The 72,089-nt window shown below is 36.9% G+C and overlaps 4 protein-coding genes, 1 long non-coding RNA gene, 1 other non-coding gene and 1 pseudogene across 9 annotated transcripts; 1 reads left to right on the top strand and 6 right to left on the bottom strand.

Moving 5' to 3' along the window:
• Positions 1-2,275: 2,275 nt before the first annotated feature.
• On the bottom strand, positions 2,276-3,938 carry LOC18438332 (histone H2A). The gene is made up of 2 exons (XM_006848524.4): positions 3,500-3,938; positions 2,276-2,691 (listed from the first exon to the last, which is right to left on the bottom strand). The coding sequence occupies exons 1-2, from the start codon at positions 3,704-3,706 to the stop codon at positions 2,455-2,457; spliced, it is 444 nt and encodes a 147-aa protein (XP_006848587.1). The 5' UTR covers positions 3,707-3,938; the 3' UTR covers positions 2,276-2,454.
• Positions 3,939-34,979: 31,041 nt separating this feature from the next.
• LOC110007640 (uncharacterized) lies at positions 34,980-37,939 on the top strand. The gene is made up of 3 exons (XR_002281676.2): positions 34,980-35,376; positions 35,826-36,183; positions 37,285-37,939. It is a non-coding gene; the product is annotated as an uncharacterized LOC110007640 (long non-coding RNA).
• A 449-nt stretch (positions 37,940-38,388) lies between these two features.
• LOC148780806 (5.8S ribosomal RNA) lies at positions 38,389-38,504 on the bottom strand (annotated as a pseudogene; the record flags this gene model as incomplete).
• A 53-nt stretch (positions 38,505-38,557) lies between these two features.
• On the bottom strand, positions 38,558-50,089 carry LOC148780803 (putative serine/threonine-protein phosphatase 2A regulatory subunit B'' subunit TON2). 4 transcript variants are annotated; one of them, XM_088873741.1, is made up of 4 exons: positions 43,262-50,089; positions 41,405-41,507; positions 38,945-39,181; positions 38,558-38,779 (listed from the first exon to the last, which is right to left on the bottom strand). In XM_088873741.1, the coding sequence occupies exons 1-3, from the start codon at positions 43,376-43,378 to the stop codon at positions 38,946-38,948; spliced, it is 456 nt and encodes a 151-aa protein (XP_088729867.1). In that variant the 5' UTR covers positions 43,379-50,089; the 3' UTR covers positions 38,558-38,779; position 38,945. The 4 variants fall into 4 exon arrangements, 1 of the variants encoding a protein (XP_088729867.1); XR_016060736.1 differs by lacking the exons at positions 41,405-41,507; positions 43,262-50,089 and adding exons at positions 39,328-39,710; positions 40,093-41,398 and having other exon boundaries at positions 38,558-39,181; XR_016060734.1 differs by lacking the exons at positions 41,405-41,507; positions 43,262-50,089 and adding an exon at positions 39,328-41,398 and having other exon boundaries at positions 38,558-39,181.
• Positions 39,263-39,384, bottom strand: LOC148780805 (small nucleolar RNA snoR104). The gene has a single exon (XR_016039860.1). It is a non-coding gene; the product is annotated as a small nucleolar RNA snoR104 (small nucleolar RNA).
• On the bottom strand, positions 46,476-46,964 carry LOC148780804 (uncharacterized). The gene has a single exon (XM_088874669.1). The coding sequence runs from the start codon at positions 46,962-46,964 to the stop codon at positions 46,476-46,478; it is 489 nt and encodes a 162-aa protein (XP_088730795.1).
• Positions 49,757-50,637, bottom strand: LOC18438343 (uncharacterized). The gene has a single exon (XM_088873740.1). It carries the CDS (start codon positions 50,523-50,525, stop codon positions 49,974-49,976), a length of 552 nt encoding a protein of 183 aa, XP_088729866.1. The 5' UTR covers positions 50,526-50,637; the 3' UTR covers positions 49,757-49,973.
• Positions 50,638-72,089: the final 21,452 nt, after the last annotated feature.

Below are 72,089 nucleotides of genomic sequence, written 5' to 3'. Positions count from 1 at the left end.
GAACGCATAGAAACCTTTCCCATTGAGAGATCCAACAATAAAATCATGTATCTCTCTGCAGAACATCAACCATATATGCAACCCACTATAATGAGGATCAACCTCTTGTAATGCAGACACCTATTTATTGCATAAGGATCCAGCCTTCAAGAACCAAAATCTCATTTCTATTGCATGACATACAGCCTTTTCTTGTTACAACAGTAGTGATTGAGAGGACTAAACTTCCTTAGCCTGAAGTGAAATTTTGTGCTATCAATTCAAAGACAACACAAGAGAAGAAGAGGAAAATAGACTTCCAACCAGTTTTTGGACCTGCATTACTGTATTCATGTTTCAAAGCAAGAAATCAAACAAATGCAGATGTGTAGTTGAGGTTGTATGCATTTATCATCAAGGTCTCAACAGTTGAAAAGGGGAGCACAACAGCTTCTCCAAAAGGTAGAATACTCTGGAGTTTAGAGCCATGTGTAAGTATGAGTATGCCCTAAAACTACTGCCTAATGGCCACACAAAAGACTATGCACACCTTCACCAGAAACAATGTGCCAGTTTCATGCACATAAATCCTTAAAAAGTGCAAGGCCATTAACAATTTAATGGTTTCATGAAATAATTTTTCCCAACTAGACCAATGCACTCTTGAAAAGGGCTAAATGCTATAAAGCATTAACCAGGCTCAACCTACCTCCATGATGCCAACATAGAGCCAAGATTATAGCCATAGATCTGACTGCTCTAAAAACTGCAAAGCAGCTAAATTGCAAGCCAGAGAAGGGGGGCTTTTGTCCAAACAATACAAGCACAGAGAATGTGTTCCTCAACAAACCCAATCATTAAACAAAGGCAATTTGAGCATTAAAAAAAAAAAATTAAATAGCTCATATGAAATGGAAAACTAACAATTCTAATTTGAAAGGGAATCTTTTGACTACTTGCATGCAGTAGTTTGCTCGCTTAGTTCATATTTTCCTTTATTTTTGTTACTATTAAGTATGAATGATTTATTTTATGAATATCCAAAAAGTAAGTTATATCAACAAATGTAATCAAGATTTCTGAAGTAATATTATACATAAATAATTGACAAAAGATCTCATTCAATAAACAAGTTCCAACCCCCAATCATTGATCAACTCAATGAATGAAGTATGCCACACACAAAAAAGTTTGGACCACTAATCAACGAATTAGACAATGAAAAATGAGATTTAAATAAAGTATTTGATGCATCAAGGGAACCATGCATAATAACCTAAGCATTAAACATCTATCTTTAATATCGAGACAAAAAATGGGACCCAATCAAAATCTTAAAACTAATATTCCATAAAAAAAAGTTAGAAAAAAAAAACAAATTTAGAATTTTCATAATTTGCTTATTTATTTATTTTCACATACCAGATGCCTAAAATTTTGGATTCAAAATCTCTCTCCAAAATAGATTATGGAGGACAAAAATAAACAGCTGAGTCAGTAGACTCATCAAAACCAAACCCTTAAACAAATGAATTACCAAATTCCCAAACTCCCAAGTTCGGATACCAAATCAAGTGTTCCTAATTCCCAAGGCTCCAATTTTCCAAGGCTCCCAATTTACTCAGGAAAATGGAATGGCAATTATCGACCAAGCCCATAAGAGTATTTCCTATTTTAGTACATGAAATAACATGCCCAATATAAAATTCAGAAACCCACAACAAATCCTAGAGAAAAGACATTTTTACCAGCTCAATATTCAGAAACAGTTCAATAGAGAAATGCAAGGCAAGCTTGGATTATTCTAAAAAGTACACTGGGAATGGTTATCCTTTCAGTGTTTATTTTCTTTTGGAAAAAGTTAGTTAATAAATTTGCTCACCACTGCTATGCTATATTGTATAACAGAAGACAAATAAAATGTGACCAGCCTACTTAAATTACCATAGTTTGCTAAAAGAAAATGTGGAGGTGGAGCCTGGATTTCATGAGAAGCAATGTCATACTCTTCATTGGAGCAGCCTTCCGAATATGAGGAGGGTAGCTCAAGCAGAGAGTATTTTATGGGCTTTATGTATGCACACATAAAATCTGGATGACCACAACAAAGTCAAGTCTCCAGAAGAACTTATGTGCAATCAAAAGAAAGCAACCCCACTCATTATACACTCTTACCAAAACAAAATGACTCTGTGTGAGCTAGTATTGTAAAGAGGACTCTCTCTCTCCCTCTCCCTCTCTCTGAGAGAGAGAGAGAGAGAGAGGGAGAGAGAGAGAGAGAGAGAGCATGATACAATTAAAGAAACACCATTGTTTGCATTATAGATACATGAGAATCCAGTCAATTGAAGACAAACCATTGTTTGCATCATAGAGACATGAGAATCCAGTCAATACAGAGTCAAGTCTTAAGAAGAAAAGAAACAGAAAGGAAAACTACAGCATACAACAAATTACAGGCAAGAAGGTGAAGAATCAAGCAGCCTTCTTTGCAGGGGACTTTGGTGTCTTGGGCTCTTGCGTTTCAGGCTTGTGAGACCTCTTTGGAAGCAGGACAGGATTTATGTTGGGGAGAACCCCACCATGAGGAATGGTGACCCCGGCCAAGAGCTTGCCAAGCTCATCATCATTTCTAACGGCCAACAACACATGCCTAGGAATTATGCGGCTCTTCTTGTTGTCCCTCGCAGCATTACCAGCAAGCTCTAGAACCTGGTGGATTCATACGAGAAGCAGAAAAATAACTTCAGAACTAATGCAAATAATCAATGAAAGAAAGAGAGAGTGAGATGAAACAACAAAACAAAAACCCTTCTTCACAATCAGGCAGAACAAAGAGGGGAGAGAGATGGATCAAAATAAAAATTCAATATTGCCAATCAACTCAAAAGAAAACCAGAGAGATATTAATATGAAAAATCCCATTTTCTCAACCGGTGCAAGCAAACCAGAGAAAGAATTGCAGCACCACAGCTTTCATCCCATCAAAATCATGAATGGGCGATGGCAGAAATGTAGAAGGAAAAAAAGTCAAAAAGAAAAAGAAAAGATACAGTTTTCATGTTTGGTGTACACAGTGAAAGAACAAGATCAACCAATTAATAACACAAGAGTAGACAACCCACCCACCATGTAAATACTGCACCCAATCAAATATTCAACGCACAAATTCCTTGATTCAATCAATCAAATACAGAAGAACAACATACACCAATAAATATAAACTCAGCATTACAAACAAAAACATCATTTTAGGATTCTACCACATTAAAAATGCAAATGAAATAAAACCACACAAGCTTGAGAAATTCACTAGCAACATTTTGTATACAAAAGACAAAACGCACAAAAAAAATAATAATAAATAAATTAATTAAGAGGCAGAATCAAAACCAAACAGAAAAATAAAAAGACCACATCTTAGTGATTTCCAGAAGAACAAAAACAGAAGAAAAAATAATAATAATAACCCAGATAATCAAAATAACCAATAAGATCAAGAGAAGAAAGAAAAAAGCACCTCAGCAGCGAGGTACTCAAGAACAGCAGCTAAATAAACAGGCGCCCCTATTCCAACCCTCTGAGAATATCTCCCCTTCTTCAAATAACGAGTGATCCTACCCACTGGGAACTGAAGCCCCGCCTTTACAGATTTCGACGTTGGCTTCTTTTTTGGCCCTCCTTTCCTTCCTCCTGCTCCCTTCTTCGTCTTTGATGCAGGATCCATCCTCTCTCTCTCTCTAAAAATCTCTCTCTAGGAATTTTTCTTCTCCCAATCTCTTTCTCACTCTAAGAAACCCCTCTCTCTCTCCCTCGAAAACCCCTCTCTCTCTAGAAAACCTCTGTCCTTCTCTCAATGGCCAGGAGATGGATCAAATTAGTGCTTAGAGACCTGTTGAGATGGAAGATATATATATACAGGAGATCGATCAAATTAGTGCTTGGAGACCCGTTGAGATGGAATATATATATATATATATATATATATATATATAGAAAATATACAGCAAGAGGTTGATGCGAAGAAGACGAGGTTTTGACCTTTGGATGAAGAGGTATATAGACGGTGGAAGATTGTCAGTAGTTGATCCACATGGGGTGTAAGTGAGCAATAGGAATTTTTCTTTTGGGTGGACAAAGAAACGGAGAAAAAGAGAGTTTTTATTTGGGGTTTCTAGATACTTGATGGTCCAGGAATTTCTCCTCCCGCGGGAACTTACTGTGTTTTGCTCCCTTGGGGTAAAACTTTTGTTTGGAATATTTTTTGGACCCCAAGTTTTGGGGATGTAGACTTTTTAACCTAATATCCAACATAAAATAAAAAATAAATAAATAATAGGAAAAGTATATAATGAGACCATTTACCTTTGATACAAGGTGGTTATATTAAGCTTGACTATTGGATGTGAAATTTGATGGTTGCAATTAATTCATTCATTGAACTCAAAAGGGTAGAGGCCCAAATCTCCACTAAGGGTAGAGGCCCAAATCTCTACTAACTTATCTATGAGAATGGCTTAGGGCTTTGGCGGTAATATTGCTATGCATCATGATGAGGTCTCTAACTCCATTCTCACCAAAGGTAGGGGCTCAAATCCACATTGCTTACCCCACTTGTACATGGTCAATTTCCATGGAGGTGCTAATTGTTGAAGCAAACTTTCCACTCGTACATGGTCAATTTCTATAGAGGTTACATACGATTTCAGCTAATTGTCGAAGCAAACTTTCCACTCGTACATGGTCAATTTCCCATATTATTCGAGCGTAGTCGTGTTCCATGGAGGTTGCATACGGTTGCAACTAATTATCGAAGTAGACTTTCGATATTTTTCGTGAGACCAATATGGTAGCTGATGCTCTTGCTAAAAAAAAGGTGTGTAGTCATGTTTCACGGAAGTTACATATAGTTACAGCTAATTGTCGAATCAGACTTTCCACTCGTGCATGGTCAATTTCCCATATTTTTCGTGAAGCCAACATGGTAGCTGATATTCTTGCTAAAAAAGCTTCTTTAGTTATGGAGCTACTGTTTGGCGTTCTCAATCGCAATATTTTATTTCTCTACTTTTACTTCATGGTCTAGCGCAATTGCTTTATTATAGGGTTGTAAAGTAATGAATTGCTACTTTCTTATCTTATATTAATAAAAAAACGGGTAAAGGGGCTTCTCCCCCACTAGTTGTAATGAATTGTGACTATCCTGTATCAAAGATAAATAGTCTCATTGTATACGATCCCTAAATAATATGTGAATCAAAAAAATTAATCTCCCAAGGTTGAATAAAAACTGCCTAATTTTAGGAGGATAAGATCTAGGTGTTCAATAACTTTTTTAGTCAATAATTTGTAGAGTACAATTCGCACCTCAAATCTAAGGTTGTCGAATCTGAGCCATGCTTCAAATTCGTTCCGACTCTCTATCAAATCTTTCTTTAATGTTGGCCCTATCTGCCTTGTCGTGGTTCCTTATGCTTCCACGATCATCTTTCAAAGGTCGGTGCCTTGGAGGCATATCCCTCTAACTCCCCATCAACAGCTCAAATCTCATGCCCCCTAATCCTCAAGGGTCTAGATCTCTCCCTTCATGATGCGATTGCTAACAACGTTAAAGCCCAAGACTGATGGGCTCACTTTGCATAAAAACTTCAGCTCTCCCCTTCGTCCATCGTTGAATAAATCAACACAAGAAATCAACACTAGCATTTTAGTGAGAGAAACTCATAGGCCAAGGAAACACTGCCAAAGGCCTCAGAGTCGTGTTTTGACTTACTGTTCTCTGTCGAGTCGTGTTTCGATGCTTTGAAAAACAGCCTTTGTCTCTTTTCTGACATGTGTTCTGGACTGCGAGTTGTTGAATCTGTCTCGGATTGCGAGGTGTTGAATCTGTCTCGGATCCACACCTAGTTCTGTTGGTTCTTCCAAGTGCCATTATGTGCTTGTTGTTTAAGCAATCTGAGCATGAAGATTATTCTTTCTATTGGTCACGCCATACACGTGAAGACTTAAAGATCCAATTCGTTTGTTTATGCAACTTATTATTCAAACTCCAGGTGCTTTGTGTAAAAGCATATTGATTTTGAGGGAGAGTGTTAGCGTGTATATATATATATATATATATATATATATATATATATATATATATATATAATATCTTGATAAGGTTATATAGGTATGTATACATCTCTTAATAAGGTTAGATGTCAATAGGTATCTCAAGATTAGTTAGCAATTATCAATAATTGTTGGCATCTATCCATAACTATTATTAGTCGTATATTTATACGAGTCTTGTATATTCTTGATTAATCAATAAAGAGATAGATATTTCTCTGCAGTATTATGAATTTCTAATACTCTCTGCCCCAACATTGGCTCTTTCTCTGTCTTTTCCACTATTTTTCCTCTAAATGTATTATTTTACTTCTCATATCCTTGTTCACTTTTGCCAAGTGTCTTGAAACATTTGAGAAACACCTTAGGATTCTTAGATATGCTTTTTCACGAACGTCCTTAGTACTTCAACATCAACAAGCTGTTGGATTAATAATTCTTTGGTGTCAGTTCGTGTATATCACTAAACTTGCTTTCTTTACCTTTTTTTTTTAGCCTGAAATGAAAACTAGTTGAGATTATGCTTTGGGAATCTCTAGGAATTGTGTGCCATTGAGCACCCTGTTTTAGTTGCCAATCAACAAAAATAAAAGAATTGTCGAGTTTTTTTTTTTTGATAAACATTAACAACTTTATCTATGAGCAAAGATTACAAATGTGTGGTTAAAACATTAGATACCAAAAGCAATGGCAGAGAAGCACCCCTTTCACGAGACTATCAGCTACATGATTTGCCTCCCTATAAATACGACAAAAAGAGATATGCAATGACTTTGTCGAATCTAACACTTGTAGGCAAATCAATTTCAATTCCCATGGGACTCTCTGCTCTGAATTACACCATCTAATAACATTCAAAGAGTCACCTTCTATACTTTTAAAGAGTTTAAAATCTTGGAGAAGGGCTGAGAATTTAGCAATGTTAGCCATGGCAATACCAATAGGACCAGCAAAGGAGAAAATCTCTACTCATTTCAGTCTCTAACAATCCCTCCATTACCCTCCACACGAGGGTTACTTAGTGAATTGCTGTCAAAATTGACAGCTTAAAGCAACCCTGTACTCCAAAATGTCGAATTTTCTTTTTTGTCAGTTGCAAATTCTCATTTTGTATTAGGTTATCACTTATCAGTACCCCAAATAGACAATAGCCCATGAACATAAAAACTCTCTAATATATTTTTCTCTCGTTTCTCTTCATTACACCATTCACATTTTTTCTTGTAAAAATTTGCAAAATTCAGTTTTTAACTTCTTACTGAATTGCCACAAAAGGTTACCACTTCCATAGGAAGGGAAAGTGTGATGAACAGATGCATGTGGCTACACTCTCACAAACACTTCTATCAACTCTTGTTTGCAGGATATGCATTAAAATTAGGCTCCAACCAACTAAAATTAGGCTACAATATAATGTATATGCTCCAACCAAATAAATTGATCCATGTTAAATCATAGTCCGAGATATTTCAGTATGCCATACTAGAGCTCCTACTTAAGTTAAAACTTTAACTTGATATGACTTAATGTTTGTCAAAACCATGGTTGATTGTGGTTCTCTTTATCGCATTCCATTATATAATATTGGTTCAAAATATTTTCTCCTAAAAATAGTGCTAACACCAACAAGAGTGTTAGTGTAGAAAAGTGCTAACACCAACAAGAGTGCTACTCTACTGTAGTATCCACCCCATATAGAGTAGAAAAGTACCCTAACCCATATTTTGAGTTTTCAAGAAGAAAGTATGAATTTTCCCAAGTATATTAAAATTGCATCCTCCTATCTTGATCCATATTATCTAAAATTTCATATTATAACCTAATAATGTTTTATAAGATTTCATATACACTTGCTTCTACTATTATTTGGACTTTTTAGTTAATGGTTATATTTCATGGTCATAGTATGGACACAATGAAATTTATGTTTTAAGAATAAGTATTATTTGATATGATTTCAAAATGGACATTATCTTTCCTCAGAAGATATTATCATTTTTTGGTATTTATTGATGTTTTACTTTAGCCATAGAATATCAATTTTATGTTGCTTGTTTTTTTTTCCGGGCGTAAGGATTTTTATGTTGCTTGATGATGCTAATGATTATTTTACACTTTGAATGTAAATTTGATGTACTTGCAGCCATCTGATCTATTTCTACTACAAAGATAATGGGCATATATGGGGACCAATGACACTTTTGTCATGGGAGCTCCTAGCCTATCTGCTGAACTAGTGATCAATCACTCTTAAATCAGTTATGTACTTTTGGAGAAAAAACAATTTTCAGACTTGTTGGTGAGTACATGTTTTGTAATTGTATAGTAATGTTGCATATCAGCATGAGGGTTTTTTGTTGTCCACATTCAACTAGCTGTTTTCCTCACATATTGCTTGATCAATGTATTACTATCAATTGGATGCTCTTGAAGAAGAATTGTTCGTCAGACTTATTGTTTCTGGAGACCTCATTGTCTATGGGATTGTGTTTACCAATTGTGTACTTTTTTATTGATCTTTTTCAATGCAAAGACTAATTTATGGAAATTTGAATTCTAGGTATATTGATGCAGGTAAAGATGGAGAGAAATTTGAATTCTAAGTATCTTGATGCAGCAAAAGATGGAGAGAAGAAATAATTAAAAAATAATAATAATAATAAAGAATGAGAGAATATACCTATCTCAGAGTCTGCAAGAAAATCCACCCCAAAAAATCTTTTCATATCAACTATTTACTGGATCACCAAATTCTCTTCTATTACAATGAGGGACTTCTTCACTTTAAATACACTTAGAAGAAAATAAATAAATAAACCCACAAAAAATAAACACACACTCTCTCTCTCTCTCAAACTCATGTCTCACTTATCAAACCACCTCAAAACTCACGTTTTCCTTATCAAACCATCTCAAGTAAGTCTTATCCTAACTAAACCTAATTAATCTTTATCTTTTTAAAACCAACTTAATCCTTTGCCAAATATTAATACCAACTATATCCCCAAAACAATTCATGCTTCATCAGATTTTTAATGTCGGATATCTAGTCCAATGAGCACAATAAGAACAAAAATGAAGTAACTAGAATATGAGTATCGTACTTTAAAGTACTTACAATTCAATTTTTCGTCAATATAGGTCATCTTCATCATGTTCTTTTCTTGAAATCAAGTTTGGTGAGGAATGATTGTCTCGTTTAAGTTGGACAACTGCTAGAATTGTGGGAATCGATTCTCTAGTACCTCTAGATACTACAATGAATGTAACAAATTTGAAACAAAGAGCAAAGTTTGACCATGAATCTCTCTTACTTCTCATTTATCTCTCTATGCTTGAGTTTCTCTCTCTCTCATCCACCAAAAAAAACATATGATTTTTCTCTCTTGTCTCGTATTTGTTACATTCACAGTGAGATCCATGTCCCTCCTATTTTTATAGCGAGATGTATGTGAATGCTCTCTTTCACAAGGGTGGGCAGCCATTAAGTTGTGCCGCCCTTACAAAAGGGGGTGTAACCCTATTACTACATACCTTTGGGACACAAAGAAATGCAACCATACTTTCATACAAAGATAAAAATGTGGTTTATGTTCTACAGGAGCAAACTCTCTATTTGAGAGAACAGAATCAAGTTTCCAATTGGCATGGAATGCCTCATTTCTCTAATGCTTGCAAAAGGAAATATAGATCTTTCGCTTGCCTTAGTGATCACACCAAATTCTCAATTAATCTCTCATGAATTCGACTTAGAATATTACTTAGCACATTTATTTATAATTATACCGAGTATGCTCTAAGTATGTATTGTTTCCCTTGTGCTAAGATGGAGTGTGAAATCAATAGTCTTCCTAAATGCTTACATCATTCTACCTTGACCTAACAATTGACCCAACAAAGTTCCAAATTAGTCTTATATTTGCTATAAACAGAATGTGACAAAGTGAATGAGCAAACCAAATGCAGTGTTTCTTATCAAGAAACTCAAGGAAGCCTCATTCTCCTTTATTTTGACAACTCTTCACTCTAATTTGTCCTTGTATTTATAAACGTAGGATATCAATAAATCTAGGATTAATGATTAAAATTGTCTTCTTCAAATAACATGCACCATGGGACCTTATCTTGTAGGTACCTAGTTAAGTCGTCCATAACTAAGATAAAGATGTAATCGATGTTGACCATTAATGCAGACCTATTGTCATTGAAAACTCACTCGTCTCTCCACTAGTTGTTCATAGCTAGTTAGAGCTCCATCGTACATATCTCTCACCAAGTCGATGTAGTGTCAGGAGACTCATTTCTTTCCAAAACCCACCAAATCAAATCACGAGGTACTCTATCATAAGCTTTTTCCAAATTAATGAAGATCATGTGGAGGTCTTTTCCCGCTGCCCTAAACTTCTCGATCAGTTGCATAAGTAGGAAAATAGCCTCGGTTGTTGACCTTTTTGGCATAAAAACGAATTATATATATATATATATATATATATATATATAGGGAGTCATTTCATGCAATACTTTGTATAGTTATAGTAATATAATGAAATGATTTTCAAAAACCATGTTAGGGCACTTTCTTGGACCCCAATTTTTAAATTTACATACTTTTTATTCCAATGAAAAATCACAAAAAAACAAAATTTAAAAACAGACCTTAAAAAGTATTTTTTAGCCCAATTAACATAGGCCATCCATTTTGGTAAGATGCTTAAATCTAGATCTTATAATGACTTTTTGTAGACCCCATTCTCGGTTGAAGGAGTTCCAAGAAGCCAAGATCTTGGGAAACTTAGAGTATAGGTATAAACATTTCCTAAACCAACCTCTAACTAAAACATTAAAACTCGCCCCACCGAGAACCTATCTTTTGGCCTAAAAACTAGACTGGGGACCATACTATTTTCATACACCCTAGGACCATCATTTTCGTACACCATGGCCCATCTCCTGCATCATTGAAGTTAATAAACTCCCCCCATTTAAAAACCAACTAATTTAGTTCAACCAACTTAGTCCACTGAACCCCCTTAAACCTTCCTAAGTAGGCACTTAACCACCCTTAAACCTTGCAATTTAGTCCTAAGCTCCATTAAATCTTTCTAAAACAAGCCTAAACCTACCTAAATAACCTAAACCTGGTCCAATACATTTAAATCTAGGTCAAACCCTAATAACATCATAACGCATACTAAGCCTTAGTTTGATCCCACCTTTATGACCTCTAAAACTCCTAATTTAAACCCATAACCACAATTCAATTGCACCTAAAACAACTCATTTACATATTGAAAACATCCCAACAGACATAAAAAAGGCAGATGGCGAGAAATTGCAAAATTGTAGGGTCCACCATCTCTGTAAAACACCTATTTACGTAAGTGTAATACTGTGTTTTGCAGATGATCACGACCCAGATTGAGCCGCCACTTGCAAGAGATGCTATCTAGGTCCTAGCCTATAGATATAGACCCTCACCTACAACATTGGGACCCCGAATTTTAGAGAATTTGGTGAAGGCCTGCCACTCTACAGACTGAACCCTAGATCTTTAGAAACCCTAAAACCAAGAACCCTAATTTCCCCTCTCACAAACCCTTGAACCTACTTTGAACCTCTGAAACCTTATTCTAGGCCAAGATATACCCCCAAGCTGATCAAATCATTCAATCCCAGTTACCATCCATGGACCCTAGTCTTAATATCCCATTTAAGTTAAGGTTAGCACCGACTCATTCTCAACACTATTCAATTCCAATTGGCAACCTCTAAGAGCCAAAAGAGTTGGCGCAACAATCTTATATCTGAGCCAGGCCAATGACTCCTGGTGTCGAGCCTGTGGGGCCAATTTTCCAAGTAAGTTCATCTCTTCCTCTATTCTCTAGATTTTCATTTGCACATTTTTTAAACATGTTCATAAATCTCTCGCCTTATTTGTTTTAGAATTTCCAAAAATTCTTCGTGCTTATGAATTTTCCACATCAGTATCCCATAAGCCGGTAAGTACCAGTGGTTCATGAGAGAGAGTGGTCCTTCGGCCTACCTCCCTCTCAATTCATAAGACGAAGCTCCAATCCCTAGCTTTGATTGACTTCGTTTGCGTTTGAAGGTACTTGGTGTCGCGGCCAAAGAGCCTTACCTCACCTCGTTGCCCTCGGGCGAACAGTCTGACACCCACCGTGGGGTCCATCAAGCTTGTGGGGCGTTGAAGCTATTGGAAATACCTTCTGGATTCTAATCCAAGGCATGTTTTTAGGGGGAAGTTCACTATTTTTAGTCTAGGAAATTTTCAGAGCAAAGAGAAGTTAAGGAGTAAAGTGCGTGATTGTCAATAATGTCATTGTAATACCCATTTACATATTTGGGATTTGGTAGTGTGGGCACAACAAGCATAAGGGCGTTTAGGTCTTGTGTGGTAGTTATATTATACACTAATAATGTCAAATCCTATGATCTGGTATGTGATTCGGGTCGTTCTTTGGCGTCTCTTGACATTTCTCCTTTTACTAGTGGGTCACAAAGCTTTTTGGAGTCTGTGTTACAAGGACTTACTATGCATGAGTTATTTACGCACTGAGCCCTCAATTCTGGGCTTCTAAATTCCCAGATTTTGGTGGTAGTTGTCTTTGTAGTCCCTGATCTACTGTTCTTCAATTTCTGAGTTTTTCTTCTTTTTTTTTCTCCCTTCCTTTTTTTTTCTGTTTACAAAAAAGAAAACAAAAAGTGAGTTTCTTTTTGCTCTATTCTATTTTATTTCCGTGTTGCCTATTTTCTTTGCTCTCGCTCTTTTGGGCCAGCCGGTCCTTTCCCTGAATTGCGCCTTGCTTTAGCCCACATCGGCCAAGGTGCACCACACTTGCACGGATAGTGCTTGTGCTTGAAATTTTCTTTATGTGTGCTTATTCTTTGTGCACTTGTTTATTTGATACACATTGTCACGCGCACGGGTATGTATTACACACAAATCACACACTAGAGTGCACGAAAGAGAAACATTTTTCAAAATAGTTTTTGAAAACCTCACATCCAACCTTAATATTTCTGGAACGGGCACCTAGTTCCTAGAGGAATGGCAGCTGAGAGAGCGAGCCCCAACGGGAGTGCACACTCTATATAAATATGGCCTCTAAGAGCACCCCACAATATTTTAGTCCCATAGCTACCCGCACGAGGACTTGGACCAACGGTAGGTGTACCCCATAGAGACATAAGATTACCCAACAATTTCGATTTTTTGGCTTGTTGAGTAGTGTAGAAAGGTGTATTTCGACCAAGATGGGATGGTGTGGGACTCGGATACCGAGTCCACCTCTTCATCTCAGCCTCGGCTGGATGCATCGCCTTGCTACCTAAGGGAGCAATACTCTGCAATCTCCTGGAACTATGAATATCAGGTTAATTCAATAGGCTTGGGCCACCCTGATACTATAGTTAGGTTTCCTGGTATTCGAGTAGGTGACCAACTAAGTCATCAACAAGGATCAGGGGGTATTCAAGTTTGCACCGCCAGGAGCACTCTAAATAGCCAAGGCGTCAGGCCGGGAGTTATACTCCAATCATTGGGGATATTACAACCGTCCAGATGCTAAGGCCAAGTTAGGCCCGATGTTCAGGCCCTTAATGGGGAGCAACTTGGTGATCATAGTGGGAGCAACCCTAAAAACTCAACGAACATTGATCGGGATAATAAGGACTTGCTCGTTAGGAGTACCACATTTAGAACATCCACTAGGGGGGGCAGCCATAGGACTAACCAGCCATCCCTTAAGACCAACCCACCTATGATGAGCAACAGTTGACCCTACCTTAGTCCAAGCTATGCTTCAAGACATAAATAACAAGGGAAACTTGGGATTAAGGGCAAACCTAGCTACTCAGTACAACCCAGGGCTCCCTCATGCTAGTTAGGTTAGTCCCCAACCTCAAGTAAGACCTAGACAACCCATCCATGTTGCTCCCTACCCAAACCATCCCTACCATCCACCGCAACCACCTATCTACCCAGCACAACCTATAGGAGCTCCACCCATTCAACATCCTCTCGTAGTACTTATCTATCCACCACCACATCAATCTACACCCACCTATCGAGCTGCTCATCCACCTACCTTGGGGAGCAAGTGACCACTTCAACCAGCACAAGCGAATCCCAAATATGCGGCCTTAGAAGGGATGTGTCAAGGGCCTCCAAGACTCACTTAGACAACTTGGGGTTCACGACCCTTTGACTACTGAGGCTTATGATAATGCTTACTTGGATGGCTTCATTGACTTACCACCGGGCTTCGCCATTCTAGATTTTCGCAATCGTTTTAATGGGAAGGGTGACCCGCAACTTCACATGACTAATTACCTACTTGCAATCCAATGCTTCGTGATAGGTCGCGCTCACTTGAAGCATTATTCGCACATAGCCTCATAAGAGACTCCCTCACCTAGTACAACGATTTTGTGAGAGACTACCCTGATGCATCGTGTCGTGAAATGTTCCAAAAGTTCATATCACACTATTGTGAAAATAAGCCGTGTTCAATCTCACTCAGCGAACTTACAACCGTTAAACAAAGAATTGATGAACCCTTCATCGAATTCGTAGAGAGGTTCAAGAGTATGGCTTCGAGCGTTACCGAATGCCCTCTCTCTGACTATTCAAAGATTGTGATGATAATGGAAAATGTGAATTTGGATTTACAAGACATTCTTTAGCCATAGCGGCATGCCGTTAACTTTCAACATAATGTCTGAAAGGGTTAAGCTATATGAGAGGACCAAGAGCCTCATAGCCAGCACCAGACCAGGCGAAAACCAAAAGATTGCCAAGCAATCAAGGAGACATAGTAACAATAGGGGTAAAGCACAAACAAATGGGGAGGTAAAATAAATTATCATCAATCAACCTAACCTTCAAAATCAAAACCAAAACTCGAACCTCAGGAGAGGCGAACGACGTGTACGAAATCAGCCTAAGGGTAAAAATGGGAACGTACCGTTTAATTGTCAAGAGACACTAAGGAATTTCACTCCGCTCAAACAACCCATGATGGAAGTCCTTCAATTTCTTTTGCATGAGAAGCTATTAGTACTCCCCTCACTAAAAGAACTCCCATCTGAAGTCAAAGACAAATCCAAATGGTGTGGTTGGCACCAAAATCATAGCCACAATACTAAAGAATGTGTTTCATTATGACACCAAGTCCCAAATCTGATTGATAGAGATGCAATTGATGTATTGAAACAAGAAAATGAGGAGCCTGTTAAAGAGGTTAACTAAAAGACGAGAATTTATGCCAACCTGTTGTCGAACAATGACCCACAATCTAGCAGCAAGCCTACTGTCGCAACCCCAGCGGCAATTGGTGATAGAAAAGGGAAAGCCACGGTCATGATGGCCCATAGAGGGTCAGGGGCAGGGGATCCGAGTTCGTTTATCTTCCCAAGTGGAACATTAGTTTGGCCAACTTTCGAGGCACCAATAAAGAAACATGTTACGAATCAATTCCCCAAGAATAACTTATTAATATTCCCTCTAATAAGGACATTGATGAATAAAAAGTCGAATAGGAGCCCATCGAAGTGGATATGATCTACATAAAGCGTTATAGGCTTGCTCAACCAACCATTCAATTAGAAGAAGCTCCCAGAAAGGTAGTCAATTTGATCAAAGCCGCTCCCTCTTTGGTCTTAGCTGGTGGGAGACGACACCTTAGAAGAGAGTATAAGGAACTCAGTTCAAGCACCCAAGCCTACCATAGATATCCTTGGTCCTCCCACCCAACCAACCCCAGAGGTAGAGACTACTCCCATGATTCTACCATGTAGCATAACTGGGTATGACCTCCTAACACATTTAGACAAGATCTGAACATCCATATCTATCTTAGATCTTCTTAGGAATTCCCCAACCCTTTGGCGGTAAATTGAAACTGTGTTAAGAAAAACACATGTTTCTCTCGACACAAGGCCGGAGGAGCTCAGCGGAATGATCAGTCAATTAATAGCTCCAACGTCGATCACCTTTAGTGATGATGACATCACGATAGGGTTTAACAGATTCCATAAGCAACCCCTTTATATTACTATTTACATAATGAGCTTCGGGATTCCACGTGTGCTCATCGACAATGGGCATGCCCTCAATATTTGTCCATTTCTAACAATCAATAAATTATATATAAGCCCAACTTCTTTTGAGACCTGTCAGCTCACCAACACTACCTATGATGGGACTAAGAGGCAAGCTGAGGGGAAACTGCTGCTCACCATCAAAATAAGGCTAATAGTTCAAGTTGTTAGGTTCTAGGTCTCAAACATAGACGCATTAGTCAACCTTATTTTAGGCCGGTCATGGCTTCATGAGAACTTAGCCATAACATCAACACTTCACCAATGTCTTAAGTTTTCGACAGCTCAAGGGGTAGTTAAAATAACCTCAGATAATCATCTACGGTGAACATTATAGAAGCAGGACATCATCGGTAGTCGGTGAGAATGAGATATGTGCGCTACCCCTCGTCTCATTCGATGAGGCCCAATGCTCCATGTTACACTTAAAAGCCGGCGACCCTATTCCAAAAAAGTTTAAAACTTTTATAGTACTCGGCCAGGTACATCTCTGCTGTCAATAATATGGTTACGCATCACCTGAAGCATGGCACATGCTCCTTGTCCAGGGGTTCCACTTAGGACATGGCCTAGGAATCATGGAGCATGGTGTAACATCTGTCGTTTTTTTAATCTCTAGATGCCAAGATAGATAAGAGTGGCTGGAGGGGGCTAGGGTGTTCATAGTCTTGCTTAGAAGTCGATCTCGAGCCTTCACACCCGCCAAAGTTTGTCTCAAGAGGTATTCGATATACCAACCCTCTTGGCCTCTTGCCTCTATCAACACATATCGAGATCAGCATTTTCGAGCCTCATGACGCTTTTCAGCTCTCGCGCTGAGACATATCGGCTTCCACACTTATGCTAGACTTTCAAGACTCTACACTATTTCTAAAAGCTGCACATTCAAATAATCACACACATTATCATAGTCACCCCGGCCTCAGTGACCATCTTGCCCACCTAGATCTAGGCATGATCACGACCGACACTAACCCGGTTGGCCGTGACAATGACCTTCCAAAGTTGCCAAGGAAAAAATTGGTCTCTTATCCATCTAACTATCAAATCGTTAGAACCTTTCTACGGCACCAATTGACCCGGTGCCACCAAAAAATGGATAGATGCAAGGTGTCCTCAAAGACACCCCGCACGTCCGTATTCTGTCACTACTCAAACTAATAATGCATGGGGTACCTTAATTAAAATTGATAAAAATCTTAACGAATCTTATAAAAGTATAGATTTCGCTGAGATCTAGATAAATAAAGGCTTAAAAGACTCAACCAATCAGGAAAACCCATTGAGGGAAAGCATAATTAGTAACATTGAGTTAAGCCATACTGTCTCAGATCAACAAGAAATGGAAATCGAGAGTGACCCTGAGTCAAATGAGTTCAAGTCCCAAATCAAAATTTTTGAGAGAAAATTCGACAGAAATATAATGGCCATAGTCAAAGAAACGTTGGATGTGAACCTAGGCACAAAAGAAGACATGAAGATAACCAAAATTGAGACTTCACTGTCACCCAAAGAACAAGAAGATATGATCACTTTTCTCAAGGAATACCAAGACGTCTTTGTATGGTCATATAATGACATGCCCGGACTAGACCCCACTTTAGTGGAGCACAATTTGAGCCTTTACGAAGGGCCAGTATCAGTCATGCAAAAGACACATTTGCTACCCAAAACCTAGGAGAAAATCAACAAACTGCTAAAAGAAAACTTCATTGTGCTCGTCGATTATTCCGATTGGTTAGTGAATATAGTAGTGGTGCCCAAGAAGGACGAACGTATAAGAATGTGTGTTGACTATAAGGATCTTAATAAGGCATGCCTTAAAGACGATTTTCCTCTGCCTAATATAGATACCCTTGTTGACAACACGATCGGAGACGAAATGTTGTCATTCTTGGACGGCTTCTCAGGATACAATCAGATCCATATGGCTAAAGAAGGCCAAGTCAAAACCTCCTTCATTACACCTTGGGGAATATATTGTTATTTGGTCGTGCCCTTCAGTCTCAAAAATGCAGGAGCAACATACCAAAGAGAGATGACATCTATTTTTCATGACATGATGCATACCATCATGGAAAATTATGTGGACAACATCCTGGTCAAATCTAAAACTAGGAATGACCACCTTACCAACCTAAAGTTGGTGTTTGATACGCTCCAAAGATACCAACTCAAGCTTAACCCACAAAAATGTGCTTTTGTAGTCACTTCAAGAAAATTGTTAGTCTTCATCATCAGTCGAAGGGGCATCGAAGTAGACCCTTCAAAAATTCAGGCTATCACCGAGTTACAGCCTCCGTGGAACATAAGAGAAATACGGGGCCTACAAGGAAGGATCCAAGCCATAAGACGCTTCGTTTCTCAACTAGCTGATAGATGTAAACAACCGGCTATTAAAAAGAGATACACCATTTTTATGGGATGAAAAATGCCAAGAGGTATTCGACCGAATCAAGTAATACTTGTCGAATCCAACTCTACCTTTTTCAAAATTACCACCTTTCTTTAAAAAAATTTAACAAAAACATAATTTTCTAAAAACGAAAGAGCTGGATCAACGTCTGGCAGCGATGATTAAGGCACACTAAAGACTGATCAATTCTAAAGTGAACGCCTGGGATGGACAGGTGTTACAGACTGAAATCCTGAACCTCAAAAACTCCCCACAAAACCACTCTGAACCTAAAATACCCTTACCCTTAAAAACTTTGACTGTAGAAATCAACAATCCTAATTGCCCCGGTTGACGGCTTGTAACCCTATAGAACACTCAAGTGAAAGGCAACCTGTTATTCACTCACTTGAGAATTCTCCACCTTCTCTACTAAGACACGTTCAAACAATGTTTCCAAACACTGAAGACTCTATTTTTCTTTGAGACCTAATACCACGACCTAAGCTTGCCGACAAATGGAGCTGTCAATTATCACTCCAACTGATGGGTTAAGCACACCTTCAAGTCCTAGAGACCATAGACGCCACTGGCCCACTGTTGTCAGAGATTCAAGCAAATCACTATGCTTCAAAATCCTTTTGTTCAAGTCCGTATTTCTCTGACTCTGTGCCTCAAGTTTCTACTTCTTTGTCGTGTGTGCGACACGAACGACAAAGAGGGGCAACTGTAGACACCCCATTCTCGGTTGAAGGAGTTCCAAGAAGCCAAGACTTTGGAAAACTTAGAGTATAGGCCTAAACCTTTTCTAGAGTAACCCCTAACCAAAACCCTGAAATTCGCCCCACCGAGTACCTATCTTTTGGCCTAAAAACTAGACTAGGGACCATACTATTTTCATACACCCTAGGACCATTATTTTTGTACAACATAGCCTATCCCATGCTATTTATAGGCTACCTAGGTGAGGGTCTATATTTATAGGCTACCAAACACACTTAAAATTGCTCATTTACATATTTAAAACATCCCAACGAACATAACAAGGCAAGCGGTACGAACTTGCAAAATTGTAGGGTCAACCATCTCTGCAAAACACGTATTTATGCAAGTGTACTACTGTGTTTCACAGATGATCTACGGCCTAGAGTGAGCCGCCACTTGCATGAGACATCATCTAGGTCCTAGCCTATAAATATAGACCCTCTAAATTCTCCCAAATTTTAGAGAATTAGGCGGAGCCTTGCCACTCTACGCACTGAACCCTAGATCCTTAGAAACCCTAAAACCAATAACCCTAATTTTCCCTCTCACAGACCCTTGAATCTACTTTGAATATCTAAAACATTATCATAAGCCAAGATATATTACACTCTCAATTACCATCCATGGACCCTAGACTATTCCTATGGACCCTAGGCTTAATATCCAATTTAAATTAAGGTTAGCACCGACTCATTCTCACCACTGTTCAATTCCAATTGGTGAACTCTAAGAGGCTAAAGAGGTCGGCACAACAATCTCATATATGAGACTGGCCACCGACTTTGGGTGCCAGGCCTGTAGGCCCGATTTTCCAAGTAAGTTCATCTCTTCTTCTTTTCTTTAGATTTTCATTTGCATATTTAGTAAAGTTTAGCCCTAGTTCCCTATTTCAAAACCTTTTCCTAAATCTATCCCCATCTTTGTTTTTAGAAATTTCAAAACTTCTTCGTGTTTGCAAATTTTTGGCCTCATTGTCCCATACGCCGGTAACTACCAGTGATTCGTGAGAGAGAGAGTGGTCCTTCGGCCTACCTCCCTCTTGAACAATAATTCCACGGAGCTCCAATCTCTACCTCTGATTGACTCCGTTCCCGTTTGAAGGTGCTTGGCATCACGGCCAAAGAGTCGTACCCTGCCTCGCATCCCTCGGGCATTGATGTCAACACTTTTCCTTTTCCAATTCTTTTAGATGGTCTTATTGTTATTAGATGAATAATGTTAAAAACGAAAAAAATGATTTGGATTTCCTAAAGATTCACGAAATGGATGGTCTAGATTCATTGTTGGAGGGGTGTTCATTTTGACTATATCTAAAATGCAAATTGAATTTTATTTTTTTGAATATTGATTATTGAAATGCATAGAGGATGCATGCAATTTTTGAGGTTATGTAGATTCCACAAACTTGGTTTTCTAGAAGTGCGATTTCATTATATTACAATGACATGGTGACATGAAGTCATTCCCCATACATATAGATAGATAGTTTCATCATTTGACTTCAAAAACTTGACGGAAGTAGAGGACAATGACATAAATACCTCTATTTATTCTGATCCCAAGTATAAAACAAGAGGTTTAAATGAAAAAATCACATACAACGTTGGATAAAAAAAATGTAGAGGTATTTGCATTTGGCTCGGCCACTTAGGGAACCAAATTTTTGCTTGTTCAAGATTCCAAAGGGTATTTTGGTTATTTATTTAAAAAAAGGTTTGGGAAGTACTCTAGTGAAATCATCTATTCAAATTAACCCCTTTGGAAACAAATTATCCTGACTCTTTTAATGTGGTTTGATCATTTAATGATATTTTCTTTTTTCTTTATAAATGTAATTTGAAGAAAATTACTCGAAATGATATCCTCAAAGAAGGAGCAAAAAAAAATAAAAAAATAAAAAAAATCTACAAGCTCCTCAAATGCGTCAAACTTATTTATTCAAAGTAGACGATGGATCAAAGGGATATATCACTTTTATGGAGCTCATAATCTGATATTATTTGGAAGATCATTTTTAGATATGATTTGGATCCTTTTTCTCCAAATTTATTATTTACTCAAAGGTAGACGATGGATCAAAAGGATATAGCACTTTTATGGAGCTCACAATCTGATCTTATTTGGACGATCATAGTTAGATATGATTTGGAGCCTTTTTCTCCAAATTTATTGACACCCCCACATAGATAGTGGATCGAATCAATAAATGATAATATTTTTATGCAGCTCAAAAAATCAGATCTTATTCGTAAGATCATATTTAGATGTGATTTGGGACCTTTTCTGGGTGTCTCGCCCGCCTCAAATGTGATTTTTGGTGTGAGAAATCTTTGAACTCGGCCTGGTCTAATCTGGCGCTTACCACAATGATGTATATGGGACAAGGAGCAAGCAACAAATTGTGGTATGGGACCTAGCCAACCAAATTTTGGCCCGGGCTCTGAGTCCATGCATTAGACTCATGAAGTTTTGCATTAAGAAGGAACAGGTCCGTGTTAGTAGTGTATACAACAATTGATCATCTCGACCTCAAGATGTATACCTATGAAAATAAATGATTTCAAGTGTCTTGTATTTCGTAACACATTATCTAGACTTTCCATTTTCAAAAAAATTAAGTGTTTGTAAGTGAGAAAAGATGTGATGACTTTTGAACTTGCTGAGAATATGATTCTTGATAGAGCAAAATAGAAGAACAAGATTTATTTAGCCGGCCCTTAATAATAAAGATAAGTCTTGCATGATATGGTAATGATAGGTTTCTTACATCTACATTATTTTTGAGCTTTAAATTTCATAATTAAAGGTTAAAATGAATTCTTAAACTACCCTAAGTGTTTTTTTTGCATTAGTGTTGAATCTTTTAGCAAGATTTAGAAATCACCTTACATTGACTCTTTAAAGTTGATGCTTTATACAAGCCACACCATGCATAAACTAAACTATTGTGATGCAGTCCCTCTAAATTGTTGCAATCCCTCTAAATTGTTCAAGGTTGAGGCATCTGCCCCATTTTTTTTTTTTTATTTTATGGACACGGTTTCTATGAGTTCTTGGACTTACATGTGGATATGTCATCCCCCTTAATTATCTATTTTTTAAATAGATTTTGTTCCTCATTTTTAAGGAATATATAATCCTAACATGGAGATTATTAATTTGTAAGAATAAATGAATTTTAAAAACTAAAAAAATTATTTCTTTTAAGGAAATATTTGAACCATTTTACTCTTTTTTTTTTTAAGAGGGACTCTCATGTACATCGATCTTTGGATGGATTATGTCTCAGGGGATACAAATGTAGAAATGCATCTCCTAACACATAATACTTTTCCTATGTCTCAGGGGATACAAATGTAGAAATGCATCATCTAACACATAATACTTTTCCTTTTTTTACATGTTACCCTTGGGAATAGAGGTCGGTGTAAAAATATATCCTTAACAAAATAAAATGACCAAAGTACCCATGAAACTTTCAAAGGTTGCTTGGTTATTTATTTAACTAGGAATATTTGCTTTATATGTTTTAGGTGATAAAACACACCAAATTTCATGTTCATGCCATTTGCAGAAAAAAAAAATCAAAATAAAATATTCTGAGCCGTCAAATTGAGATCAAACAGGCAGAGACTCACTTATTACATTAAAACTGAAGCTATCCAAGCCGTCCACTCAAATCAAACGGCTAGGAGAGGGTGGCACATAAAAAGAAACTTGGATTGGTCAAGTGACCGGCCATATAGGAAAGTGGTTCAAATCGGCAATTGCAAACAGAAAACCTTGTCAAGAGAATCAACCAATAAAAAATTTAAAAATTTGAAGAAAAAAATATATTAAAAAAAGCCAAAAGACAAAAATTCCAATTTTGACCAAGAAACGGACCAATTCCAACTAATTTCCAATCCAAATCTGCATTAAAAAAAAGAAAAAGAAAAAAAAGGTTCAAATAGAAATCCCTGTAACTCAGTAATACTTTGGTACGTTTGCATTTCAATAGTCTTTTCCAAATAAGAAAAAGCTGTCTACGAAACCTTCAAATGAACTAGTGAAAATTGAGGATGAATAGCAATCACCAATTCTTCATCAATCCAATTTGAGACCAAGCTCTCTCATACTTTGTTGGAGCGGCTCTCCAATTATGAGGATAGTGGTTCAAGCAGATGGTATTTTATAGCATTAAGATATGCACACCAAAAATATGGACGACCCAAACAAATCTAGGTCTCCAAAAGAATTCATGTCCAAAAAAAAGCAAGCACTAGTGCTACCCAAAAAAAAAAAAAATTAATGAAAAAAGAAAAAAGAAAAAAAGGAAGACGCCACACAATCCCACCAAACAAAAAGTTATCTGAGGAAGAGAAATGAAACACTAGCAATGTGTGTAAGAGAGGGAGGGAGAGAAGGAGGAGATACATTTGAACATCCACTAGTTGTACAGTGAGATATGGCAATAGAGAATGCATTTCATTGTTCAATCCGGTATCATATCCACATGAAGGATTTTTGGATCTGGATTCCAAATATAAGAAATCTAAGCTATGAATTTTGGTGGTTTTTTTCATTTTGACCCTATTTTTTCAGTCAAACCTATGCTTGTTTGATTTAAAATGACTTGAATCTGTGCATGCAAATTGTTTGAAGAACTAAATGAACAATTTTAAATCACAATAGGTAATATTTTTTAAATAATTTCACCGGTTTGTCGAGTCGGTTGATCCCATTTGGAACCTATAGGTGGCAGGTTGGACCTAATGGTCTGATATTTTTAAACACAAAAAAATAAAAATAAAAGTGTAACATGAAAATAAAAGCTTGCATGATTGCCAACAAAACAAAGTAACCACCTTATTCAAGATTGCAACAGATCGTACCAATCATACACGTGTGGATCTGGAAGCAAAGAGAAAAAACATGATCAATTGGAATGTTAGAACAAGAGGTAAGCATGACACTTATCCTTTAGGGGAGTTGATCTAAAAATTTGATGATAGTTTTAGTGATAGCATGGGGCCTATGTTAGGGGAGCAATGGGGTTAGGGGAGCAATGGGTCAGGTCTGGGTCAGGTCTAGGTGGACTCAGACCCAAATAGTATTTGGGTCCAGGTTTTAGACCCGAACCCCACCCATTGGGTCCAAAAGTTGGACCCATACCCGTACCCGTCGGGTCCATTACCACCCTCACTATGAGCTTCTTTTTATTTGTCTTTTTTTTTTACCAACATATACCCATATTATTGGCAACAAGGTCACAATCACCAGCCATTAGATTTCAAGCTGTCTGATTTGTTGTTTAATAGCTAAAAATGACTATGAGTTCTTATTGTATATAATCTTTAATACACCCAAACGAATAGGGCTTGAAGTATTGTATCTCCAACACTTTACGGGCACAGGTCGGGTCCAACCGGATCTGGACCGGATTAGTATTCAGGTCCAAGTTTTGGACCCGGACCCAACTCGTCGGGTCCAAATGTTGGACCCATACCCCGACCCATGTCAGGTATGCCTGGTAAGTCCCGGGTCCATTGCCACCCCTAGCCTATGTTTAGCAGGCATTCAAGAGCAAGGCAGGCCAAGGTTGTCTTATTGTACATGGAAGGGGGGATGATAACAAAAGGGAGTTGGTGCAGCATTTGAACTAGGTGCGGGTGAGGCATTCAAGTTCAAGTGGCTTTGGTACTTGATAGAGGAAAGAGACAGAAGAAAATGAATGCTGACAAACTTTTGCCTAGACAAGATATGCCTTAGTTGCAACATGGAACACCAATTGATATGTCTTCAACCCATCACATGCTCCCCTGTACAAGAATGTAATAAGAAATGCTATTATTTCATGTGGTGATCAGGAGATTACCACTTCAAACCTGGTCGGGGCCTGTTTGTACTTCATATGTCCAACTCGCCAAGTCTCAATAAACCCTGCAGGTTTGTCCAATTCAAAACCTCACAACTCATCAGAATCTTACCACGTGAGGGACCCTGCAAAGTTATTTTCTTAGAGAATTATCTGAGTCATAGTGAGACTCAACTAAGTTGGACTACGACCTTGGGCTAGGACCCTTGAGAGTTCTGATCCCATCTGAGTTTTAAATAACTATATTGTATTATCGATTTCAAAAAAAAAATTATGTTGTATTATCTCATTGCTCTATGAAAAGGACATATCATTGCATTCATTCTTAATTTTAATTAAAATGGATAGGGGAACTCAGTTTTGCAGACTAAAATAAATAGATAAACAAATAAATACTATCATCAGGAAGACTACTTGATACTGCTCGATAATTTCTGGGGGATGTTCAAAAGTGGTGACTAGATGGGCTGTCTCTGGAGCTATTCAAGTTGTTTAATCAATGCAACTAGTTATTTGTGTCCATACGGGGCTCATAAATATTTGCTAGGTTAAGGCTCAGATGATTATGATGATGATGGAGGGTCATAAATATTTGCCAAGCTGTGAGTCCACAAGAATACAATTAGAGTCGAAGATAACTAGTATCACTTATAAAGAACCACTTTTTTGTGCTTCGTGATAACTTTGGAGAAACTTATTGCAGGAAACAAGAAAACCTTGATGAGAGGTAACAGCTCCATCCCAATATGTAGGAAGTTTTTATAGAGATTTATTTGTAGACCCAAATGCAGTCTTTAAGAGATGATAAATCCTTCATTAATATGAAACTAATATTTAAACAAAGATCCATTTCTGAAGAACAATCCCATTGATTCACTTGGGACTAAAGTGCTTGACAAATGTTTTGCACAATGTGTTTACGAGTTACCATTGACATTCTTTATAGCTACCCAAAACTGCCAACCGCCTCAACCAAGTAATGCAGAGAATCCTCGGGATTCATAATTAATACACTTGCTTCCTTGCACTTTCTGCAAAATCGAGGAACTATCGTGAAAACTTGCAGTTCCTGATAACCAATAACAGTGCATATCCTTCAGTTCCTGAAATTTTTCCTCAAAAACGAAACTTTAGATCTATGTCCTATATTCCTTTGATCCAGTACACTAGATACCACTAGGCATCATCAAGCATCTCAAACAGCTGCCTGGAAACAACTACAAACATATGCTTATCATAGCTAGGTGGATAAATAGGAGATATTAGAAGGAGAGAAACTAGATCAAAGTAGTCTCAGGACTAGACATAGAAAAAAGAAAACTTTGACTAACCCAAAAAGTGACCATGCATGCACTCCAATGAACATATGTCTGGTTTTATACAGAATAAAACTTCAATATAAAGGAACAGAAAAAAATATCCACTCTAGAAAATGATCTGAGTCCTAAGATAAAAAAAACAGTTATAGGTCTATGGAAGACCACCTCTTTCCACAAAAACGAACTACACACCATCTCTCTCCACAAATGTGAGGGCATGCAATTGTGATTGCCATTTTGTTAAGCCACCAAGAAACAAAGTAACAAGTAAAAAACAACAATAATATTGGGTGCCAATGGTAAAAAACAATGTCATTTCTCAGCGCAGGCATTGATTATAACCATATCACTAGAAAACATAGTACGGTAAGTTCAGGATGGTTGTCATGGACATGACAGTCCTCTATCATCAATAATTCATGACAGACGATGCTTAATTAGCAATATGGATAACTTCAAAGAGCCAATAGTACAATATATTAGAGCTTCCAGTAAATAAATGATCAGTATCTAACTACGAACCTGCAATTATCTAGAAATCACATGTGATTCTCAGGGAGCCAAAAGGATGCAAGCTCTGTAGCATAGTCAAATGTAGTAGGATTCATGCACAAGGAAATAAACAATTGAGAAGGCTTACTTTCACATACATGGGTTCCCATCATGGAATTATATCACCAACTACAAATTGAACAAGTCCCGGTCAACAATCTCAATGAAATCCCTTCAAATATAACTGATTGGTTGATATTAGAAATTAGAATTCCTTCCCGAAAGAAAGTCCTCAATAATACACTAATGATATTTTTATATTCCTATGAGGGATGTAAAGAAATATTAACATAGGAGAACCAGAAGAAATGATCCCCATAACTTCTCATCCAATATGATTGTAACAAGGGTTGGTCTTGCAAAGTGTAACCTAGTCATCAGAAATTGATTGCAATCCTCCCCTAAAATGTTTACGCTCATAACATTTTAAAACAAACCAAACCAAACACAAAACCATACCCATATATACCCTTCCCAATAACTCAGTTACCATGAGATAATGCTTCATAATAAATAGTATAAAAGCACATTTCAGATGCTTTCGAATCCGCACAAAAAATGTATTATTACAAAATCAACAAAGACATAGAAAGGAGGCACCAAACCCTGATAGATAAATTAAAAACGGGAAGCACATCATCAAAGGCACACCATTGCTCCATTAAAACCAGAAAGATGATCAAGAAATCAAAATATGAGATATAATTCAATCCGGCCTGTTGTAAAACATCATCAAAACCATGACTTGTACCACATTAATAAAACTAAGAGGAGAAAGAAAAAAAATTAGAACATGAAAAGGAAGAAATTGATTAATCAAGCATCCTTCTTTGAGGGCGACCCTGTGACTTGACTGGGGCACACACTCAAAAACTCAGTAGAGGCCATCTTCGGACATTACCAACACTTCGACATGTGGTAAGGGTTTGTCATAAGTACTCTTTTGAGTGATCAATTGACAAAGTATCTATATGTTGTAGTGATGATAACAAAGTTAATCTCATCCATCTGATACAATCCTAGAGGCCCTTAGAAGCTTGGAATCATATGGATCAGAAGGCTGAGCAATATGCCCCAGTATGTGCAAAAGTTTGACTGATTACCACTATGTTAGCTCCATGCATTGACCCCATGTGTACCAAGCAAAATAAAATATATGAGTGAAGGCATGAATAAGATCAACTCTTATTGGACTTGTCAATAAAACAATGAATCATACCTCAGAAAGAGTTGCTTCCAGAGGATGGGATGGATGCTACTAGAGGACAAAGTAATAGCCTTTTCTTCATACCCCGTGACTACCCATTTAATATCAAGCACAAGTTGATCTGAAATGTGACCAGCTGAATCTCTACTCATACTGGGGCATACTGCTTACTCATGGGTGATATTTTTTCTAAAAACCAGGGGAAGGAGATCAAAGTTGGCATCAATTTGATAATTGCTAGAGCATAGAACATTTCTTCACAGGATATTAATTGTTTTTTTGTTTAATTGAACTGAATTAGGTATTGCTGAGTCATAGTCACAAACATAGACTTAAACACAGGCTCATCTAGCCATCAGGTTGGATCAAACCAACTGTTCACCATAAGATTTTAAATTTTTTAAAACAATTTCACATATTAGAAAATAATTTAAAAAACCAAAATAAATAATCAAGCAATGAGTCCCGATTAAAAGGAAGATAATCTCATACACTTAGTATGGATCAAAGTTCATGACCTCAATTATAAATTGACTAACACATTGTCTCCAATGCAAAATCCAAGAATATAATTAAGTTTATGTAGAACTTATCCATGAAGAGAAAAAAACAAAATATCCCACTAATCAAAGTGCCACTAGTATAATATAGGTAATACGGGGTAGTGGAACAACTTATCTCTTTTTCTAAAAATTGTGAGGACGATATTGTTTATAATAGGTACATATTTTTCTTTTAATTTATTCTGTTTCTGGTAAGTTAATAAAAGTTAATATATTATCTTTTTAATTTATTTCTTATTTACATTTAATTTGTTTAGAGTTTAACTTGGTTGCACAGGACCATTGAACCTTCCAAAGTAAAGTGTTAGGATTGACACCTCTGCTCAACATAATCAAATCGCAAGCCATTTCATAGGCCCCAGCCAGGAAGGAATTCCCTGCAGTAGACTTTCTAAGCCAATGGAAAGTAATCATTTACTCACATCCCCTTAAAGATGAAAGGAACTACCCCATTGTTCGCCGGCTAAGAGGATATATAAATATGAACTTTGATGGAAATGCCATAGGCATCCCAATGCCTGCTGGCATTGGGGGAGTCCTCTGGGACCATCTTGGAAGAACAACACCTTCCCAGGATCCACTGGCATAAAGAACTCAACCTTTGCCCAAGCATGCCCTCATTGCAGAAACCCAACATTTTATCAAGAAATGGGGATCAAACCTCTTGGTAGAGGATGACTCTGCATATTTGATCTCTTGGGCCATGTCCATGGAGATTTAAGCAAGCGCTTAACCAAAATCACCATCTTTGTCAAGCCCTCTTGCTGCTGTCCCTTTCAAAGTTTCAAACACATTTGGCCACAACACAGACCCCCTTGAAAGATATTTTGTAATTAATTTTCCTAACACTCTTTTCAAGGGGCTGAGAAACAATTTTATAATTTTATACCAAACCACAGAAACAATCAACTTTCAAGAAGAAATATTGCTAGAAGTCAATTTTTTATTTCCTATAACATTATGTGTGAGGAAAATATATATGGAAAAAGCTTAAGTTTGCCTACAGGCAGACACTGCAGACGAGGAATAGGGGCACTATTAACAGTCTATTTGAGGCACTGCTCTACCCCGAACTTTGGGGTCAAACAAACTAAAAAATAAGTGAGGAAGAGAAGGGGGACACATTTTAGCCCACACTTTTTCATGCATTCATTCCTTTTATTTTCATTGAGAGCATTTAGATGAGCTGCACATATTTTGAGGACCACATGAAACCTACTTTTTTCAAAAGCGAATTTCTAACTTGCAAGACATGCCATTCATTTATGTGAGAATCAATCTGGGTTTTCAAGCCTATATCACTTCATAGGCCCATGGCTCCTATGATAATTTTCCACACACACATATACACACGCGAACACCTGCAAATGAAGAATTTGAAAGCCACCTAGCTTACAAACAGTTGCAGGCATGATGGCCCAAATTGAAGCATCCATTGAAAAATATCCACAACATGTGCAAGGGCATTTTGGTCATTTTTTAGCCTTTTTCATTTTAATTGTTTTGGTGCGCTTAAGCCAAATGCACATCCCAAAATTTCAGGCCAATCAGATTTAAAAAAACAAACAAAAAAAAAAAAGCCTAAAAATCAAACAATGCCCATACCCACTGAGCATCAAATCAATTAAGATTGAATATGGCCCATCCGGCCTGTTTCATTGGTCATGCAACTCAAATTCTTCACACATGCATGCGTGCATGCTGGCACACATTAACTCATTCAACCTAGCTGGGTTGCTACAGTCATGAATTGACTCGGCCTGGTTGGTTGAGTCTATGGCCCGAAACAAGTAAAATAGGTTCAAAGCCTGATTTTACTTGGTGTGAGACCAGTCCTGTCATACAGGACAAGCACAGGTCGACTAGGCCAGGTTTGCAAATTATGATGAGTATTGATCCTAAGACACCACAATGTAATAGCTTTTCGTGCACCCAAGACATTTTGTTCACTTCTATCTACCACCCAAGACTTTTTTTTCACATTCATGAATATTAGTCCTCTAAGAGATTTTAACATGGAACAATGGCTCATTTTCTCCACGACAACTCGACAGTCCATGTATGCAATGCCATACACCATAAGTCTAACACATATTCCCCATAGATTTAGATTCTTATAATGTTATCAATGGGGAACTTCTGCACTTCCTGAGGACTGGGCAGTGGGATTCCCCAACCCGCATTAGATGGTGCCTACTGGTATAGCTAACTTGTCTATTCAACAGCAATAACCCACCTAGACCACCGAGATGAGGCACTGAAGCCCTTTTATGCAACACTTATTTATATTAGTGGTTCACTATCTGAAACTTTACACAGTCGTGTTTGTGGTGCGACGACCCTTATGCTTTTCTGATAACACCTCGAACAGATACATGCACCAACTACCAGATAAGCATAGTTTGAGCATGTATGTGTATGGCTGTCAATGAAAGCGTTTGAGTCAAGTAAGACATGAAGAAAATGAAAATGCATACTTAGAATCATAGAAAAGATTGTAAATGCACTATCTAAAATGCATAAATAAGAATAACCAATGAAAGCTGAATAAATATCTATTGTTAACAGGAGAATTTCAATGTAAGATAGCAACTCGTCCAGTCAATTTGTTTCAGACTGTAAAACAGGGCATTTTTCTTTTTCTTTCTAGAGTGTTAGTTGGGACCTAGTATGAATGGAACTCTAGACATCATTTGTGCCATGCGTAACTATATATCTAAGTCTATCAGAAAATGCATCTCCCACATTCTGTGTAAACTTTGTTTTTTAATGTAAATGCTGAAAAAAGCTTTCTTTCTTTTTTTTTCTTTTTTCTTGAAAAAGTAATGCTGAAATCAACTTTCTTAAAAATGCTATTCATTAATTTCCTTATTTTTTGCCCAAGTTGTCCTAAATATCCTATGCTTTATTACCAATTTCACCCATGTTTTTTCTCTTCCAAGTTCGCAAGCATTTATTGTACCTTGACTCGAAGAACAATTTCCATCCATTTTTTCAGTCTCATCTTGGCTCACGACTTTTCCTAGGTCATGGAAATGTCTCATATGTGAAAATCATCCCCTAATTTAGAAACAGTTTCTAGACATATTTCATCTACCCATCTTCTATCATGGCACATTGTGAAATCCATAAATTGATGGTATTGTGGACATTCTATTGAGTTATGGGCCACATTCAGAAGATTTTGTCATGTAATGATAAGCAACAGAAATAAGCCGTTGAGACAGAACTTAGATAAATTCTAAATACCTAAATATATGATATAGAATTATAATTATGGTGAAAGGTCCCTCACCACACATCTATTTGGTAAACCACAACCAAAAATCAATTAATGTCATTGATATTTTACATTTACATGGAACCATCAAAAAAATAAAGAATTTGATGTTTACATGGTATGGTTAGTGACCTAGAACAACAATTTAGAGGGGCAATTGATTGATGTTTTGGGTGTGACTTCTGAAAGGTGGATGGCAAGACTTGCTCCCTATGATAAACCCATGTCACCCTCATTATTTCTAGTATAGAATCAGTAGCAGCACCATGATAATATCAAGGCATCACATATAAGTGTATTACTAGCCATTTGAAGTATATAACCAGACATAAGCGCAGAGAATCCATTTAAGGAGTCAACTAGTAGAAAAAGGGGACTTAATGTCATAAGTGGGCCTGTAAAGAATCCTCTATTTCGTGGAGGTTGGCTATAATATTTGGTGAGATTTTTTACCTTTGTGTGACCAAGAATGTGATGTTTGTGCACATCCTTGGGGAAGCTAACCAAAAGACTGATACCTTTGCTAATGAAGGTGTTCTTCCAGAATCAGTCTATGTAAACTCAATTTGAATGTTGGAATTATGAAATATTGACTTGACATCTCTTGATCTTTGTTTTGTTATTTCTAACCCTCTATACTTCTATTATAGTAATGATTTTGTTAAGGTTAAAAAAATGTAAAGAAACTATAACCAAAATGATGCATGGCATATTCCTACACAGCCAGCACATGTATCGCTGACACTTGGTTAAATCACAAGACCGAATTGCAGCAGAGACGTCATCACTATCATCATCAGAGCCTTATCTCAACTATTTGGTGTCCATTAAAAAGCAGCACAGACATACAATACGCAAAAAAATACCACATCAAAACTCCTTCAATTTGATTAAATTTTCAATAGAGAGCGTTCTATTCAAATTTCCTTCATGTAAGACTGGAAAATGAAAGCTATTGGACAGACTGGAAAATGAAAGCTATTGGACACTATCATACTGCCAAGTGAGAATTTAAGTATTTTGAAAATATTACAGTAGTTTGTTCAGTACCCTTATTAGAGTTTACAATATCCTGATGCTACACAGGAAATTGAATTCTAGATGTTATAAGTTCCTGCATAGCTTACTACACCAAGGGTTGCCTCAAAAACCTAGATTTCCTTTCATTCCTGGTGTCATGCTAATATGCATAACAAGGACAATATATCAAAGTTGGCTGTTACTTTACTGTTCCACAAACGTGACAAAAATCGCCCAAATGCGTACACACAAAAAATATATTGTGATTCGCAAAAAGTCATAACTAGAATGTCCTCCAGCTTAGTCATCATGACTAGGCCAAACCTCATAGTCATCAGGACTGAAGAAACCGCATATAATTGTGCTCCACAAACAACTGTTTTCAGGGCCACAAATCATCTAACCACCATTGTCCACCTCTATGTTCATCTTTGCAAGCCATGCTCACATAGACCCTCATTTTGGATGGTGTGTTTGCCTAAAATGGAAATCCTGTATTGATCCATCTTTCTATTCTAAATCATAGCTATACATGTGAGCGAAGAATATCATTTGCACAAGGTTGACCAGTGTAAGGATGACTAAGTTTATATATTTTAATTTATCAATATTTTGTACATCAATTTTAAGAATAACATCAAGGCTCTCACTTGTGTCCTTCGACTTTTGGATAGTGCTTCCAATAAGATTTTCCAGAAAGACAAACAGACACAGAATCCCAAATAAACATGGGCCTTACTTTTTTGGGGGGGACAACAGGGTAGAGTGGATTTTTGCAATGCATAACTACTTCTCATATGACCAATAAATTAATTCACACCCACACAGTCACCATGTGCAGGTGAATTTCTTTTGCCCCTAAAATGGGTAAAAGAGCACCACCATGGTCATCACCAGTAGGGAACAATGGTAAGATTGGAGGGTTCAATTGTTGTGGTTTGATGAATTCACTTGTTGGTGTTGGGTTTTATGGCATGCCATGAACTATAATTGTTATTCTGGTTATTGAGTTTGCATTCATTATTATACATATTTGTATTGCAAATGAACGAACTAATCAAAACGGTAACTTGTATGCACTATAGGTGATCACTTGAAAGATTGTAAGAACTTGTCCTAGTCTTGCTGGACTACTAATATTTTGTCTTTTGAGGGTAACTTCTTATTATTATTAGCCAAAGAAATTGATTTCTGCAAAAATTCATTCAATAGCAGCTAGGTAACAACAACAAAAAAATGTGAAAGTAAAATGCGTTTTTTCTGCTTTGGTTTTGGCTCTATGAAATGAACAGTCTGTAACCCCAACAATTGGGCTTGACCATGAATATACTCATATATTCACTAAATTTTGGCCGAGAGAGAGAGAGAGCCCAATGGTCAGGGTTGCAGACTGTTCATTTCATTATATTATTCATGATACCATCTCTATATTCGGACTTGATGCGCCGATTATGCTCCCATGGAGGAACTCAGGTGATGAAGATCAAATAAAAAAAAAATGAAGGCATGGTACATAGGGGAAGCTTTCTATGCTTTCCCTATAACATAAAATTTATATATATCCCCTTATCGAACCTTCCATTCCGCATCATTTTTTTAAAATTTGTTTATATTGACGTCAAATTTTGGATATCCAATCCTCTATTAAACTCGCACTAATGAAAAATATAAAAAAAATATTTCCAATAAAATAAAATGACTAGAACACCTTTGAAATTTTCAAAGGGTATTTTGGTCATTATATTTTATCGAAAAATTAGTTTTAATATTATTTTTTTTGTAGGTGTGCCCCAATGAGAAGATGGTATGTACCAAATTTCATATTTATACAATTTGTATAAACAAAAACTAAAAATAAAGTATTTTAAGACGTCGGATCTAAAATCAAATGGTGGGTGGATCTCTTGATCAAAATTGGACAGCTGGATGGTAGGGGAAATATTGATCTTCTATGCTGTAGGAGAAGTATAGAAAGGGGAAGAATTGATCTTCTATGCTGTAAGAGAAGTATAGAAACCTTTCTCTGGTGCATATGCACCTATAGGTATCTAATATATACAAGTCGTTTCTAATTTCTGTGTAATTTTTATTTGGTGGATTCTAAGGGCCCCAAGGTCGGCCCTCCAGTCTTTATGGTTTCTCAAACACTGTAAAGTTCTTTAGAGCACCCAACCGGTGTGCTGCTCCATCCCACTTCTCATTGGTAAACATATTATACATTAATATATTGTCATCAGTTTCAAAGGACTATTATTTTATGGGTTCTATTATCAGCTGTCATGCTACTAATCTCTGTTTCCCTTCTTGATTTGTGTTCTGATAGGATGTTATTTATATATCAACTTATTGAATTTGTGCAAGTCTCATGCATTGTGCTAATGGGTTGCTAAATTAATCTAGTTTCTTCAAGTATATATACTGATCTATATCAGTGTAAAGGCGGATATATTATCAGGCTTCATATTTTAAAAAGAAAACTGTGTTATATCCAAATGATCCCATTGTACTTATTATATTTGTAAAGTATATCCCAAATTTTTTTTTTTTTTTTTAATAAAAAATTCTCTTTCTGATTTCATATCTTATATATCAGCTCATACTGATACATTTTAACCTTGATCGTGGCATTGTTTTGTAATTAATTATTTGCAGAAACTGCTTGGAAATAATGACCAAAAAGAACGAATGCAACAGGGCGTAGAACCTTGGATACGGAGGCCATTCTTGGTGATTCAGATCCATCAGTTCTTGTTCATCTAGTCTCTTCCCTCTGGATGTCAAGTCTTGAAGAAGAATGATTAAGGATGAATTGCTCTTTCCCATTATTTTTTTCAGATTAAACTCCAGACGTGGTTCTGCTTCTTTTGTAGTCAAAGCAACACATTCTTCCCAAAATAAGGGTGTCTTTTGTTAAATCTGTTAGGTTTTGGGTATTTCACTCGAGAGCCTCAACTAAAAACAAGAAGCCAGAGATTTTCAGAAATCTACTTGTGGATCTATTCAAATACAGGTTCTCTTCTATTTTGATAAGTATGCGTCATACTTTTAAAATGGCAATCATATCAGTTGATCGTAGGGTTGTGTTGCTTTGATGTTACGGGTATGACTGGACAAATATCAAGTCTGATAGTAAATGACATCGAAAATCATTACCAAATATAACATATTTATCAGAATGCATATGCTTCCCTTTGCTATGCTCTTTTCTCTTGATTCAATAAACAACAATTGCACAAATGGATGTCTGGTTCTCAAAAATTGAGTTGTGTTCCTTCCTTTCGGCATGTTCTTCATCAGAGTTACTAGTGATGAAAACCTTCAAAGAATGATGGGCAAAGAGTACTTGCCATTATGAGGTTAGTGGTGACTGTTCCAAGATATGGGCCTTAGAAAAGTAGAAAGGATGCATGCAGGAGGGTCAGTCTACACACACTCCTAACTTCCACTCATGGCAGTTTTCATCTCTTTAAGCTTCTGTTATCAGAGAGCTAATATAAGGACAAGATAATAAATCACACTTAGTCTGTACTCAATATTTCCAAAACAGGAAGATCTTAGCATTGTGAACCTTTTTTTTTTGTTTTTCCTTTCTAGGTCATTAGGACAGCTTTAAGCCCCAACATGTCATTGTTGTTGGAGATTTGAAGCTCCCATTCTTGATTACACTCAAATGTTTACATTTGTGTGTTGTACTGGTGGTGTTCAGTTACAACTAATTCTATATGTAAAAGAAAGCGCTAGTCCCTTGCAACAACTTGGCTTTCTGCTAACCGAAGAAATCACTTGTTGCAGTAGAAACCTGATATTCGTGCCCGTCTTCCTCGTGCAGTGGTTGAGCTAGCATTCTGTTTTGGTGCGAGCAGTGCTTGAGCGTGTGGGTTATATGCTTTCATAATATATGCATGCCTGTATTATGTTTACAGCCAGTTTGGTATTGTGTTTTATCCGAGGTCGAGTGGATGGTTGTATCTTCACTTAATATTTGTGTGCTGATATTTTATTTTGAGTCAGTTCCTGTTTCATGTTTCCCATTTGTCCTTATTTTGAAAAATATTTTAGCCTGGTTGCTAAATTTCTCACCGGACTAAGCAAATATTCAATATTGATTCAGGTTTTGCGGAAAGCCCATTCACCATGGCAACATATGACTCTGTTGTTGAATGCAGAAGGCTTTAGTGATGGAGGAAACGAGCCTGGGCATTGCAAAAAAGTGACAACCCCCCATGGACATGCCTTAGAACCTTTCTACTGCGACCTGTGGATGGGGATATCAGGTTTTGAATGAATAGTTCATTCCAGTTGACTGTTACAGCACTTCTATGAAATCCTTCCTCAGAAGCCCTTATCCAGGAAAACGGCATATGTCAGGCCCGATACTGGGATTCTTTATGCCATGATACTGATTCTATTGGCATGTTGGTTCATGGTCACATTTTAGAGAGAGAATGCAAGGCCAAGTATCCATTAGTGAAATGTAAATATAATCCATATCTCTGTTACTGAGTTGTGTTTAAGTCGATGGTTTTGGAAATACGGATCCAAGATATGGAGACGAGAATGTGTAGTTTTTCTCATTTGTTGCCCCAAGTTAAGCATGACCTCCCTTGCCGTTTAAGGTGGCTGGTGGAGATGATTGAATAGGTTGTTGCTTAATTAATTTAAATGGATGTCACCACATTAATGGGATGTATTTCAATTTGGTACAACATTACATGGATTTATGGCAGCTTACTTGAATAACTAATCTCCCATATGCAGTTTTCTCATTTGATCTTGGATGTTGGTTTAGAAGTACTTTTTCTTCAAAGCTTGGTGACGAAATAGGGATCATTGCAGTAGGAATTAGGAAGAGCCTGGCTTTGCTCCAGAAATCAATGTATAATTTATCAATTAAGGACATGAACCAATGGAATGATGGTTGATTGTCTGCTTCACATGTTCTTCCTATGTTCACATGATTCCTTTCTGCTCATGTTACCAGGGATATCCAGTTACCTGAAAGAAAGCTGTCATTCCGTGTTGCACAGCTGAGACAAAAGCTTGGCAATCATACAACTGTCACCGATCATCGTGTCACCCGCAAGCTATGGGCCTTGGTTTGGGCCTTGGTTTGGGCCTACCGCACCTCCAATGCGAGGGGAGGGGAACGGGTGGCCATCTTGTGCCCCGAGCCCTTGCACTGGTGCGCAAGGGTGAGGAGGGGCGGCGTTTGGCATGATGCCTAGGCAGGCATGCCCTCAGCCTACGGCCTCGGGTGCAACTTGCATTCAAAGACTCGATGATTCACGGGATTCTGCAATTCACACCAAGTATTGCATTTTGCTACACAAGGGCCAACACTGCAGGTCTTGGGTGAACAAAATGTTTTTTTGTTAAAAGGGACAGAACGGAAACCTATTTCCCTTGCCATGTTGCAATCTCTAGTTATACAGTATTTGATTTTACATCAAATGAGTACCAGTAAAGCAAAGAAATGAGTAACAGTAAAAGCAAAGAGATTACAAGAAACTCACATACACACGAACACAACCTAACCCTTTATCCTGATCAAGCATTGATTGCAATTCTATCTGCCCAATACCTTACTCCTCTTCAGCCCCTTCCTCCTATAGAAGATGCCATGTTGCAATCTCTAGTTATACAGTATTTGATTTTACAACAAATGAGTAAAAATAAAAGCAAAGAGATCACAAGAAACTATCACATATACACAACACAACCTAACCCCTTATCCTGATCAAGCATTGATTGCAATTCTATCTGCCGAATACCTTACTCCTCTTCAGCCTCTTCCTCCTCCTGTAGAAGATAATTGTGATTGTCATGGGCCCAAAATCCCCGTATGTCAATGAGAATTCCAGCCACAGTGCCCCCTTGCTTGCAGGCAAAGAAGTCGGTGAGTGTTATCTTGAGAGGGTCACTTGGCCTCACCATATCCCATATCTCATCTCTTACATCTTCTATGCAGAGTTTATAGTTACCACCTTCTATCCACTTCTGATGCACATCTATTAGAACAAAAGGAGAAGCTTGTTACGTTCTTCATAGGTGAAAGCATATAAGTAAAAAAAATTATTTTGTCAATTAATTCAAATGTCCTGTAATTTTGAGACTTGTAGAACTTTATTTCAAAACTGCAAGCAGGAAAAATTACAAGATTGATATCGGACGATTGTATCAGAGTTAACATCTCAACTTCAGTATGGCCCCCTTCTTCTCGTCCATATTGAAATGCATATATAGAAGAACAAAAAAAAAAAAAAACAATTATGACTCAATTTGTGATTATTCTAATTGAAAACAGACAGGAAAACAAGAACTAGGTCCATTATCCAACATAATATGCTGGCAGAGCACACACTAACCGATAGACTACATATGTTAAGGCAAATGCGCATCCACCTTCTGTCACTGATGACAGCAGGAATTAGCCATTGTAGTGCCCATCATTGCATTCACTCAGGTGCAGTTCATGTCCACAATTGATCAGCAGGAATGAAGGATTCATGCTCCCTTGGAGTACCATGTACCATCATACTGTAATAGATTACAGTAAACTTCTAGTACGAAGGATCAATTTCAGTACCCATCTCTCTCTCTCTCTCTCTCTCTCTCTCTCAGACACACACACACACCCATACACACACAAAAGAGCATGTTCTATCTCCGGGGCAGCAGCCACAGGCTCCCAGTCTCAGTAAAATGAGAGAAAAAAGACACAGAAGATCAGAAACAAAATCTAATTTCCAAGATTATAAGAACACCTTTTCCCTCTAGAAAATGCAATGCTGAAGCTGGTCATTTTCCTAAAACCAGTTCTGCAACTGAATCCATGATTAAATTAAGCCCATCCTGGGTTTACGACACTTAAAGCACTCATATCTGTGTGGATTTCCCTAAAGTGGAAGAATTTTTTTACCTGAAAAGGGTGTGAATATCAGCTGTAAGAAGGTATCCTCGTCCATGAAGATCAAGGCACCGGAGCAAATACGTCAAACCTTCAGTTGTGCTTGTTTTCCAAGGCTAACACAAAGTCAAGAAAACTTTCAAAGTCCATCTCTCCAGTATTTCCTCCTCCGCCTTTACCACGACGGACATGCTCATCAAATGCTGAAGGCAATCAAGAACAAGAGAGAAAGGATCTCTCTCTCTCTCTCTCTCTCTCTCTCTCTCTCTCTCATGTCTTATGCATGCGATCTTTTAGATCCCACAGGCCCTTAATGGTTGACAAATAAAAAATTGGCCAACCCCTACACATCTTTTAGATCCCACGTGTCTTATTGCATGTGCTGTAGCTTTTATTTGTTAGGAAAATATGAATAAGTTGAAGATATTTAAAACTTCAGTGGTCTGTCTACTCTCCATGATCTAATCTGGTTCATCTAACCATATCAAAAGGAATACTAATTTCTAGTACATGGAAAATAAATGCAAAAATGTACGACATCACACAACCATATCTAAATGCTGCCACCTTGGTGACCACAGCAAAAACAACTTACCCACTAACAGAAAAATAAAAAGGAGAATAATTTGCAAAAATAACTACCATTAGATTAGATTAAGCGTGCGGTTTGCATAGAACCGAGTCTCTAAACAATCAAATTAGAGCCCACCTTCAAATAATGTCGAGAAATGTGGTTTCAATACTGAAAATCTTTGTGATAGCCTTAAAATATATTTTAATCTTTAATTATAAAATTTAAAGCTTCAAAAATAGTGCAGATCGAGCGGATCTATGAGAACTTGAAAATTGACGGTCCAAAAATGCGTTACAATATGCACTATTTCCAAAACGTGAAATCCATTTTTTTCTCATATCCATGCATCTTGATGTCAAGATGATCAATTTGACGATATTTGGGCACCAAAACAACCTCTTCTAGTGGAATTTTTTAGGTAGGCTCTAATTTGATTGTTTAGAGCCTCAGCTCTAAATAAACTTTTCCCTTAGATTAATGCCCATAAAATCATACAAATGAAAAAGATGCCCAAATAAAACATACACAATTGCAGACACACCCTTACAAAACGCTAAAGGGCATATCCTTGCCAAGTACTACAACACCACAAATTGAAACTGAGAACTCAGCTGACAATAACTTGTCAAGAAGGAACTTGTATCTGGCCGCAGTCTCTACCTAGTGATGACTAATATAAAAAGCACAACTACTAACTTTTTGACATTGTGAAGAGAAGGAAAATGCGAGAGCAAAACGTTATTGTCTCACCTCGCTTGATAAATATTTCAGTCAATGTGCCATCAGCATATTCTCCAAGCTCATGCGTGCTCAATGTCCCATTCATATAATTTATCCAGAGCAAGGAACATATCTGCAAGATAATCAGGAAGCATAAGTGAAAATAAATAGATAATCTATGGCGAATTACCTTCTCAAATTAAAAATAAATACTATGCAAAGATATCCCAAAATAATAAGCATGATATATGCTTTCCCAGACACATCAGATAGAAACAAAAGTCACCAGCAAAGCTTTAGTTTAACAACTTTTTATAATGAGCCAAAGAAAGGGAGATATCAATAATAATTTTAATTCCTGATTGTAAGGTGTAATTCACAAGGTTTCAGGACCAAAGGTACACTCCTAATCACAACCACTGATATAGAGCACATATACAGATAAGCAGAATTCCAATTGGAAATGTGAAACAGTTTCCTCTCTGTCTTAGACCTGAACTGTAAATTTCCATTTGCCAGCTCAGTTAGTTTATATATGTGATACCACTGCAATATTCCTTGCATTTTTGTTCTTCGATTACATAAGCTAGTGAATTCCCATTTCACAGAAGTTACACAATGGGGTGATCCAACATCAGATTTTTTTCGAAGGGGAGGACCACAAGGTTTTGTTAACTATTCTCTAGTCCACACAGAATAGGGATTGTATACAATGAGACCATTTACCTTTGAAACAAGGTGGTCACAATTACTTACAACCATCCAATGTGATATTTGATAGCTTGGATGTGTCATAAAGTTCGAGAAAAAAAATTTTGAACTTGGTCAATGGAATAAATGCAGCCACCCAATTTCACATCCAATGGTCAAGATTAATTGTGACCACCTTGTATCAAGATAAATGGTCTCATTCTATACTTTTCCCACAGAATAACATTATGTTCCTTTGCCACTTAACAACAGTATTTTGAATATTATTCGCTTGCTAATTTTCTTACTACATACCCTTTGACCAATAAAATTATCACAATACAGATGCAATGTCATGATAATAGAAATGTTTTATAGAAGAATCCTGAAAACCTTACAATTATGATAAATTGGAAGCATGTCTACACATCCATGCACAGGCAAGGCATGCACAATGCCTTAGAGGGTGGGCCATGGAGATGAACCACAGACCAAGGGAAGTGCATCATTAAAACTATGTTCATCTCCACTTGCCTGCCCTTGATAATTGAAGGTGGATAACCTGGATATGTAGATACACCATGCACAAGATGTGTATCCTTACCTTTATGATGAATCCTAAGCTTTACCAACAAAAGAAAAATAATCAACGTCTACCACCAATAGACTGAGAACATAATAATCACAATGAGACCTTCAAGTAATCTCTCTAAGTGTCTCAGAAAATAACCTACTACATACTCTTTGGGCAGAGGTCAAAGAAAACCAGTTCTCAGCTTGTTCAGTATCTGCAACCTCTTCCTCACTTTCGTGAGTCACATCACAACGTAAATAGGAAAATATGTTGTCAGCAATTTTTCCATTCAATCAGGAACATATTGAAAGTGAATCATGAAGATGCCACATTGCAGACATAACATAACCACTTAGTACGACTATTTTATTCAAACCACTGAGCAATACTATTTTATTTTATGATTTGCAAATCTTCCCGTCATAAATAAGCCACCGTATCATTCCATTGAACAAATTTACCTACTAAATTATGTCAAGGAATATAATCAAACTTTGGCATTAATACTACCTTCTTAGCTCAAAAAATTATACCAGCCATACACACAAAAATAGATTTTTTTTTCCACTGAGCAAAAAAAAAACAAATGTCAGACGATACCGATTCTGCTACATATTACGAACAATTTGCAAGAAAGAAGCAACCGCCTGGTGGAATTTCATCAGTTCCTGCAGACAATTACTAAGAAGCACCTTCTTTATGCACACCTTCCCTGACAGCAGCAAAAACAATACTTGCATGGTTCAGGGAAATACACAAATAAAGAAAAACTAGAGAAATTCATTGATGCAACAAGTTTCCAGTTTATCATCAATAGCATGCGACAAGACAAAAGATTCAGACCACTTGGACAAAACCATATAGCTACTAAATAAATGACAAGTATTCACAAGTTATCAATACGTATTCGAATAATTAAAAAAGGGACTTTCAAACATCATACATGGGAGAAAATAAACACAAAAAATTGTGATGGGACAGTTTCAGAAAGATTTTTTTTTTTTTTTAACTTTTTCTTCAGGTACCATGACTTGGTTTTCATGAGGAACAAACTTCAAAGCTGGCGATCTCATGCAAACCACGTGTCACACTGATTGAACAAAGGCCACAGAAAGAAGCTGTCTCGTAACTTAATCTAATCTTCCATAAAAAATTTACTCGTTATATGAAACATCTGAAAAACATTCTTTAAGTGAATTTTTCTTTCATGACCAGTTATTTTTTGAAGAAAAACAGTTGGTATTTCATTAGTAGGAGATATCCCCAATCTAGAAAAAAAAAAAAACAAGCATCCAGACTCTAGATTAATAGTGAGTTTGACAAGACAGTAAAGGCTTGTTCGGGTGTACTCATTATCACTAATAATTCACTGTTTCATATAAACTCAATCCTGATAATGAATTATCAATTGTTTGGCAGTGTCCATGATAAAGATGTTAGAGATAAACTTATAGGCAGTTTTACACGTTATTTATACAAAAAGTTGTTTTCACTTTACTCAAAAGTAATTTGCAGGAGATCACATGTTTTTAGCCAACAAAAGCTAGAAATAGCTCTAAAAATAGCTAGAAATAGCTGGAAATCACCAAAAATCTTAACATAATTAAATAAAATTGTACATGATGCATGGTAGCCGACCCCAATTAATAGGGAAAAGGCTGTGACAATGATGATGCATGATGCATATCAAACAGCTAACAAAATAATATTTTGGATAAGATAGTGCACTCCATATATAATTAACTATCATCCAAACCCCTAATGTAAAAATTAGAGTTGGATAACAAGGAGTCGGATCGGAACTCGCTACAGTCCCAAGCCCAAGTCTAATAGACTCCGGCAATTCCAAAAAAAAAAAAAAATTAACATATTGGGAAGAGGCAAGCTCTGCAGGTCCCCAAATGTTTGGTCCAGGCTTAGCAAGGTGCCTAGCCTACGTGACTCGGGTGAGTCTAAATGGACTCACCAGTCTCCAACATTGATGGCAATCAACAAACCATTCAACACAGATAAGTCAATTGGCAAGAGAACATATCTAGAGCGCAGTATCTTCTTTGACAAGAAACCAATATTCGTGTCATAAGTTAATCCCTTCCCAAAAGTTAATTATGAGAGTCTTGTCTCTTCTAAAACCATTTTATATGCATTCTGTAAAATTAGTCAGCAGAGGATAAAGACATTTCAAGACACTTCGAAACCATATGTTAATAGTAAGCCACAAACAAAGTATAACCAGGCAGATGTGAAGATAAGATCATTACCAATCACATAAAAAAAAATATAAGCAATTCTTCCAGGCTGACAAGGGAAGAGGCACACAACTGAACGATGTGCCTATTTTAAGCAAGAAGCTTCACAAACGCCACAGCAATGGGTTACAGATTCATCATATATATTCCATCTAAGAAGGAGCATAAATAGAGGATCGTCCATGACCTCTTCTATAAATCACATCTGGATCAACATGCAAATGCAATGAATACAAATCTCAGGGAAAATATTTGAAGAATGTTTGCTCCCTTCTATAAATCGTGTTCGGATGAACATGCAAATGCAATGAATACAACAAATACAAATCTTTGAGGATCGTCCATGACCTATTCTATATTTGAGGATTGTCCATGACCTCTTCTATAAATTGCATTTGGATCAACATGTAAATGCAATGAATACAAATCTCAGGGCAAATATTTGAAGAAAAGATCAGTACCAACCACAAAAAAAACATATAAGCAATCATTCCAGTCGGACAAGGGAAGAGGCGCACAACTGAACGATGCGCCTATTTTTAGCAAGAAGCATCAAAAACACCGCAGCGACGGGTTAGATTCATCATATATATATATATATATTTCATAAAAGGAGGATCATTAATAGAGGATTGTCCATGACCTCTCCTATAAATCACATCTGGGTCAACATGCAAATGCAATGAATGCAAAACACCAGGAGGGAGGAGCGGATAAGAAATGAATGCAAGCCTTAACAATCAGAGCACCACAGATTGCCCATCTAGTGAGAAACATACACTCTCACTCTCAAGCACAACATACTTTTTCTATATCCAAGGAAGAATCCTCTATAACAAATTGTGACAACTATGCAAGAAGAAAACAGAGAAAACAATAATTGTTCAAACTTCCCCTCGCAAACCCATATGATCTTTAACAGATTAATAGAAAATAGACCAAAAATAAAATAACATACTGACTTCCATTCTTACAATTACATAAAAGCAGGCAATAATGATGATATATAAAACAAACCCACAACTAATGAGATCAAATCTTTTTCTATTGTATTTAACCATTTGTTGTTTTTTACAGCAATTAATCAATATCATACCAACAATTCTTTCTAAATCAGTTAATCCCTTATCAATTACATCCCCCCATCAAAATTAAGCACAAAAGAAAGCACCCCTTGCGTGGAGAAGAACAAGAACACCACAGTTGTAATTCTACTGATCTCTGCTTAACACGAAACACATACCCAAGCATGATCATTGAAACAACCCTAAATGAAGCAATATTATGTATGTATAGGTATATATAAGGAAACATCTAACAAATCTAACTAGAACCAAATCATACAAACCTGAAACACATCACAACATTGAGGAATGTAAGGGAACTTCTTTGGACTTCAAATAGGAAAAAATATTTAACTGTAAAGGATCATACAAACAGATACAAACCATCGCTAAGAACTCTTTCGCGACAACTATAAAGTTCAAAGCCCAAAAAACTCAAAACAAAAGCATGAAGCTCAAGAATCCATAACAATGGCCTCTCCATTTTTATGCCCAATGTAAAGGGGCTTTAAACGCCTGACTTCTTACTTCTTCAAGCCCACATTCAATTTCCTCCTCACAATCCTTCCGCCATCAGAAACCGCATCTCCAAGCAACTCACGAAGGCCCACATTCTCACTCTCTCCATCACTTTCTTTCTCCTCCTTAACCGGAGCCCTTTCAAAATAGTTCACATGAATGTAATCTGGGGAATATCCATTTTCCTTATCAAAAAGCATGATATGCCCATGCCACTCCCACACCCTATACTCAGAGCCTGGGTAATCATCGAAACTGACACAGAAATGGTGTTCTCCAATCGTTACGACCTGGCCCGAATTGGGATTCAGGGTTTCAGTGTTTCCACTGTCAATACACCTGATGATTTCTCTCTCCAGCTTCAATTCCTCTTTAGAAAGTGGTATTTTTTCTTCATCATCCTCGGTTGTGGCTTCCAGTAAGAAGTCATCGAGGTTTTGAGAGAGAAAGGAGATATCATTGAGGTAAGGGGGGCGAAGCTGAAGCCTATCCATTAGGGTTTGAAGAAGTAGGTTATCAAAGTTGGCGGAATGAATGTTATTGTTGTAGGAACCCACTGAAGCATAAAAATGGGGAAAACCCAAAAACAGTTGCAGAGAGACAGAAAAGGGTTATGAGAGGTTTCTCTCTATATAGTAGTAGGTTTTAAGGTGGCATTGCTTTTTGGCAGTAGATTTTTTAGGGGTGAGGCCTGGGCTTTAGGAAAACAAAGTACAGCCTCACCTCGAATCAGTCTAAAAATAGCACACTGGGTATAGAAATGGAATCTCCAAGATTCATTGCATAACAAATATCTGTAATATTGTCCAAAATTAAAACTCAAAACCAGATATGAAATTTGAAGCTCAAAAAATATGCATATCTACGTGAATACCTATTTTTAGGGCGAAATGAAGAAAATATGTCACAATATAGACTATTTTTAGGACTTAAAATCCTTTTTTTTAACAACTATAATGGTCAAGGCCGAGATGCTCGATACAGAAAATATTTTGACATCAAAACTCTAATTTTTAGATGAGTTTTAAGGTAAGGCTTTACTTATTTTGATAATACTGAAGCCCTAGCAAAATACTTTCTTTTTTTTTTTTCAGGGTCATGCACATTCTTTAAGGAAAATGGTTTGCTAGGCTGCACTTTAAGGAAAATGGTTTGATAGGCTACAGCCCTCTTCCAAAATAAGTAAAGCTTCATCTCATAACTCATCAAAAATCGCAATTCTAAGAGTTGAAAAACTTTTAAATTGATCATCTGATCGTGCAAAAAAACTAAGATTTCAAATCTAAAAATAGTGTATATTGCAACAAATAATCTAGACCATCCATTTCACCCTAAAAATAAGACTTCACAAATCCACAAGTTTGTACCATTTTTTAATTTCAAATTTCATTGTCATTATTGGAAATTAATTTTAGAGCCATCATGAAGATTTCGATGCCTAAAGTACTTTCCAGATGAGGATTTGAGGTGAGGTTTTATAAACCCTAGGCCCTATAGAAACCTCATCCTTTATTAAATAAGGAAACATCGCTTGTAAAAACCATGAGAAGGTTGCTTTCAACTGTCTGATTCTTTGTGGCTTTTAAACCTAGGGAAAATAATGTGTGATCCGTATGGCCATAGCGATGGTGATGATCTTGTGATTTAACATCATTGAGTAGACGGCGATGGGAGGAGTTTGGAGCCCTCATTCTTTTGCTCCTGTGTATAAGGTTTGGTTATGTAGCTAGCTAGGGATAACCCTACTAACCTCAAAAACTGATCAAGGGAGTGTAAGGTGGAATTGGCTTAAGATGGTTGACTCCTTTTTTTTTTGGGATGGAGATGCAATTGGATGTATGAGGAATTGTTTTTTGGAAAATGAGGTAATTACCTTTCATGCAACTGCATAATGCAGTTCAAATAGACTCTCAGATCCATGGAAAACCTATGATTTTCTTTGCTTGAATTTAAATACCCTCTCTCTACCTTTTTTAACTTGTAAAATTCACTTGAAAATATTTTTTTATTGTCGAAATTCTGCATTCACCAAAAAACAACTTCATATCCCTCTCTCTTTCTCATGAAATCTCTCTTTCTATCCTTTGCCTCAAGAATTGTATGTCTGCTCAACTCCTTCATAAATCAATATCTCTCGGCCTCTCTCTGGAATGGGTAGTTTTCTTCGAAGGTATAATTCGCTAGATCCAGTTCTAAATATCAATTCTTCTAGTTTTTATTTACATTCTGTAAGCTTGGCTTGAAATCATAGATGGGTCTGGTTTGTATAAGGAGACCATCTTAAACCATCAATGAATGCAAAACACCAGGAGGGAGGAGCAGATAAGAAATGAATGAAAGGGCAAATATTTGAAGAAAAGATCAGTACCAACCACAAAAAAAAATACATAAGTAATTGTTCCAGTCTGACAAGGGAAGAGACGCACAATTGAACCATGTGCCTATTTTTAGCAAGAAGCATAAGGAATACCACCGCAATGGGTTAGAGAATGATCATATATATTCAATATAAGGAGGATCAGAAATAGAGGATCGTCCATGACCTCTTCTATAAATCGCATCCGGATCAACATGCAAATGCAATGAATGCAAAACACCGGGAGGGAGGAGTAGATAAGAAATGAATGAAAGCCTTAACAAGCTATGCACCATAGATTGCCCACCTAGCAAGAATCATACACTCTCACTCTCAAGCACAACACACTTTTTCTTTATCCAAGGGAGAGTCCTCGTAACAAATTGTGACAACAATGCAAGAAAAAAACAGAGAAACCAATAATGGTTCAAACTTCCCATTGCAAACCCATACGATTTTTAACAGATCAATTGAAAATAAACCCAAAATAAAATTACATACTGACTTCCATTCTTACAAGTACGTAAAAGCAGGCAGTAATGATGGTATATAAAACGAACCCATAACTAATGAGATCAAATTTTTTTCTATTTTCTTTAATCATTTAGTGTCTTTTACAGCAATTAATCATAGCATACCAACAATTCTTTCTAAGTAAGTTAATCCCTTATCAATTTCCTCCGCCCATCAAAATTCAGCACAAAAGACAGCACCCCTTGTGTGAAAAAGAACAAGAACACCACAGTTGTAATGCTACTGATCTCTGCTTAACACGAAACACATAACCAAGCATGATCATTGAAACAACCCTAAATGAAGCAAGATTATGCATGTATAAGTATATATAAAGTACCATCTAACAAATCTCACTAGAACCAAATCATACAAGCCTGAAACACATCACAACATTTAGGAATTTAAGGCCACTTCTTTAGACTTCAAATCGGAAAAAATATTTATTCCGTGAAGGATCATATATATATCTGTTTATTAACAGATACAAACCATCACTAAGAACTCTTTAGCGACAACTATAAAGTTCAAAGCCCAAAAAAAATCAAAACAAAAAGCATGAAGCTCAATAATCCATAACAATGGCCCCTCCATTTTTTCGCCCAATGTAAAGCACCTTTAAAAGCCTGACTTCTTACTTCTTAGAGCCCGCGTTCAAATTCCTCCTCACAATCCTTCCGCCATCAGAACCAGCATCTCCAATCAACTCACGAAGGCCCACGTTCTCACTCTCTCCATCACTTTCTTTCTCCTCCTTAACGGGAGCCCTTTCAAAATAGTTCCCATAAATGTATTCCGGGGAGTACCCATTTTCCTCATCAAAAAGCATGATGTGTCCATGCCACTCCCACACCCTATACTCAGAGCCTGGGTCTTCATGGAAACCAACACAGACATGGTGTTCTCCGATCGTTACGGCCTGGCTCGAATTGGGTTTCAGGGTTTCAGTGTTTCCCATGTGTATAAGCCTGACTATTTCTCTCTCCAGCTTCAATTCCTCTTTAGCGAGAGGGGTTTTTTCGTCATCGTCCTCGGTTGTGGCTTCCAGTAAGAAATCGTCGAGGTTTTGAGAGAGAAAGGAGTTATTGTTGAGGTAAGGGGGGCGAAGCTGAAGCCTGCCCATTAGGGTTCGAAGAAGGAGGTTATCAAAGTTGGTGGAGTTACTGTTATTGTTGTAGGAACCCATTGAAGCTTGAAAATGGAAAAAACCTAAAAGCAGTTGCAGAGAGACAGAGAAAGGGTTTTAAGAGGTTTCTGGCTATATAGAAAGTAGGTTTTAAGGTGACATTGGTTTTTTGGCAGTAGATTTTTTAGGGGGGGATGTACATTGAAGCCGTTTCTATAGGGCCTCGGCTTTAGGAAAACAAAGTACAAAATCTCCTAGAGTCATTGCATGATAAATATTTATAAAGTGCTCCAAAATAAAAAATGAATATCAACTATGAAATTTGAAGCTCAAAAAAATTATATCGATACATAAACACTTATTTTTAGGGCGAAATGGAGAAAACATGTAATAATAGACACTAATTATAAGACTTAAAATCTTTTTTGTTTTTACAATTATAATGGTCAAGGCCGAGATGATCGATAAAGTTTTTGACATCAAAACTCTAATCTTGGATGAGTTTTAAAGTGAATAAATCTTCATCTCATAACTCATCAAAAATTGCAATTCTAAGTGTTGAAAAAATTTTAAATTGTGAAAAAAAAGTAAGATTTCGAATCTAAAAATAGTGTATATTGCAACAAATCATATAGACCATCCATTTCACCGTAAAAATAAGAGTTCACAGATCCACAAGATCTGTATTCATTATCAGTATTGGAAATTAATTTTAGAGCCATCATGAAGATTTCGATACCAAAAATGCTTTCTGGATGAGATTTGGAGGTGAGGCTTTATTTTGTTTTCATAAAGCCTAGGCCATATAAAAACTTCATATTTCAAAGCACAAATTAAGGTGAAATCAAGTAGATTTATAAACACTTGAAAATCTTGAAAATTGATGGTCAAGATAATACCTTATAAGATGAATTATTTTTGGAAGTGCATATCCATATATTTCGAGATTGAGATGATCATTTTAAGGGTTTTGCAGTGTAGAAACAATATTTTTTAGTGGATTTTGAGGTAACCCTTACTTCTTCGGTACATGGTTGACATCTTATATAAACTTTTCCATTATATATAGTACATGGGCAAACATAATTTTAAAAGTAAAAAGATTATATAACTTTTGAGTAAATACTAAAAAAAGCTGAGAATTTCTTTTCTATGTTTCCTCAAATTTCCTATATTTCTATATTTTTCTAAATTTATTTTTCCCAATTACCAAAATCCAAACTTAGGCCAAAAAATAGCAAACAATTTGCTACAAATACATATTACCTTTTTTCTTTTACATTCAACTTTTAATGTGCACTAAGCATATTTCTACTTTTAATTTTTGGATTTGCCTTTAATAAGTGGATTCAACATATTTTATATTTCTAATAACATCTAATAAGAATTATATTTATGACTTATATTAATTACCATAAATATAATCCATATTAATAAGTACTATAATGTTTAATAATAATTATTTAATAATTAACATTGATACCAAATAAAGCAAATAAATTATTCTTTTAACTTCTATATTTAACACCGAATGTGTTATATACTATTATTACCATAATAAAAATATAATAGTATTTTTTATGTTTATGTAACATGTCGTAGAAACAATAATTTCTTTCCCTTTTCTTCTCCTTTTTTCATAATTTTCTATTTCTAAATATTAAAATGCAAAAAAAATAATTTATTCTCCATTTTTCTCTATTCATTTTTCCTTTTTCTTTTATTTATATTTTTCTTTTATTTATATTTTCTTTTTGTACGTTTTCCCAATTTTCAAAATCCAAACCCAAATTGGAAAAAGAATAAAAAACCTTAATAGCATATTTAAGGATGGTCCATCTATTATCTCTCTATAATATGATATGCCTTTTGGAACTTTATTTCACCATTAAAAAATTTATTTTGATAATTACAATTTATATTACATACAACACACGTGTATAACACTAGTCTTCTATAAATAAGTGCCACATGTTCAGGACACACGAGTCATAAAGTGCGAGAACACGAGTCATAACGTGCCACATGCTTAGAACACCAGTCATCCGAATAGATCTTCACATCTTCGGCCGTTCATTTGTTAGATGCGCATGAGCTTTCTTATATGGGAAAAGTTTATATAGAGGTGAGGCTCTAAACAATCAAATTTGAACCTATCTCAAAAATTTTATTAGAAGAGGTTGTTTTGATGTTCAAATATCTTTAAATTGATCATCTCAACATCAAGAAGCATAGTCATGAGAAAAAAATGGATTTCAAATTTTGGAAATAGTGTATTTTGTAACGTATTTTTTAACCGTCGATTTTCAAGCTTTTCAAATTTTGATAGATTTGTCGACCTACACTATTTTTGAAGCTTTATACTTTATAAATAAATATAAAAATATATTTTAAAGCTATCACAAAGATCTCAAATATTAAAACCACATTTCTCGATACTATTTGAAGGTAGGCTCTAATTTGATTGTTTAGAGCCTATACAAACCGAACCCTTCTTATATTTATATATAAATTTGTATGCCCATCAATGCATATTTTGTATATGATCTATTAGGTAAAAATTCGTTTTAAAGAATACGATTTAACTTCCTTTCTAAAATAAGCTCTAAATGCATTTGCAAATTTTAAAATATTGTCAATTTTTATATTTTTTGAGGTGGCAAGCTCACAATATATATTTGTGGGAGCACAGAGACGCTGCAATTCACAAAGCTTCGCAAAAGGTTTATCTTTTGATCCAGCTGATTTATGTATCTGTTTATAAAATAAATCTTTGAAAATATAAATAAAAACAAATTTTCTTCATATCTAAGACAAATCAAAATTGTAATTTTCAAACCTCTTCAAGTGCTCTATCGGAGGGACAGAATACATAGTGTGCACCCAAGGGTTCACCTGGATTTGGAAAACCGCCACCTCTGCATAATAGTAGTTTTGTATTCATGAAGCTCATAGTATATCTTTGTGGGAGCACAACACACCCCAATTCATAAAGTTTCGCAAAAGCTTTATCCTTTGATCATGCTGGTCTTATATATTAGTATATAAAATAAACGTTTAAAATACTTTTAAAATATAAATAAAATCAATCTTCTTCATAATTTTAGATAAATAAAAGAATTGATTTTCAATCTTCTTCGAGCGTTCTGAATGAGGGACAAAATACATCGTGTGCCCCAAGGGTTCATTAGGATTTGGAAAACCGACGGCCCTCCAAAGCAATAAAAGAGGAGCAAGTTATTTGTGGTGGACCACGGCGCACAATAAATATAACAGCCGGATGTTTCTTTTGGGGGAGCTTTCTATGCTTCCCCTACATCATAAAACTTATATACTTCTCCTTATCCAACCGTCCATTTTGAATGGAGGGTTAAGATTGTTCCAATCACAATCTTACGTATCTACACTATTTTATTTTTAATTATTTATCTATAAGCTATTTTGACACCAATTTTTGGATGTCCAATCCTCTATTAAACTTGCACTAGTGAAAAACATAAAAGAAAATATTTCGAATAAAATAAAATAACCAAAATACCCCTGACATTTTTAAGGGGTATTTTGATCGTTATATTTTATCGAAAAATTATTTTTAATATTTTTTATAGGTGCGCCCTAATGAGAAGATAGCATGTACCAAATTTCATATTCATACAATTTGTTTAAAAAAAACTAAAAATAAAATACTTTGAGACGTCGGATCTAAAATCAAACAGTGAATGGCTCTCTTGATCAAAATTGGACGGCTGGATGTTAAGGAAAGCATAGATCTTCTATGTTGTAGGGGAAGTATCGAAACCTTTCCCCTTTCTTTTTATAATATACTATTTGAATTACATGTGCTGCATGTATGTAATTACTTTAACATATTAACTAAATATTCAATGATCAGAAAGATCTATTAATCAAAATTTTGATTAATCATGAGTCATTCCTTAGATAATAAGAAATTTTTAACTACAATAATAAGGAGAAGTAGTTATAATTAAAAAGAAAAAGTAAGAAAAATTTATAATTTTTTTCTCCAAAAAATATGTGAGGAAAATTTGTATAGAACGACAATGATTTTGAGTTTGTATCATTGTCATTGTCATTGTCAATATTACATGAGGATCTCTTCTCTCTAAGTGGAAAAAATTATTGTCATTGAAGAATTGGTTTGATGATGAAAGAATAATATTTGTCATTGGTGTAGAAACGTCTTGTGAAATATTAGTTTCTGAATTTTGAGACTGTTTATATTGCATATGCTGATAAGCCTTTTCCATCACTCTCAAATGAGCATGGGAACGTGAATATCTACATTCATGTTTTTGTACAAAGAACTCTTACGAATTGAATAGTTCTAGGGTTACGACCCATTTTCTATTATTACATAGTCAATAAAAATTTTTGAATATGTGTTGAACACTAATTCATACAGCAAATAAGATAGGAGTGATTTTTAGAGTTATGATCTATTTCTTATTATGTAATATCACTACAAAATTTAAATATAAATTGAGTGTATATGACAAATATGGTAATTATTATAGCACGTAAATATTACACTACATAAAAATGAATATATGGGTGCATGCATGGACTATTATAGAGTATGTAATTCGTTAGTGGTTTTATCATCTGTTTTATTGAATACTGTAAAATCTCGTAAAATCTGTTTTATTGAATACTGTAAAATCTCGTAAAATATAATTTTAAATAAAAAATAACTATAAAAATGCATCTCGGTTTTGCATAACCATTGAGCCCCTCAAAGAATCTTCAAGTTGCCAATCTCTCCCTCTAAAAAAAGCTCATTGTATGTATTATCATCAATGTGGGACTAATCTTCCTATCCATATAGAACCACCTCTCTCCCTATATTTTTTTTTTTTTTTAATGCCATGTACTTTTCAAAATTCAAACCTTCCCAGTTTTCAAAATTCAAACTATCCCTACTATTATGTGATAGAGAGAGACCAACCAATCAAGCATTGGTGTCTTATTTTTGGACTGATGCAGGATTGCAGCCATGTTGCAGGGTTGCAGCCATGAGTCTGAGCCTCACATAAAGTATTGCAACCAAAACCGTGACGATGATAGCTTTAAATTTATTTATGTATTTAGAGAGAGAAAGTAAGCCCATTGCTAAACTCATATTTATGTGGGGCAGAGGTCGTCACATCTAGACAGAGAGGAGTCACAACAGTTCTTTTTAATTGGACCTAAGGAAAAACAAGAAGCGGCTAGTGTGTGGATTAATCCCACATTGACAAGCTGTATAAATTTATTGAGATATAACCTCTGGGCTGGAAACTTAAGGACAGTTTTAAAAATTAAATCATATAAAATAATAAAATAAAAATTAAATTATATATAATAAATACAGATCTGAATAGCCGCGGGTCGAATACAGTTGTATCAGGACTCAGGACGGTTCGGGTATCATTTGTTAGACTTGAACCCTACCCAGGGGTCCAAAACTTAGACCTATACCCGGATACTTGCTGGGTTTGGGTTGGGGCTGGGTCCATTGTTAGCCCTTACTAAAATACCTCCAACCCTTAGAATGAGAGAGAGAATTTATATCCTAATTAGGTTTAGAAGTTTTATAAATAGGTTAAGAAGCATTTACATGCCCCTCTCAACCTTTCAAAATAGATATGCTATTTTTTATTTTTCATACAACAATGTGTGTTTCATTTCTTTTTCCCTCTCTATTTATGCGTGAGTTTCATCAATTTATTGATTTATGGGTTTTAGTTTGTCATTTGATTTAAGGAAATTATGGCTTTTTAGTTTGTTAGGTGCATTTGTTTAGAGCTTTATCAATGTTTTGGCTCTTTGAAATGAGAAGTTGGGTTAAGTAAATGCTAGGGATTTTGATGGTTATTGCATGCTCTTCATGTTATTTTTCTGGTTTTTGGTAGTGAAATTTTGGATAAAAAAATGTTTAGATTTTGTTTATGGATAAATTGAGAAACCCATCTAATTTCTTTTTCGGGTTAAAGCATTAAATAACTCCAACCCTCTTTTCTTCTGTTAAATTACGTTTTGAGTATATACAAGGTCATACAACAAATGAGATTATATTTGCTCCATTCTATGAACTCACGTGTTTTTAACAATGATGATTTTCGAAAGGTTTCGAGTACGTACAATACACTATGAACTCACGGCCTTTTTATATAACCAAGAAAAATCGAGGTTACCTCTCTCTCTATTTATGCGTGTATATGTGTGTCTGACTGTTTTTGGTATCTCTCTCTAAATTGATTTGGGATGCAGGTTTTTATTTTGGGTATCTAAAATAAGCTTTTAAATTTAGTAATATTTCACCCATTTGTATTTGCTGCTACTTAAAGATAGGGATCGTGTATAAGACTCTGGAACACACTAGAATCCGCCGTTGACCATAAGAGGTATATGAGATAGATGCAATTTTTAGCTGCATTTAATGGTTTAGAAGACCGATATAGTTACATGGTGTTTGTAGGTGTAACTTGACTAGGAAAAAAAAGGGAGTATTAGCAATAATGGAGATACTTGGAGTATGTGGAAGAGCATTATAACCATTTATGTGTTTAATATTCATGAAACCATGGACGCATGCATACATTTTTATAGAAATGGTCATATAAGAGGTCTGCTTTTTTATTCATGATTGTTATTGTAACATTTACGTATATACCTACATATATAAATACATCCATACATGAGGGGCTCAATGGTGAGAAAGCCTTTCATTTTCTCCTTAACCTCTCTCTCACTCATTTTCTATCTCTAATGTGGACTAATTACAAATTTTAAAATGATATAATTTTCATTGCTCTCATATTTATGATAGCTTCCCGACAATTTTATTTTTGTTTATGAACATCCTCCCAATTGCATGAAATCAAGAAGCCCAACAACCACTAATAAGCTATTATCTTCAAAGCTCTCGCTCCCAAACGGTCATGTATTTGTTCTCTAAAGATATGAGTAGTGCTAATAGCAATAAAATAAGAACTTTTATATTTTTTCATTGTTTGCCTCAACATCTTCCCCATTACAGGAAATCTAGAAGCCCAACAACCACTAATAAGGTATTCTCTCCAAAACCCTCTCCCAAGCGGTCATTTTTTTCTGTCTCTAAAAGTATGAGCCAATAGTATTACCCATAGGAAATGGGTCATAACCCTATAAACCACTCAAATTCGTAAGAGTTCTTTGAACAAAGATCAATCGTAGAGATTCATGTTTCCGTGCTCATCTGAGAATAATCGAAATGGCATATTAGTATTGTTTTAAGGTATTTTTCAACACTTGTATCCCCGAGGAGAATAAAGAGAAAGCCAATCGCGACCTAGACTTGCAGGTACCAAAATGCATGCGGATCACATAAGCACTGTTGAAATAAACCCTGATCTGGAGCACATTTTTTAAAGACAATAGATTGATCCCAAAAAGTATGTGGATGTAGCCCATGACTCCCTAAGAACACCCACCCAATTCGTCGTGATTTGACGACATTAAGGTGGATCAGAGACAAAATCAGTTTTCAGATTCAGCCTCTAATAGGCTAAAAATGCATCTTATAATTACAAACCTATCACCGGAGCTTCAGATGAACACCAGACAACTTCTATTAGATTCAGAAGGTCTGAAAACCCCCAGATATCAAATTTCAGCAAATTCGGACACTTCTAGAAGATTCTGTGGTTAACTTACCCAAAAAAAGGTGGGTTATGCACTATTCTGGTACACCCTCAGTGAACCAGTTTCCATAGATGGAAATTATGTAATGTGATTTCAATATCACATTTGAAGGGTCATAACTCCTTCATCTTAAGCCAGATCAAGCTCAAATTTCACGAGGACCTTCGTCTCGTTGACATGCACGTTTTGATATATCGCACGGACCATGGCGTGACCCGAGCCAAGAGAAATCTTAGAGAGAAATCACTTAAGAAAACTCATGTGTTGCAGATTTTTGGAAGAAGGATATCCTATCGATCAAACAACCCACACGAAATCCCGATGAGGGATCGGCTTGGACGTGGGTCCGTTGCGACCGCAAGGTCAAGGGCTTCGATTCCAGCTAAGCATCACACATGATGAATGGCTAGAAGAGTTGTATTTTAAGGTAGCTAAAGAGGCATTTTCAGGTGACGGGAATCAAAATTATGGCAAGTTCCCCAATTCGGCAAGTGGCGATTTGGACACCAAATTGAGTCATTCTCATCACCAAACGATCGTGACAACTTCCTAGTCGTTCCACGATAAAAAGATCAATAAAAAAGGCAAGGAATGACCAAGATCTGAGATCTAAGATTGCACATTTCTCATCTTTTGATGAATTTTGCCGATAGCTCAATGCTTCGATTCGAGGACCAAAAGATATGTCAAAGCGATCGCCTCACCAAGACCGTCACGTTCGTGGCAATCTTTTCACCAGAAAGTCGTTGGAAAGACCCAAAATGAACCTCGAAAGATCATCATGGTTTATGGCCACTTTTTGGGGACTGTCTTGTCATTTGAAAGATTGTGGGTAGGGGCAATTTGTCATTTTGCCCCAAAATCGAGATTCAAATTTAATTCATGAAAATTGTATTTTCTAGCAATTTTAGTTAGTTTTGAGCATCCACCCTTGTTCAAGGGGAGCTCTATATAAGAATTTGTAACCCTAGGTTCAAAGGATGAGAAATTAATGAGATTTGGCCCATAAGCTTAAGAATTTCAATTTGAATTTTCCCTTGGTTTGCAATACTTTTCTCCACCCCTTCCCATCTAAAGAGATGAGAAACAAAACTTTCTCACAAGCCACTACCCTTAGAACTTCTCACTCCTCTCTTTGAACCTCTCATTTCTCACTTGGGACTCTCCACTTCCGACTTAGCCGCGGGTCCAGTTCAAGGATCCGACTAGGTAATATCTCTCTCTTTCTTTATATTTCTTCTATCTCCCCTCTCTTTCCCTCTCGCTCTCTCCTCACAGCCAACTGGGCCGGTGGCGCCTTCTCTTCCCCTCTTTCTCTCTCTTCCTCACTCTTTCCCTCTTCCCCCTCTCTCTCTTTCCCTTTTCCTCTCACTTTTTCTCTCTTCTCTCCATCTCTCTTACCCTTTCTTCACAGTCAACCGGGCCACCGGCTAAGCCACCGACCTGCCTTATCTCTCTCCTTCTCTCTCTCTCTCTCTCTCTCTCTCTCTCTCTCTCTCTCTCTTTCTCCTCCCTTCTCTTTCCTTCTCCCTCTTTCTCTTTGTCACAACCCCACCCTTGACCCTTACCATAATCGTCAAAGGGTGCCAGACTGCGGGACCGTGATCCCAAGGTGGCGAATGTCGCTCAGGTCGGAGTGAACTCAACTCCTTATGAAATCGGTAAATCAAAGCACACCACAAATAAGAATTTAAAACAATCATTCTAAAACTCACTTGAACACTTAAAACAGAGGAATTTCATTCATAACTTAATTACACTATACTTAATGTCTTTCCAAAATGTTACAACAAGAGTTTGGGGCATCTATGGCCCAATATTACATAAGATCCCAAAGCAACAACCACAAGCTATGACCGGCTACCAAATAGACATACAATGGTAGAGACTTCACAATAAAGAGCGTGGCTTCAACCCTCGACCACGTACCTTACAGCTCCCAGCTCAATACCTGCCGCTATCAATCTATAAGGATTGAAATTTATGGAATGAGCTATGAAGCCCAGTAAAAAGATCTAAATATTATGCATCAAAATTGTATTTATCTATCACGAATAATTCTTTCAATTATAAGCAATCACAATACATATGTCATTTAAATCAGCATTCTTATCAATATATCTATCACAAGGTGTCATATCAAATATCATAATTATCATAACTATCATTTAGTCAACATGGCCATTATCATTCACATTCACGATTCTTAGCATCACCTGCTCCTGAAGTACAAGCCCTATTCATCAAGGCAAGCCAATCCCATTGTTTATGACTTCTCTCATTTCTCAAGAGGGACGGCAATGACAATGAGTGGCCCATTCAGTAATGCCCTCATACTCACGCACATAGTCCCCAGCGCGCTTTGGTGCTTTTGATAAGTACTTGCCTTGCAAGGCATGGTTCATTGTTCTCTTTCCACATCACATAAATTGTTCGGGGGGTGTGACCCTCCAATTACGCACTCATCCTAGCTCCCCTCCTATTATAGAGAGTTAGGAAACACTGCTGACAATCACTTTCGTATCAGATCACACATCACACTACCACGGATAACTCGTGCGTAGTGTCACTTATACCACTTTATGATTATCGAAGCATAATATGGCCAATAGATAAAATATCACTTGGCACTTATCACTTATCACTTGTCACATGGCACTGGTCATAGAACACTTATCACATATCATTATGACATTTATCACATAGCACTGATCATATAACACGGGTCACATAACACTATGACACTTAATATGTAACACTTATCACATGAACTTCATCACATGGAACTTACACTTATCACATGAAAATGGTCACATAGTACTTACAACATTCATCGCTTGATTTGATCAGTGATTAGCTCAAAAAAAGGATATAACAATTCTAACATTCTCTATATTCACATCCAAGGTATCTTCATAGAAAGAAGGCACCATTATCAAACCATAGAGAATTTTGGCATGGTTCGAAAATCAATTTTGAAATATCACTCATTGTTCATTTAAAAGTGATTTGGATACATTTGGGCATAGTTTAGTCACTAAACAATTCATTATAAAAACAAGCACAGTTTTGAAAATTCTTGTAGCTGGTAACAATGACGTACCCAAAGTGATTTGGACACATTTAGGCATAGTTTGGTCACTAAACAATTCATTATAAAAATAAGCATAATTCTGGAAATTCTTATGACTAGTAACAATGACGTACCCCTCTTATTATCGGTATAACTTTCAATCGAGAGGGCATTTCAAGATGAATTCAATATGCAACTTTAAGTACACACATGGATCTTTCAAATGATAGTGGTTTGGGAGAAATTGGACTCCACTTAATTAGTCAAAATTCATTACAACAGAGGCAATAGTTACGAGTTCCAGTGACAACTGCCAACAGTGACATGCCAATTTAAAGCATAGCTCATCATTTATAAAGAATCTAAGTGTAACAATCCTAAAATTTCAAAAAAAAAAAAAAAAACAAAGGAGAAAAGATGCTTTTAAATAGGTGATGGTCTGTTTGAGTATGATGGTCCTTGGGGACCATCACTATTTTCAAAACTTTTACTTGGTTTAAAACTTTTGCTGCTGCTTTGTTTACAGCCTTTGCAGTTGCTGCTTGCAGCTGGCAACATCCTTTAGCGGACGTGGTTTTCGTATGTTGAAAGCGGACGCTTAACGCGACACCTCAAGTATGAGGTAGAACGTAATAAAATAATATAATAATACGTTATAAGAATTTAAATAGGGGAGGTGAGCACTCCTACCCTAGAAAATTTTGAGATCTCTCTCTCTCTCTAGCCGAATTTTATCGAAGTTCCCTCTCAAATATTTGTGGGTAAGTGACATCGTCTTTCTGAAAAATAGTCTATTTTTAATAAATAGTGATATTTCCATCTAGGATCTTTATTTTATCAGTTTTATGTGTAAGTGACCTCATTGTCTCGAAAAATAATCCATTCTTTTTAAAAATAAAATGAAATAATTATTTTTGCTTATTATCATGAATTTTAGGCACGATAAATTTTATGCTCACACAACCTCATTATCTTGAAAAATAATCTTTTTAATAAAAATTGTGATATTTTATCTATGTTAGAAATTTTGAATGCTGTAAATTAGAAAAATAAATTTATTTATTTTTCTTGTCTATTGTTAGAAATAAATGTGATATTTCTGCTTTTAGTAAAATTGTGATATTTCTTTTTACTGTTTTGAATATTTAGACATTGTAAAATTCATGTGCAAATGACTGCCTTATTATTTAAAAATTGACATTTTTGCACTTGATTATAGTATTGTTGTGAAACGTTTATTTGTGGATTGATATCCCATAAATTGTGATAATTCCGTATTCTTGAATTTCTCTAAGAGTTTTTCTATACATATTAAATTGGCAATTATGCTAGAATGCCTTTACAAACTGCTACCTTTCTAAATTTGAGCCCAAAATATTTGATTGGTTATTTTTGAAATGTTATAGAGAGTGACTGTTATTAATGGTTTAAGTGAAATTCATATTAATGATTTCAGTGATATGTTGAGTACATGATATTGCTGCTTTCGAATGTTTAAAGAGATTTAGAAATAATTTAAGTATGCAAGTGGACTCATCCGGTTCGCCGGTGAGGTATAAGTGGACCTATCTGGGACGCCGGTAGGGATTAAGTGGACTCATCCGGTACCCCGGTGAGGTATAAGTGGACCTGCAGGGTATAAGTGGACCTATCTGGGACGCCGATAGGGATTAAGTGGACCCATCAGGACGCTGATGGGGTATATAGGTGACCTACTTGGGACGCCAGTAGGGTATTTTGTGAAATCCTTTGAATTATGTACTGCCGTTAAAAGTGTTATAAGCATTTCAATTACTCGAATTATACTTAATTATGCATTTATTGAAAGTGAAACTGTTGATGCATTTCTGTTAATAGATCTCATTTTGGAAAATATTGATATCTTTCAAACATGATTATTTTTGGGATTATGAAGATCACTTACTGAGTAGTCAAACTCATCAAACTATGGTAAACATTTTTCAGGATAACTGCGGATTCATTTTGAGTGCTAGTCAAGATCAACCTTGGAAGATACTGTTGTTGTGCTAGCTTTCCTTATTTACTTTGTAAGACCTCGCCACTGTGAATTTGTCCTATCAATAGATGTATATATGTTTTGCCTGTCACATCTCAGAAATAACAGTATTGTAAATTCTTGGGGTGTGACACTAAGCGAGGTTTAAATATAAACATTATAGTGGATGCAATTATCTTTCGAATGGTGGTGATTTGAAAGTATTTGGATGCAATTTGGTAGGTCAAAAGTTTGATACAAACAGAGTGACAATCCAGAAATTTCCTGCAACCTTTTAACAGTGACATACCCATACATTTTAAAGCATAAATTCTAATTAATGGGGAATTTAAAGATGATGTAAAAGTACAAGTTTAAGTAGACAACCATAGTATTCATTCAAAACTAATTTGAGCCCATTTGGGTATCATTAAGTCACTGAAAGATTCAATACAATATCATCCACAGTTCTTGGAAATTCCAGTTTCTAGTTTTGACATGTATCAAAGAATGAATAATATCTTTCGAGCCAAAATAGATACTCATACAAAACCTATTCCATCTAAAACTAGAATCGTAGAGGCTTTTACACAATTTTTCACAATCAGCAGAGTTATCTTTATTTCTCAATCAATCATGAATTCTAGTACTACAGTTCTGAAACTGCAGGCTCATTCTTGAACAATCACACTCGCGTTCCTCCATTCTATCAATTTACATTTCATGCTTTAGTAAAATTTGTGATACATAGATTCTCAATCCACTTACATGATGTGTATTGGTGCCTCCATAACTCCTTTTTGCACATCCCCTCAAGCTTTTTCAGTGAGCTCTAATGGAGTAATAATGGGTGACGGGGCTTAAGGGTTGGCTCTATAGAGAGGAAGTGAGAGTGAATGGCGTGAGGAAAGGGAAGAGGGGCTTAAGTACTCCCCAAGTGGAAGATGGCAGCCCAAAAGTTGACAAGTGACAGATGGGACACAGGCAACTGGACAAGTGTTGTGTGTGTGGTAGCATGCATATGGTAGGTGGCAATCTCTGATCATGCACGACGTTAACATGCACGGCGGCAGCCCATTTTTGCTCCTTCTTACTGCCGCGTGTGTTCACTCCTTCACATTCCTCTTACTTTTACACTCACAACGGTAACTTCTTCTCTCCTCATCTTCTTTTATGCATGGCGGTAACACTCGTGGTGCTGAGCCTCTCTCTTCTTCTTCTTCTTTCATACGTGGCAATAACACTCACGGTGGTGAGTCTCTCTCTTCTTCTTCTTTCACGCGCGGCGGTAACACTCGCGGCGTTGAGTCTCTCTCTTCTTCTTCTTTCAAGCGCGATGGTAAGCTCTCTCTCCCCTCACTGCCACTTGTATCTCCATGATCAGGAAATCTTGGTCCTTACATCACCTCCCCCCCCCCCCCCCCCCCCCACCTCTCCCTTAAAAAGGATTTTGTCCTCAAAAACTATAGTTAGTCAAATAGATGGGGGTATTTATCCCAGATCTTATCTTCTCGTTCCCATGTTGATTATTCTTGTGAATGATGCTGCTATAACACACGGACGAGAGGGATTTCTTTATTACGCAATACTTGCACCCTCTTGTCCAATATTTTAATCGGTTGCTCGACATAAGTCAAATCGTCTCTGATCAGGATTGGTTCATACTTTAAGGCATGGGACAGGTCAGGTTGATATTCTCTCAACAGTGATACATGAAAAACATCATGAATGTTAGTCAACTCGGGTGGTAGAGCCAGTCGATATGCCACAGCTCCGATTCTCTCTAAAATTTCAAAATGTCCAATAAAATCGTGGACTCAGCTTCCCATTCTTACGGAATCTCATAATACCATTAGTTGGCGATACTTTCAAGAAGACTCGATCACCCACTTTGAATTCGAGGTCTTTTCGACCATTATCGGCATAACTTTTCTGCTGACTTTGGGTTGTCATGAGCTATTCTTGAATTAAAGCAATCTTTTTTTATGTTAATTGAACAATTTCTGGTTCTAATAGTCTCCTTTCACTGACTTCATCCCAACTTAGTGGTGATATGCATTTCCTCGCGTACAGGACCTCAAACGGTCCCATCTGAATACTGGCCTGGAAATTGTTGTTATAGGCAAATTCTATCAGGGATAAATGGTCATCCGAGCTTCTCTTAAAATCAGTTACACAAGCCCTTGACATATCTTCCAAGGTCTGAATGGTTCTCTCTGATTGTCCATCAGTTTGGGGTTAAAGCAGTACTCAAAGTAAATCTTATCCTCAGGGCTCACTGCATACTAGCCCAAAACCTTGAGGTAAACCTAGTGTCCATGTCAAACACGATACTGGCTAGTATACCATGCAACATAACTATCTCCTTGATGTATAACTGGGCCGATTTATCTAAGATACAAGTTGTGCGGATCGGTAGGAAATGTGCAGCCTTGATCAATCGGGCTACAATGACCGAAATACTATCTGTGTCTAGTGTTCGTTCTAGGTAAGCCTGAGACAAAATCCATGGTGATATGTTCCCATTTCCATTTCGGCACGGGTAAGGGCTGTAATAATCCGAGGGGTCTCTGGTGCTCAGCTTTCAACTGTTGGCATGTCAAGCACTTAGAAACAAACATGGCTGCTTCTCTTTTCATGTCGTTCCACCATAAAGTTCTTTTTAGGTCTTGATACATCTTAATACTCTCGGGGTGAAGAGCATAACGAGAGTGATGAGCTTCCTCTAAAATAGTTCTCTTTATATCCTCATCCTTTGGAAAATAGACCCGATCCCTGAATCTTAACAAGCCATCACTATTCACGGAGAAATCATTTTTCTTTCCTATTTTTATCTCTTTCAAAATTTTTGTGAGTTGGGGATCCTTCTTTTCTGCAATGCGGATTTGTTGGAAGAGTTGGGGTTCTACCCTTATGCTAGTGGCCATTCCTATCCCATCACCCAAGGTTAAAGTTGGGTGCCATTTTACTACATCTTCTAATATTCCCATCTCTCGAACCATCAGATGTTCCATTGATATTATGGGCTTTCAGCTTAAAGTGTCAACTACTGTATTAGTCTTGCTAGGGTGGTAATCATGGTACAGTCGTAGTCATTTAATAGATTCATTCATCTTCTTTGCCTCATGTTCAACTCCTTCTGAGAAATAGATATTTGAGGCTCTTATGATTTGTAACTATCTTAAACCTGGTCCCACAGACGTAGTGTCTCCAAAATTTTAAAGCAAACACTATATGCGCAAGCTCCAAATCATGGGTTGGATAATTTTGTTCATACGGCTTTAATTGTCTGGAGGCATAAGCAATGACTTTCCCCCTCTGCATAAGTACACCCCCATGCCCTTTATGAGAGGCGTCGGTGTAGGCTACAAAGTCCTCATTTCCTTCAGGTAAGGTTAGCATTGGGGTTGTGGTCAATCTCTTTTTTAATTCTTGGAAGCTTTTCTCAAAATCGTCTGACCATACAAATTTCACATTCTTCTGGGTCAGACGAGTTAAAGGAATGCTATCTTCGAGAACCCTTCCACAAAACACATGTAATATCCTGCTAACCCCAAAAACTACGGATCTTTGCTATATTTGTCGGTCTTCCCAACTTAAGCATGGCTTCAATCTTAGAAAGGTCAACCGCGACCCCATCCTTAGAAATAATATGCCCCAGGAAAGTCATGCTGGGAAGCCAAAACTCACTCTTACTCAACTTGGCGTACAATATCTCTGACTTCATAGTTTGAAGGATTATTCTCAGGTGCTGCTCATGCTCTTCTAGATTCCTTGAATACACCAAAATATCAACAATGAAGACCACAACGAAATTATCCAGAGAGGGTCAAAATGCTATATTCATTAGATCCATGAAAGTAGCATGGGCTTAGTCAAATCGAACGAAATTACCAAAAACTCATAGTGGCCGTATCGGGTTCTAAACTAAGTCTTGGGAACATCTTCCTCCTTGACCCATAGTTGGTGATAACCCGATTGAAGATCAACTTTTGAGAATACTTGGGCCCCTTGCAATTAGTCAAATAGGTCATCAATCCTGGGAAGGGAATACTTGTTTTTTACTGTCACTTGATTTAACTGCCTATAATCAATACAAAGCCTCAAGGACCCATCTTTCTTTTTCACAAACAAAACTGGTTCACCCCAAGGCGACACACTGGGTCGGACGAACCCCTTATCCAACAGTTCATATAATTGCTCCTTCACCTCTTTCAGTTCCTCTGGGGCCATCCTATATGGGGCTTTTAAGACAGGAACAGTACCAGGGGCCACATTTATTTCAAACTCTATCTCTCTTATGGGAGGCAAGGAGGTCAATTCTTCAAGGAAAACTTTTGGGTATTCTCTTGCCACTGGAATGTCTTCTAACTTGGATTGGACACCCCAATTCTCTGCTATATAAGCTAGGTACCCCACACATCTTTTAGCCAGAAGGCGGGAAGCCCGAAGGGTCGAAATAAGATGTAGAGGGGGAGTGTCTTGAGTGCCCACAAAGTGTAATTCAGGTTAGTTAGGGCACCTAAAGGTCACAGTTTTATCATGGCAGTTAACAATAACATTATGGGTGGACAACCAGTCCATACCCAGAATAACATCAAAATCCTGAATATCTAAGGATATTAAGTCTGCGAGTAAAACACATCTCTCTACCAGAACTTCATACTGCCTGAATATCCTATCAGTTTCCATAGAATCTCCCACAGATGTGCACACTTAAAGTATAGTCAAGACATGAGATTTAACATTTAGATGACATGTGAAATGCGGTGCAACAAAAGAGTGAGAGGAACCAAGGTCAATCGAGATTTTAGCTTCCTTACCGCAAACAAAAAGCATACCTCTGATTACTAAGGTAGATGCCTTGGCCTCCTATTTCGTCAAAGCAAATACCCGACCTTGAGCCTTTGGTTGGTTTTCCAGCTTATCATGAGGCAATCTCTGATCCAGTGGCCTGGCTTGTCACACTTAAGGCACGTATTCAACTTCTTATAACACTCAACCTCAGAGTGATTGCTCATCCCACAATATGAACAAACCAAGTATCAGTTATCCCCCTTGTTACCCGAAAAAAGTGTTTTGAGTCTTCAGATTACCCATATAGGGTCTTCCTCTAAAATCTCTCTTTGGGGGCGGTCGAGCTTTCATCCAGAAATTTCCTGACTATGTGGATTTTACCCTTCCTTCCTTTCTCAAGAGGAACTCCTCGTAATCCCTTTAAATCCTCATAGTGAGGATACCAGTGGGGCATACAACTTAATATTGGCTGATAACACCCTTCCTTTAATGTTTGGCCGAAGGCACCTCCGAATTTACTTGCCTTTAGTGCGTCTGTATTGATGATATGAGGCGCGTATCGAGAAAGCTTCGCAAACTTAGCTGCGTATTGTTCGACTGTTAATCTCCCTTGTTGGAGCTCAATAAACTCAACTTCTTTCCTTTCCCTGATGAAGTCAGGGAAGTATTTCTCATCGAATGGCACTAGGAAGTTATCCCAAGTGGCCTCAGTCCCTGATTCTCTCCAGGACTGCTTCACTGAATTCCACCAATGTTCAACCTCCCCTTCCAACATGAAGGCTCCTAATCTAACTTCCAGCTCCTTCGAATAGTGTAATACTTCTATAATCTTCTCCATTTGTCTTCCCATTTATCGTCTTTTACCACTCCCCCATGCCCTGTAAATGCAGAAGGTGCCATCCTCCTAAATCTTTCAATTAGTTCACTGTCTGCTCGGTTCGGGGCAGGGGTGAACGGGCCTGGCATATTATCTTTCATGATCTGGGTCATGGCCCCAAGCGTCCTAAAGAACTCTTCGAAGGAGTCAGTATTCTCATTTCTAGAGCACGTGTTATTGGCATGAGTCCTTGTCATCTTCTCTTCAACCTAGCGCATGAACACTCAGTCACTAACCTATTCAGAAACTGCCCTTAAGGACACTTCTATAACTTCCTAGGCCAAGAATCCTATCCTGGCTACTCTAATACCATAATTGTCATGACCCTGCCCTCGGATCCTTACCGTTCTCACCGGAGGGCACCAGAGTGTGGGACCGTGATCCCAAGGTGACGAATGTCACTCAGGTCTGAGTGAACTCAACACCTTATGAAATCGGTAAATCAAAGCACACCACGAAGAAGAATTTAAAACAATCATTCTAAAACACACTTAAACATTTAAAAAAGGGGATTTTCATTCATAACTTAATTGCACTGTACATAAGGTCTTTCAAAAATGCTACAACAAGAGTTTGGGGCATCTATGGCCCAATATTACATAAGACCCCAAAACAACAACCACAAGCTATGACCGGCTGCCAAATAGACGTACAATGGTAGAGACTTCACAATAAAGAGTGTGGCTTCAACCCTCAACCACGAACCTTACAGCTCTCGGCTCGAGACCTGCTGCTATCAATCTACAAGGATTGAAATTTATGGAATGAGCTATGAAGGTCAGTAAGAAGATATAGATACTATGCATCAAAATTGTATATATTCAAGTATCATGAATAATTCTTTCATTTATAAGCAATCACATTATAGACGTCATTTAAATCGACATTCTTATCAATATATATATTACAGGTGTCATATCAAATATCATAATTATCATAACTATCATTTAGTCAACATGGCCATTATCATTCACATTCACGATTCTTAGCATTAACCACTCACTCCTTAGTCCACCTAATCCCGAAGTAGAAGCCATATTCATCAAGCCAAGCCAATCTTATTGTTTAGGATTTCTACCATTACTCAGGAGTGAGGGCAATGACAATGAGTGACCCATTCAGTAATGCCCTCATACTCACGCACATAGTCCCTAGTGTTCTTTGGAGCTTTTAATAGGCATTTGCCTTGCAAGGCACGGTTCACTGTTTTCTTTCCACATCACATAAATTGTTCAGGGGGTGTGACCCTCCCATTACACTCTCATCCTAACTCCCCTCCTATCATAAAGAGTTAGGAAACACTGCCGACAATCACTTTCATATCATATCACATCACACCGTGCGCAATGTCACTTATACCACTTTATCATTATCGAAGCACAAAAGGGTCATGCTTAAAGAATGCCGATAGATCACATATCACTTGGCACTTATCACTTATCACTTGTCCCATGGCACTGGTCATATAACACTTATCACATATCATTATGGCATTTATCACATAGCATTGATTATATAACACAGGTCACGTAACACTATGGCACGTAACATGTAACACTTATCATATGAACTTCATCACATGACACTTACACTTATCACATGAAAATGGTCACATAGCACTTACAACATTCATCGCTTGATTTGATCAGTGATTAGCTCAATAAAAGGATATAACAATTCTAACATTCTCTACATTCACATCCAAGGTATCTTCATAGAAAGAGGCCACCATTATCAAAAAACCAATTTTGAAATAGACACACTCATTGTTCATTTAAAGTTATTTGGACACATTTGGGCATAGTTTCGTCACTAAACAATTCATTATAAAAACAAGCACAATTCTGGAAATTCTTGTGGCTGGTAATAGTGACATACCCCTCTTATCAGTGGCATAACTTTCAATCGAGAGGGTCTTTCTAGATGATTTCACATGCAACTTTAAGTACACACATGGATATTTCAAATGGAAGTGGTTTGGGAGAAATTGAACTCCACTTAATTAGTCAACATTTATGGCAACAGAGGCAACAATACGAGTTCTAGAGAAAAATGCCAACAGTGACATACTTGCACAATTTGAAGCATAGCTCATCATTTATAAATAATTTAAGCAAGGTTTAAATATTAACATTATAGTGGACACAAGTATCTTTCAAATGACAGTGATTTGAAAGTATTAGGATTCCATTTAACAGGTCAAAAGTTTGATGCAAAAAGAGGGACAATCCAGAAATTTCCTGCAACCTTTTAACAGTGAAATACCCACACATTTTGAAGCATAAATTCTAATCATTGGGGAATTTCAAGTTGATGTAAAAAGAAACGTTGACGTAGACAACTACATTATTCATTCAAAACTGATTTGAGCTCATTTGGGCATCATTAGGTCACTGAAAGGTTCAATATAAAAGCATCCACAGTTCTTGGAAATTCCATTCTTAAGTTTTGACATGTATCAAAGAATGAATAATATCTTTCTAGCCAAAATAGATACTTATACAAAACCTATTCCATATTAAACTAGACTCACAGAAGGGTTTTTACACAATTTTTCACAATCAGCATAGTTATCTTTATTACTCAATCAATCATGCATTCTAGCACTACAGTTCTGAAACTGCAGGTTCATTCTTGCATAATCACACTCGCGTTCCTACATTCTATCAATTTACATTTCTTGTTTGAGTAAAATTTGTGATACACAAATTCTCGATCCACTTACATGACGTGTATTGGTGCCTCCAAAACTTCTTTTTGCATAGTCCCCTCAAGATTCTTCTTTGAGCTCTAATGGAGTAAAAGTGGGTGAAGGGGCTTAAGGGTTGGCCCTAAAGAGAGCGAGGAAGTGAGAGTGAATGGAGTGAGGAAAGGGGAGAGGGGCTTAAGTACTCCCCAAGTGGAAGATGGCAAACCAAAAGTAGACAAGTGGCAAATGCTATATAGGCAGTTGGACAAGTGGTGTGTGTGGCAGCATGTAGTTGGCAGGTGGCAATCTCTAATCATGCACGATGATGTCATCCACGGCAGTGACATGCACGACACTGACATGCACGGCGGCAGCCCATTTTTGGTCCTTCTTACTGCCGCGTGTGTTCACTTCTACACATTCTTCTTCATTTTACACTCATGGTGGTAACTCCTTCTCTCCTCATCTTCTTTCACGCGTGGCGGTAACACTCGTGGCTCTGAATCTCT

The sequence above is a fragment of the Amborella trichopoda genome, chromosome 8 (genome assembly GCF_054954075.1).
Source record: "Amborella trichopoda isolate Santa Cruz 75 chromosome 8, AtrichopodaSantaCruz75HAP2 v2.0, whole genome shotgun sequence".
Lineage (NCBI taxonomy): Eukaryota > Viridiplantae > Streptophyta > Magnoliopsida > Amborellales > Amborellaceae > Amborella > Amborella trichopoda.
This window is presented reverse-complemented; position numbering and strand designations above follow the sequence as displayed.

What these genes read in the sequence shown, in the direction of transcription:
- LOC18438332 (XM_006848524.4), bottom strand. Translation starts at nt 3,706, where the DNA reads ATGGATCCTGCATCAAAGACGAAGAAGGGAGCAGGAGGAAGGAAAGGA. An exon ending in TTGAGTACCTCGCTGCTGAG is followed by an intron (nt 2,692 to 3,499) that starts GTGCTTTTTTCT and finishes TGAATCCACCAG; the next exon opens with GTTCTAGAGCTTGCTGGTAA.
- LOC148780803 (XM_088873741.1), bottom strand. Translation starts at nt 43,378, where the DNA reads ATGCAAGTATTGTTTTTGCTGCTGTCAGGGAAGGTGTGCATAAAGAAG. An exon ending in TTGCTTCTTTCTTGCAAATT is followed by an intron (nt 41,508 to 43,261) that starts GTTCGTAATATG and finishes ATTATCTTGCAG; the next exon opens with ATATGTTCCTTGCTCTGGAT. An exon ending in TGAAATATTTATCAAGCGAG is followed by an intron (nt 39,182 to 41,404) that starts GTGAGACAATAA and finishes TTGTTCTAATAG; the next exon opens with ATGTGCATCAGAAGTGGATA.
- LOC148780804 (XM_088874669.1), bottom strand. Translation starts at nt 46,964, where the DNA reads ATGGATAGGCTTCAGCTTCGCCCCCCTTACCTCAATGATATCTCCTTT.
- LOC18438343 (XM_088873740.1), bottom strand. Translation starts at nt 50,525, where the DNA reads ATGGGTTCCTACAACAATAACAGTAACTCCACCAACTTTGATAACCTC.